Source organism: Ctenocephalides felis, unplaced genomic scaffold, assembly GCF_003426905.1.
Source record: "Ctenocephalides felis isolate EL2017-DRISC unplaced genomic scaffold, ASM342690v1 CF-g0.4_SCAFFOLD_02237, whole genome shotgun sequence".
Classification (NCBI taxonomy): domain Eukaryota; kingdom Metazoa; phylum Arthropoda; class Insecta; order Siphonaptera; family Pulicidae; genus Ctenocephalides; species Ctenocephalides felis.
In genome coordinates this window covers 1-65,351 of record NW_020538391.1, presented here as the reverse complement: position 1 = coordinate 65,351, position 65,351 = coordinate 1, and the positions used below count along the sequence as shown (strand labels likewise).

Below are 65,351 nucleotides of genomic sequence, written 5' to 3'. Positions count from 1 at the left end.
TTTCATATATTAAAAATAAACAAATCACAGAAATTGAAAAAATCTTATACAAATTCGAGATAAAAATTATTCAATTTCATGTTTCTAAATTTTCGATAGACAAATGGCTAAAAATAAACCAATATAGTCATTCCAAAAAATATCCAATACATTTTAGCACTCGGTCCAAAATTCAATTACGCACCTAGTAAATACAGAAATAATGACTTCATAAAAATTTTAAGTAACATAGAATACAATATCAGGAACATTGAGACTAACAAGCAAAATCGAATCAGGTCAAAACTATGTGAAAAACTAGTTAAACAATTAAAAAAAGTTGATAAGAGTTTCCAACATATTCATCTTAAAAGACTACACAAAGATATAGCGGAGACCAAATTATTCATTAAATCTAATAATATAATTGTTTGTCCAGCAGATAAAGGCAATATGACGGTAATTCTTGACAAAGAATTTTATACTAACACTACATTACGAATGCTAAAAGATGATACTACTTACAAAATCATTACAAATGATCCAACACAACAGTTTTCTAGACAATCAATTAAATTAATTAATGAATTAAAAAATAAAAAATTCATTTCTGACAAATTTGCCTATAATTTAAAAGTACAACATCCTATTTCCCCAAAAATGTATTGTCTCCCCAAAGTCCACAAACCTGAATGCTCCTTTAGACCCATTGTATCCTACGTTGGCTCCCCATTCTATAATATCGCTAAACACATTGCTAATATTTTAAAAAATGTCACAATTTCCTCTCCTCACTATGTAAAGAACTCTTACCAATTTGTGGATCTAATCAAAGACCGAAACATTACGGACGATCAAATTTTTCTAAGCCTTGATGTAATTAACCTTTTCACATGTGTTCCCCATGATTTAATACTTGATTCAATTGAAAAACGCTGGCCCACTATTTGTAACTACACCGACTTGCCCATAACCACTTTCAAACACATCATTAACACTGTCCTGAATTGCTCTTATTTTAATTGTTTCAATAATTTTTATCTACAAATCAAAGGTACTGCTATGGGTTGCCCATTATCCCCTGGCATCATAGACCTAGTTTTACAAACCCTTGAAATTTCCGTTTTTTCCACATTAAATTTCCAAATATATTTTTACGTTAGATATGTAGATGACACTTTTTTTATAATAGACAAAGAACAATCAGATATAATAATCGATACCTTTAACAATTACAATAAGAGCATTCAGTTCACACATGAAACACAAATCGACAACAAATTAAACTTTTTAGACGTGACTGTACACAAAATTGACAACATTATTTGCACAAATTGGTACAGAAAAACTACATGGTCCGGGAGATACCTTCATTACGCGTCATATTGTCCCAAAAATTATAAAGTCAATACAATCATTTCTTTGATAGACCACGCAATCATGTTGTCTCACTCTTCTTTTCATACCCAAAATACAACATTAGTAACTAAAACTTTATTAGAAAACGGATATCCCCTCACCCTCATCAATTCCATTACCAATAAAAGACTTTCCTATCATAAAAGTAACAATTATCAATCCATCTCCAAGTTATTCCAAGACAACAATATTAAACCAACTTTTCACAGCATGCCTTACATTGAAGGCTTATTTGATTATTTTGCCAAATTACTCAAAGAAGAAAATATTTTCATTTCAGGAACAGCTCTATATTCTTTTAAAGAAATGTTTTCAAAAATTAAATCCACCACCCCTCCTAAATTCAATACTAACATAGTTTATTCCATCCCTTGCAAAAATTGTCAAAAACAATACATTGGCCAAACATCACAGTACATTCATAAGAGAATGAGACAACATGAATTAAGCGTCACTCATCATAAAAGCCGAAATTTCCAAAGTACTCTTGTTCAGCATTCCATCGAAAACTCACATAATTTCACCTTTGAACCCAATATTTTATATAGAGAGGATTGTACTTTTAAAAGACTTTTTTCTGAAAGCAGTTTAATCTTTTTGAATTCGTCAAAAAGTGTTAATAAAAGATCAGATCACAATATCATTCATGACTCATATTTAAATTTTTTAAACCTGATTAAAAATAATTAATCCTAATAGTTTTTGAATATGTGTATATATATACATGTATATATGTTATAATATATGTACATCCATATATATGCTTATGTGTATGTTTTTGGGTATACACTATACACATACACTTGCATATGTGTTCATGTGTATAATTGTGGATACATTAATATATAGATATGTGCATATGTATGTATGAGTATGTAGGTGTGCATATACATGTTCATGTATGTATGTATATATATATATATATATATACATAATATTTCTCAACATTTACTAAAGCAATATTTTTCCTTTTTTCGTAAATTACCAAACAAGAGCCATAAAAAATCATTTTTGCCAAGAGTTCCGTGCTTTGTCCTTTACATCTGGCAGACAGAAATCCATATCAGTGTGTTTAAGTCTTGTGTAGTCGTAACATCTACAAATATCTTCCAAAAAAATCGAGTGTTTTTAACAAAAAATATTAGTGATATGGATATATAAATTATTACAGGTAAATAATTTTTGCTTCTCAATTTTATATAAAACCCTTTTTAGTTAAGTCTTATTACTATCTATCCGGTACATAATCCATTCCTTTATAACAAAATTTTTTTCTAATTAATCTGTATTGACCATTGTTAATTAATGTTAATCAGTATTTTAAAAAACATTGTATTTGACAGAATAAACCTGATGATGGAACGTACCTAGTTCCGAAACGTCGTATTAAACATCTTCAAAAAACAAATTGTTTTTTATTATTGGATTTACTGTTCCGAAAAGAAACAATCAATATATATATATTATATATATAATATATATATATATATATATATATATATGTATAATTGATAACTTCTAGAACAAAAATGCGAGAAAAACCAACAAATTTTTCTTAACATACAAATAAAAAATAATAAATCTCAAACCAAAACATATAGACCGATTCTGCCTTAACATGGCTACGCTCTGTTACCACACTTGCATGTTAGCATGACATGCCTCGCGTAAGTGTATGTTAAAGATTTGTTATTCTCGGCGCACCAATTTTATGAGAATGAATCGTGTTATGGCGTAACATGAGCGAACAAAGATTTTGGTTTTTTGATGTTGGCTCTCTGTGTTTGTACTCTCGAAATCGGCAATAATCTATCTCTACGGTGCTGACGCGAACGGTTTTTTCAATTTTGGATATACTTGTACTGGACTTCCAGTCAAAAAGCGTTCACGATTTTTTTAGATAAATATATTTTACATACAAAATGGCCAGTGATACGCAAATGAAAAGAGCCAAAAAAACTAATCCGGCGCAGTACAAAATATATGTTGATTTTTTAATCAGCAACCCACAATTCGTTGCTAATAAATTAAGCCCCTCGTTCGACAAGGATTATTTCAGTGCAAAGTGGGAGGAATTGACCAATTTGTTAAACTCATGTGGTCATGGGCCTAATAGGCCTACTGAATCCTGGATGAAGGTAAAAGTTTTTGTTGCTAGTATGTTTTATTTTTGAAAATGATAATTCATATGTTATTAAATTGATATAGATATTTGCGGGTTAGAAAAACCAGACAAAAGCCAAAGCAAGGAAACAAAAAGCTCATACTTTAGCAACAGGAGGTGGGCCTGCATTAACCAATTGCTTGACAGAGGTCGAACAAAAGGCCTTAGGTGTTTGGGGTCTAGGGTCAATTGATGGCCATCCAGATCTGGAAATGGATATTGGACTAAATGTAATTTCATTATATATATGTATATATACATATACACATATTAAATTCTTTAATAGTATCCTATCGAAAAATCTGTCAGCAACGAGGCTGAACTTGATTCTGTTAATGTTGATCCTGAGGTAGAAGATATAATGCCACCTCCAGAATTTTTAGATGATGCCCCTAGACCACCAATGCAGAGACGAAGAACTTCTGGCAATAGTAAGTATAATTTTTCTTCTATTTTAAATATTACTTATATTACTATGTGATACATTCTGCATTTTATTATTTTAAGATGAATTAAATCACCTCGTAAACTCAATGGAATACGTATTGAAAAGACAAACAGAGTCTCTTACTAACATGATGGAGAAACAGACAGAGGCGCTGCAATGCATAGCTGATCAATTGAAAATTCTCAATAATACATTAAAAAATAAATTTAACAGCCAATAAATTTTGTTTTTTATTCCTTTATATATATATATATATATATATATATATATATATATAGAATTTTATGATATGAGTGGAACGAATATTAATTGTTTAATATGAACAAAACAGCACTCAGATTTGTTTAACACAACTTTATTTTATGATTACAGACGTTTCGAGACCATGGTGTGTCTCATCTTCAGTGTAATTTCAAAAACAGTTACTTATATACTACACATTCTTTAATAATTTATTTAAATTTCATTTAATTTTTGGTATACAAAAAACACCAACTATTCCTTGCAATGCTTGACACCGTACTAAAGAAACATATAACACTTACAGAAATATTCTAAACAAATTTGAAGTACTTATATAGATGGAGACAGAGGGGTATCATTATAATGTAAACAGAAGTTCCTCCTGATTGTTCCTTTATGAGTCTTGACGTCATTAATTTATTTAATAATCTTCCGCATGATCTAATTATTACAGCCATAAAGAAAAGATGGATACAAATAGTTGAATTCACTTGTTTACCAATGGAAATTTTTATTTCAGGAATAGAATTACTTTTAAAAGCATCATATTTCACTTTTAATAAAAAATATTATACGATGAAGAGAGGTTGTCCAATGGGCAGCCCATTAAGTCCTGTTTTGGCGGATTTAGTATTACAAGATTTGGAAAATCATGTCTTAAATTCTTTACCTTCCAAACCTATGGTCTATTTCAGATATGTCGATGACACATTAATATTACTTAATAAAAAAGATATAGATAATGTTTTCAACAAATTCAATGAGTACAATTCTTTTTTACAATTCACTCAGGAACTTGAAAATGATTCGACGATACATTTTCTTGACGTAAAACTCATTAATAGAGGCGGTGTATGTTATACAGACTGGTACAGAAAAGATAGTTGGTCCGGGAGATACATTAATTTTAATTCGCATGTTCCTCTCAATATAAAAATTTCTACCATTCTAAATCTTGTAGATCACGCTATTTTATTATCTGATCCCCTGTTTTATGATACAAACATAAAATTAGTTAAAACGATCCTACTTGGCAATAATTTTCCATATAAGTTAATTTGTCCAATTATTAAAAATAGAGTCGCAAAATTACTTGAACCTTTTGATAAGAAACCGGAAGAGCCTGGCAAAACAAGTGTTCCTGAAAAAACTTTTTTCATTAATTTTCCATATCTTGACAATAATTTTAACCAATTATCAAAAAGACTTTTCAAAAAACACAATATTCGTATTACTTTTTCTCCATTAAAACAATTAAAATTTTTATATTCCAAAATTAAAGATGAAACTCCATTAACAAAAAAGAAAGATATAGTTTATAAAGTAAATTGTTTGGATTGCAATTGCTCTTATATTGGCCAGACCTGCCAGAACTTAGAAAAGAGACTCAGGCAACATGAATTACAATGTGAAAAAATAGATAACAAAAAATTTAAAAGTACACTTGTGGATCATGCTAATATCAACAACCATAAGTTTGATTTTGACAATCCCCAAATTTTATTCCATGAGAAAGACTTATTTAAACGGAGCATAGCAGAATCAATGTTAATAGTTCGGACTAACAATAGCATAAATCTAAGAACCGACACAAATATTTTACATGACACTTATATAAACATCATTAATAATTTATAAATTTTTTCATTTATCTTATTCTTTTCAATAAATTAATTTGTTTTTTCATTTTTATCGATTTTGTATGCGATAGCACTCCTTCTGTTTACATTATAATGATACCCTCTCTGTCTCCATCTATATAAGTACTTCAAATTTGTTTAGAATATTTCTGTAAGTGTTATATGTTTCTTTAGTACTGTGTCAAGCATTGCAAGGAATAGTTGGTGTTTTTTGTATATCAAAAATTAAATGAAATTTAAATAAATTATTAAAGAATGTGTAGTATATAAGTAACTGTTTTTGAAATTACACTGAAGATGAGACACACCATGGTCTCGAAACGTCTGTAATCATAAAATAAAGTTGTGTTAAACAAATCTGAGTGCTGTTTTGTTCATATTAAACAATTAATATATATATATATATATATATTTATTTATTTATTTAAAATAATTACATTTATGTAGCTATAAAAATACAATCTTTTTTTTTAAGTGAATGTTATGGTATTAAAAATATCTTCTGGCATAAGAATTTCTGATGTTATATGCCATATTATCTGCCTCATTGTATACTTCTGAAATATTTAAATCAATTAATTTTAACTACACATTTGAAATACAATTATTTGGTATCTAACCGTTTCCAAAATCATCACTATATTCCGTCAGTTCTTCATCCAGAGGAATATTATTTACTCTGCATATATTATGCAGAGTAAATACTGCATACACAATTTTTCCTGCCACATCAGGTGTATAATGCAGTGTCCTGTGACGATGCAAACATCGAAAACGACTTTTAACAACACCAAATGTTCTCTCTATTACATTGCGAGTCTTTTTGTGGAACTTATTGTATTTCTCCTGGGTAGAGCCTACTGGCGTCCTATATGGTGTGAGTAGGCAATGTTCCAAAGGGTAACCTGAATCTCCTGCAAATGTACAACTAATATATATTTTTTTCCTTATTTGATTTGCGATATTAAATATATTCTTGAATTGCCCAATAAATATGTCCCATCATCAGCATTATGATTTAGCAGGGCTCTGACTGTCGAAACCTTCCAAATGGCTGCATCATGAGTGGAGCCAGGATATCTGCTGCTCGCAAACAATATCCGTTCATCGGCATCACATATCTAATATTATTTATTATCATGTTAGTCTTCAAAATTCTTAAGCAAAATAAAATAATACTTACTACTTCAATATTAATTGAGTAATAGCCCTTCCTATTCATATAAATAGCAGCTGGTGCCACGGGGTGATCTTTTTTGGGAGCCACTATACTTATGTGTGTGCAGTCTATGCACCCAATAATGCCAGGCATGCCAAACTTCGTATAAAATCTGTTAAATAGCAACATATTACAGACCATGTTCAATGTACACGAAGTGGTGTAACATATACCTCTTTTTATTTTCATCTCTTTCTGATAAGGTTTTAGGAAAATTCACATACTTTGGTGTAGCATGCTTTATAATTAAATCAGTCACTGTTTTAATGCAGCGACTGACTGAAGGCTGGCTCATAGAATTTAAATGGCAATTGCCTACATCAGTCTGATATGAGCCATGACCAAAAAAATGAAGCGCTGCAAGTACCTATAATGAAATTTCAGTTATTAGTATTTCAAAAAAATTAATTCATTTTAATTTCCAATACCTGCAAATAAAAAGGGATACTCCATGATGCTGTATGAGTCTCCGCATGTGGTTCCAACAGTTCTATTAAATCTTTCATAACATTTTTCGTTAATCGAAATTTTTTTATAAAAATTTCATCACTCACTTCCCATATTTTATCTGCATCTCTGAGATACCTAAGGGCGTATCTTTGCCTGTATCTAAAATGTTGTGGCATTTAATAATTTTAATACTTTTGAGTAATACATTCATTACAATAACAGTATGAATTATATTAAAATTCAAACATACCTTCTTCTCCTACTATCTGCTGCCCAAATTATTCCAAAAAACGCCATATTAACAATTTGAAATTCACAATAAAATCTAAACCAAACCTAATAATATCACTTTGCTTACATTAACAATAACCTCAAAGAAGCATGTTAAACGCATAAATGTCAAAATAGCAAATGTCAAATCTGTTCATAGTACAACTTCTCGTCAATGTTATAGCGATAAGTGCGAGTTTCTGACTACGTTTATTTTCAGAGGGTCAGCGTAACATTAATGTCATTAATCATATGATAAAACACATACCGCCGAGAATAACTGTTACACTTATAATGACATTTTAAACGACATAAGTGTGAACTTGTCGTAAAATTGAAACCGAGAATCGGCCCAATAGTCTTCAATTTAAGGGTTGAGGTTTAATCAAAGGTCCATGACCTTTCTATACCCGAATTACCAACCCCAAAGTAACCCAACCCATATGACGTCATTAAAAATAGATTACTGCAACCCACCGTGAGTAAAGTGGGTCGATAAGGGATGCTAAATAATTTTATAAGGGAATAAAATATGTGTTTAAATCAAAACAAACATTAAAAACATATCAAGGGTTGATTTATTGCAATTTTAAAGTATACCGAGTTGCTGTAGAGCATTGGGGTAAAAGACAATATTTTAGATAATTTAATTTTGAACTAATTTCCCGAAGACATCATTCATATCAATCGAATGGTTTAGAAGTTACAAGCGACGAAACAAAACAATATCAATATTAAATATACAACTTTGCTTCCGCCGGATTTGATAAGGCGAGTCCTCCAAAATAATGGCGGAAGCAAAGTTGTACACTTTCAAATGCATTTTAGAGTATACCGAGTTGCTGTAGAGCATTGTGGTATAAGCAATATTGTAGACTGTTTAATTTTGCATAAATTTCCCGAAGACATCATTCATATCAGCCGAATGGTTTAGAAGTTATATGAGTTGAAACAAAAGTACACTCGGTATACTGCGTTCCAATGCAATATGTCATCGTGCGCAATATGTGTGAAGTCTTAGAAAATGTTGAATTTTGTATGGAAACTAGTGTAATTTTGTAATTGAGTATTTAAGTGCTATTTTAAAGTATACCGAGTTGCTGTAGAGCTTTGTGGTACAAAACAATATTGTAGATTATTTAATTTTGAACAAATTTGCCGAATTTTGCGTTCAGTTTGGGCAAACCGTTCAAAAGTTACAAGAGATTTAATAAATAAATGCACACAAACGAGTTGCTGTACTACAAATAGTACAGCGGGTCAAATGCGCGTTAAGAAGTTTTACTTCAAACATGGGCATGTTGGGTATCAAATGAAAGGTCTCGACGAGTACAATCTAAATATCATAGTAACATACTCGTTACAAGCCTGAAAGGTTCCGTACATGACATTCACTCAGGTTCTGATGTCTATTTTTGTTAGTTTAAAGTATATCAAGTTGCTGTAGAGTTTCACTGTACTAGACCATTTTATAGATATTAAAATTTAAAACAAATTTGCCGAATATCATATGCCAACGGTTCAAAAGTTACGAGTGATTTAATAAAAGGTAGACCAATGGGTTGCAGAATTGGGAGTTAAATATAAGTTAAAGAGTTTCACTTCAAATATAGGCATATGGGGTATCAAATGAAAAGTCTCGACAAGCTTTATCCAAATGTACTAATAACAAACCTTAAAAAAAACCTATAAGCTTCTATACACATAATTTAACTAATTCCAAATATCATTTTTTGCCGTTTAAAGCATTCTAAGTTACTGTTTAGTGTTACTATACTAGACAATGTTTTTCACAATAAAATCTAGCATTTACTTCGGTCAAACCATTTAAAAGTTACAAGAGATATAATAAAAAGTCAACCTATGGGTTGCAGAACCCGAAGACAAACTTAGGTCAGAAAGTTTTACTTCAAATATAGGCATGTGGGGTATCAAATGAAAGGTCTCGACGAGCACTTTACAAGTAACATATTTACAAACTCAATAAACTAACAGGGTTCTGTACACATAATTTATTTCATTTCTAATAACTAACTTTTGAAATTTTAATGTATCAAGTCATCGTAGAGTCATAGTATGCGAAACAATATTATAGATAATTTAATTTAGAACAAATTTGCTGAATATTTCATCCATTTTGGACAAACCGTTCAAAAGTTACAAGAGATATAATAAACAGTCAACCTATGGGTTGCAGAACCCGAAGACAAACTTAGGTCAGAAAGTTTTACTTCAAATATAGGCATGTGGGGTATCAAATGAAAGGTCTCGACGAGCACTTTACAAGTAACATATTTACAAACTCAATAAACTAACAGGGTTCTGTACACATAATTTATTTCATTTCTAATAACTAACTTTTGCAATTTTAATGTATCAAGTCATCGTAGAGTCATAGTATGCGAAACAATATTATAGATAATTTAATTTAGAACAAATTTGCTGAATATTTCATCCATTTTGGACAAACCGTTCAAAAGTTACAAGCGATACAATAAAGAGTCGACCAATGGGTTGCAGAACCCGAAGGCAGACATAAGTCAGAAAGTTTTACTTCAAATATAGGCATGTGGGGTATCAAATGAAAGGTCTCGACGAGCACTTTACAAGTAACATACATACAAACTCAATAAACTAACAGGGTTCTGTACACATAATTTATTTCATTTATAATAACTAACTTTTGCAATTTTAATGTATCAAGTCATCGTAGAGTCATAGTATGCAAGACAATATTATAGATAATTTAAGAACAAATTTGCAGAATACTTCATCTATTTTCGACCAACGGTTCAAAAGTTACAAGATATTTAATAAACAGTCGACCAATGGGTTGCAGAACCCAAAGATAGACACAAGTCAGAAAGTTTTCGTTCAAATATAGACATATGGGGTATCAAATGAAAGGTCTCGACGAGCACTATACAAATATCATTAAAATAAACTCAAATAACCAATAGAGTTCTGCACAAATTGTTTATTCAATTTCTAACGTCTTATTTTTGCAAATTTAAAGTACAAAAACTTGCTGCAGGGTGTTTTTATTAAACACATTAAAAAACGAGTAATTTAACACAAATTTGTCGAATGTTGCATTCAAATCGGACAAACCGTTCATAAGTTACAAGAGATGTAACAAAAGTAGACCATTGGGTTGCAGAACTCGCGGTCCAACATAAGTTTACACATTTTACTTCAAATATAGGCATGTGGGGTATCAAATGAAAGGTCTCGACGAGCTCTATACAAATAACCTACTACCCTTGCAAACAAAGCAACAGGGTTCCGTACACACACCCAACTCCATACAACACACTTCTACAAAACCACATAAACACACATATAGACGATATCAATCTTTTTTATTCTTTACCACTATATTTTATCGCACTAATGAATGATTTACTAAACTACCACCACTTTGCACTACTCTTTTTTATTTAGTTTAGCAAAATGATTTATTTTCCAAATAAATAATATGAAATGTGTGTCTACGTCTACTACGAGTCTGTCGGCTACTGAATCGGCTGCTACGGCAGCGCGTAGACGCCGGTCGATGAAAACGTAGAGGGGAAATATAAACAGGGTTGGGTAAAAGCAACCCTTAAATGAATTTTGAATGATGATAACAAATAAAATAATAATATTGATAATAATTATCAGAATATTTAATAATAATGATAAGAAAATAAAAAAGGACTCGACTGACGAGCAAACTGATAATTTTGCAATATGACTCTACTGACGAGAAAATTAAATCTATTAATATATTAAATAAAATGTTAGCGTAAAAGGGACTCTACTGACGAACAAATTAACTAAAAAAAATTCCATTATCTTACCCCTAAATTGGAAAAATGCTCCCGTAAAGTCACATTCTAAACGCGCTTGCGAATATATTTGTACCAGGTCGTCACTCAGACTGTGCTTAGGGTGATTTTTGCATTTTTGAACCCAAAATTACATTTCTACTAAATTTATATAAAATTGGAGAAGTGCTCCAGTAAAGTCACATTCTAAACACCCTTGCGGAAAGATTTGTACTAGGTTGTAACTTAGACTGTACCTAGATAGGCAAGTTTTTTTTGTTTTTTCTATAATTTTCACGAAATTGGAAAAGTGCTCCATAAAATCTCATTCTAAACGCCCTTACAAATATATTTGTACCAGATTGTCATTTGGACTGTGCCCAGAAGGCTTCTTTTTTCATATTTTGAAAAAAAAAATTCAACATATTGATAAAAATGAACTCTAATGACGAGCAAATTAAACTGGATTTTATAATTTTTGAAAAGAAAACAGGATTCTACTGACGAGCAAATTTAACTCTACGAACGAACAAATTGTATCCAAAAAATAATAGCAAAAAAGGAGTCTTCTAACAAACAAATCAAAATGTTGATAAAAAAGGGACTCTACTGACGAGAAAATATATTTTTAAGAAAAGGGATTCTACTGACGAGCGAATTAATAATATATTTAAAAGATAACGAAACTATTGACAAAATATTTAAAAAAATGTAGAAGACTTTTCCAATTTTGTAATAAAAAGGGACTGTACTGACGTGCAAACTAAAACAGAGTAAAAAAGAATCCTACTGACAATTGACGAGTAAATTATATAACAACGAAAATGAAAATAGAACTCTACTGACAAGCAAACTGATAATTTTGCAATATGACTTTACTGACGAAAAAATTAGATCTATTAGAATATTAAATAAAATGTAGCGTAAAAGGGACTCTACTGACGAGCAAATTAAATATAAGAAAAGAAAATTTCAATTTGAACCTATTTTGAATGATATTCACAAATAAAATAATAATATTGATAATAAATTATTATCAATATTATTATTTTATTTGTGAATATCATTCAAAATAGGTTCAAATTGAAATTTTCTTTTCTTATATTTAATTTGCTCGTCAGTAGAGTCCCTTTTACGCTACATTTTATTTAATATTCTAATTATTATTAATAATGTTAAGAATATAATAATTATAATAATAATAGTGTTTAGAAGATGAAAAAGGACTCTACTGACAAGCAAATTCAATAACAACGTAGAAAATGAAAATAGAACTCTACTGATAAGCAAACTGATAATTTAAGATACTGATTAGAACTTTACTGACGAGAAAATTAAATCTAATAGAATATTAAATAAAATGTTAATGTAAAAGAAGAGAGAAGTCAGTAGAGTCCTTTTTTAACTTCCCGAAGGAGAAGTTTATGTTTTCATCAAAAAATCCGATTCGCTAATTTTATGTTTTCTCGACGTTTCAAGCCATTCTGAATCGAATGAGACCAAATTTGGAAAAAGTATGTGTGTGTGTGTGTGTGTGTGTGTGTGTGTGTGTGTGTGTGTGTGTGTGTGTGTATGTGAACAGATTTTTTGCCGTAAATCGACGTTTTCTCGAAAACGGCTGGGTCGATTTCAAAAATTTAAAAGCCATTCGATGTATCTCGACGAGAACTATTGTTTGTCAGTTTTGTGCGACGATCGGCCAAGCCGTTTCTTTATAAATGGCAGAAAAGTGAAAAAATTTTCGTCTACGTTTTAGCCCGCAATTCTGAATCAATTTTGAAAATTCAAAAACCGTTCGAAAGATATTGGTTGGGAATCGTGCTGATTAGTTTTTGGTAGAGATCGGCCGGGCCGTTTTCTTGTAATAAAGTTTAAAAAAAAAAAAATTCGACGATTTTTATGATTATTTTTTTGACGATAGATACCATAGTCTTCTAGATCATACTAAAATATTACGGCCCTACGATGACTGGTTCAGCTTTAAAAATTCGTCAAAGTTTGCAAAAAGCAGTATGGTCTTTTGGCATTTGTCAAAATAAGACTTTTGATCGACGTTTTCTCAAAAACGCCTGAACCGATTTTAGAAATTTAAAAGCCATTTGATGTATTTCGATGAGGACTATCGTTTGTCAGTTTTGTGCAACGATCTGCCAAGCCGTTTCTTTGTAATTTGAAAAAAACTTTTCGTCGACATTTAAGCTCATCCTACCGAACGATTTTAAAAAATCAAAAACTGTTCGAAAGATATTAGTTGGGAATGGTACTGATTAATTTTAGGTGAAAATCTACCGAGCCGTTTTCTTGTAATTAACTGTTGAAAAAAAGTGTTAAATTTTCGTCGACAATTAAGCTCATCCTACCGAACCGATTTTAAAAAATCAAAAACTGTTCGAAAGATATTAGTTGGGAATGATACTGATTAATTTTAGGTGAAAATCTACCGAGCCGTTCTCTTGCAATTAACTGTTAAAAAAAAGTGTTAAATTTTCGTCGACATTTAAGCTCATCCTACCGAACCGATTTTAAACAATCAAAAACTGTTCGAAAGATATCATTTGGGAATGATGCTGATAAATTTTAGGTGAAAATCTACCGAGCCGTTTTCTTGTAATTAACTGTTGAAAAAAAGTGTTAAATTTTCGTCGACATTTAAGCTCATCCTACCGAACCGATTTTAAAAAATCAAAAACTGTTCGAAAGATATCATTTGGGAATGATGCTGATTGATTTTAGGTGAAAATCTACCGAGCCGTTTTCTTGTAATTTATTGTTGAAAAAAAATTTAAGCCGATTTTCATGGCACTTTTTTTGGCGATATACATCATGGTCTTATAGAACTTACTGTAATATTATGGCCTCACGACAAGTAGTTTAATTTTACAAATTCGTCAAAGTTTGCTAAAATTATTATCGTTTTTTTCAAAGCAGGATTGATAAAGAATATTATTTACACTTTTTTTTTATTAAGTCGATTATTTACACATATCGGGAAGTTCATGTAACTTGCCTCAAGGCTAAATACCAAACCAACTAGTATATTTATTAACTTCCCGAAGGAGAAGTTTATGTTTTCATCAAAAAATCCGAATCGCTAATTTTATGTTTTCTGGACGTTTCAAGCCATTCTGAATCGAATGAGACCAAATTTGGAAAAAGTATGTGTGTGTGTGTGTGTGAGTGTGTGTGTGTGTGTGTATGTGTGTGTGTGTGTGTGTGTGAACAGATTTTTTGCCGTAAATCGACGTTTTCTCCAAAACGGCTGGACCGATTTCAAAAATTTAAAAGCCATTTGATGTATCTCGATGAGGACTATCGTCTCTGAGTTTTGTGCGGCGATCGGCCGGGCCGTTTCTTTGTAAATTGCAGAAAAGTGAAAAATTTTTCGTCCACGTTTTAGCCCGCAATTCTGAATCGATTCTGAAAATTCAAAAACCGTTCGATAGATATTGGTTGGGAATCGTGCTGATTAGTTTTTGGTAAAGATCGGCCGGGCCGTTTTCTTGTAATAAAGTTTTTAAAAAAAAATTTCGACGATTTTTATGATTATTTTTTTGACGATAGATACCATAGTTTTCTAGGTCATACTAAAATATTACGGCCCTACGACAACTGGTTTAGCTTTAAAAATTCGTCAAAGTTTGCAAAAATCAGTATGGTCTTTTTGGCATTTGTCAAAATTAGACTTTTGGTCGACGTTTTCTCAAAAACGCCTGAACCGATTTTAGAAATTTAAAAACTATTTGATGTATTTCGGTGAGGACTATCGTTTGTCAGTTTTGTGCAACGATCTGCCAAGCCGATTCTTTGTAATTTGAAAAAAAGTGTTAAACTTTTCGTCGACATTCAAGCTCATCCTACCGAACGATTTTAAAAAATCAAAAACTGTTCGAAAGATATTAGTTGGGAATGATACTGATTAATTTTAGGTGAAAATCTACCGAGCCGTTTTCTTGTAATTAACTGTTGAAAAAAAGTGTTAAATTTTCGTCGACATTTAAGCTCATCCTACCGAACCGATTTTAAAAAATCAAAAACTGTTAGAAAGATATTACTTGGGAATGATACTGATTAATTTTAGGTGAAAATCTACCGAGCCGTTTTCTTGTAATTAACTGTTGAAAAAAAGTGTTAAATTTTCGTCCACATTCAAGCTCATCCTACCGAACCGATTTTAAAAAATCAAAAACTGTTCGAAAGATATCATTTGGGAATGATGCTGATTAATTTTAGGTGAAAATCTACCGAGCCGTTTTCTTGTAATTAACTGTTGAAAAAAAGTGTTAAATTTTCGTCCACATTTAAGCTCATCCTACCGAACCGATTTTGAAAAATCAAAAACTGTTCCAAAGATATCATTTGGGAATGATGCTGATTAATTTTAGGTGAAAATCTACCGAGCCGTTTTCTTGTAATTAAATGTTGAAAAAAAGTGTTAAATTTTCGTCCACATTCAAGCTCATCCTACCGAACCGATTTTAAAAAATCAAAAACTGTTCGAAAGATATCATTTGGGAATGATGCTGATTAATTTTAGGTGAAAATCTACCGAGCCGTTTTCTTGTAATTAACTGTTGAAAAAAAGTGTTAAATTTTCGTCCACATTTAAGCTCATCCTACCGAACCGATTTTGAAAAATCAAAAACTGTTCCAAAGATATCATTTGGGAATGATGCTGATTAATTTTAGGTGAAAATCTACCGAGCCGTTTTCTTGTAATTAAATGTTGAAAAAAAGTGTGAAATTTTCGTCCACATTTAAGCTCATCCTACCGAACCGATTTTGAAAAATCAAAAACTGTTCGAAAGATATCATTTGGGAATGATGCTGATTAATTTTAGGTGAAAATCTACCGAGCCGTTTTCTTGTAATTAAATGTTGAAAAAATGTGTGAAATTTTCGTCCACATTTAAGCTCATCCTACCGAACCGATTTTGAAAAATCAAAAACTGTTCGAAAGATATCATTTGGGAATGATGCTGATTAATTTTAGGTGAAAATCTACCGAGCCGTTTTCTTGTAATTAAATGTTGAAATAATGTGTTAAATTTTCGTCCACATTTAAGCTCATCCTACCGAACCGATTTTAAAAAATCAAAAACTGTTCGAAAGATATTAGTTAGGAATGGTACTGATTAATTTTAGGTGAAAATCTACCGAGCCGTTTTCTTGTAATTAACTGTTGAAAAAAAGTGTTAAATTTTCGTCCACATTTAAGCTCATCCTACCGAACCGATTTTGAAAAATCAAAAACTGTTCGAAAAATATTAGTTAGGAATGGTACTGATTAATTTTAGGTGAAAATCTACCGAGCCGTTTTCTTGTAATTAACTGTTGAAAAAAAGTGTTAAATTTTCGTCCACATTTAAGCTCATCCTACCGAACCGATTTTGAAAAATCAAAAACTGTTCGAAAGATATTAGTTAGGAATGGTACTGATTAATTTTAAGTGAAAATCTACCGACCCGTTTTCTTGTAATTAGCTGTTGAAAAAAAGTGTTAAATTTTCGTCCACATTTAAGCTCATCCTACCGAACCGATTTTGAAAAATCGAAAACTGTTCGAAAGATATTAGTTAGGAATGGTACTGATTAATTTTAGGTGAAAATCTACCGAGCCGTTTTCTTGTAATTAACTGTTGAAAAAAAGTGTTAAATTTTCGTCCACATTTAAGCTCATCCTACCGAACCGATTTTGAAAAATCAAAAACATATGAAGCCTCTGCCTAGAAAATATACTTCGTCTCCAAGGTCGTGAAATGACCAAGAAATTCTTTACTTTAATCAAGTTATAATAATTATCATCGTTTTCTACAATTTGGAAAAATAATCGTATGCGTCGATACAATTTTGTCACAATGAGAACCACTTATGTATTCAGATTATTATATTAAAAATAATAAAAAAGAATAAAAAATATTTTTTTTATAATCAATGATAGTGATAAATATAAATTTCTTAATAATTATAAAATAAAAAAATATTGTTAAAGGCAGATCAAGTTGCTTATTCTAAAATTGGATCGATTAAGTATATTATTTACACATTTCGGGAAGTTCATGCAACTTGCCTTCAGGCTAAATGCACCTTCAACTAGTTAATATTATAATTTTCTAAAATTAGTTTGTTCGTCAGTAGAGTCCTTTTTTAATATTATAATTTTCTAAAATTAATTTGCTCGTCAGTAGAGTCCCTTTTCAATATTACAATCTTCTAAAATCAATTTGCTCGTCAGTAGACTCCCTTTTTAATATTATAATTTTCTAAAATTAGTTTGTTCGTCAGTAGAGTCCTTTTTTAATATTATAATTTTCTAAAATTAATTTGCTCGTCAGTAGAGTCCCTTTTCAATATTACAATCTTCTAAAATCAATTTGCTCGTCAGTAGACTCCTTTTTTAATATTATAATTTTCTAAAATTAATTTACTCGTCAGTAGAGTCCCTTTTTATCTCAATAATCGATAATAAATTTGCTCGTTAGTAGAGTCCCTTTTCATATCATAATTTTCCAATTAACTCTAATCGGCAGTACAGTCCTTTTTCCATATTATATCCGTTTCCATATTAAAATGTTCTAAAATATTAAATAAAATGTCAATGTAAAAGGGATTCTACTGACGAGCAAATTATAAATAAGAAAAGAAAATTTCAATTTGAATGTATCTACCCCTAAATTGGAAAAGTGCTCCAGTAAAGTCACATTCTAAACGCCCTTGCTAATATATTTGTTTGAGGTTGTCAGTGAGACTGTGCTTAGTCAGGGTAATTTTTTGAATTTTTTAACCCAAAATTACATTTCTACTAATTTTATACCAAATTGGAAAAGTGCTCCAGTAAAGTCACAATCTAAACGTCGTTGTAAATATATTTGTACCATGTTGTCACTTAGACTGTGCTTAACTTGGGTATTTTTTCGAATTTTTTTTAACCCAAAATTACATTACATTTTTACTAAATTTTCACAAAATTAGAAAAAAAAAGTGAAGTCACATTCTAAACGCACTTACAAATATATTTGTACCAAGTTGTCACTTAGACTGTGCCTAGAAGGTTTCTTTTTCGATTTTTTTTAATAATTTTCACAAATTTCTAAAAATGAACTCTACTGACGAGCAAATTAAACTGGATTTTATGTTTTTGTTTGACGGGGAATTTCAACTTGAGCTTTAGAAAATGATTGAAAAGAAGAAGTGATTCTACTGACAGGTAAATAGAAATTTTAAGTTAATAAGGAAATCTACTAACAAGCAAAAATATTAAAAAAAGGACTCTACTGACGAACAAATCGGTATAAAAAGAACAATTATTCATATGTATATAGTTTAGTACTAGTATGTATAAAAAGGAACTCTACTGTCAAGTTGATAAAAAGGAACTCTACGGACGAACAAATATAAATATTAGTATTAAAAGTATTTGCTTCTGACGAGCAAATGAAAATGTCAAGAAAAAAGGCGACTCTACTGACGAGCAAATGCACGATTCACAGAATTATTTATCTTATTTCAAGCAAATAAATATTAATGATAAAAAGGACTCTACTGACGAGCTAAATTTGCACTTCAGTACCGTCCTTTTGTTTTAAATAATTTTTACAAAATTTTTATTCAAAATTAAAATTAATTGGGCTGTCAGTAGAGTCCCCTATAAACTATACTGTTGGGCAAACTAAATCTAGATTCCAAATAAAATAATACTATGACGTCACAATAGAGAAATGAACTCTACTGACGAGCAAACCGATTATAAATTTTAAGAAAAGAAACTATTAAAGGCATGTTATAACAAAAGGACTCTACTGACGAGCAAACTGATTTTACATATTCAAAAAATTAATTTGTTCCAAATGATAATTTATTTTGCTCGTCAGTAGAGTCCTTTTCTTGTAAAAATAACAGTTTTTATATTTTTTTCACTTTTATCAAACAATTCGATATTTAATAAGTAGAGTCCGTTTTTATATCATACTTTGATATTTAGTAGATTTTCATTTTATGTTTTACTTTTCTTTTTGATTTGCTTGCTAGTAGACTCCCTTTTTAATATTATAATTTTTGATTTGCTCTTCAGTAGAGTCCCTTTGTGTTTATTTGCTCGTCAGTAGAGTCCCTTTTTTTAAAAAAAAAATGTAAAAAATTGTTTGTCGGTAGTTTTAATTCCAAAAAATTTCCGAAATTGCTCGTCAGTAGAGTCCCTTTTATAAAATTATCCTTATAGCAAATTAAAATCTGTATTTACTTTGCTTGTCAGTAGAGTTCTTTTGTGAAGAATAACAACATGATAATAACTTCGTTATTATTTCAAAATCATAGTCATCATATCATCAGTAGAGTCCCTTTTTAGTATTAAAATTTTCTAAGTTGCTTGTCAGTAGAGTCCTTTTTTAATATTCTAGATTGACGAAAAATATGTTTGCTCGTCAGTAGAGTCCCATTTTAATATTATAATTTTCTAAAATGAATTTGCTCGTCGGTAGAGTCCCTTTTTACCTCTAATAGCAATTTAATTTGCTCGTCAGTAGAGTCTTTTTTTTTAAATAACTTCTCCATTTCTTGCACTTTTATTGGAACATTCTGCATTAAATTTGTTCGTCAGTAGAGTCCTTTTTCACTCCAATATCACATTTAAAGGTGAGAGAGTGAGCTGAGGGGTGTGGTGTGGCAGAATGTTTCCGTTAATTTTTTTCCGACGAGCAACAGAGCGGTGTCGGCGGAACGGGTAGATTCATCCCTCGTTCTACCGTAATAACCTACATATATTTATTTCTCTTGTATTGTATAAGGTCTATGAGCAAAGCCCATTATAATATAAATAAACAAGGCTAAAGTGTAACAAAGTTATTGCGTCACGCGCAGTGTTCGATGTTTTTAACAATAAAAGTGCATCAAAACAGTCTCTAAACGCATTACAAATGCCTCCAAACAATACAACAATCGATACAAGACCCGAAGTATACGATATAATCAATCTAAAGTCTGAAACAGTTACAAAAACTGTCGATGAAAGGAGTCAATCCGCGGACATTGATGTCCCCGACAATGGCGACGATGAAAATCTTGACATGAAAATCGAAGCGGACCGACTGAAAACATTCGAAAGATGGCCAGTGAGCTTCATAAGCCCCTCCGTGCTAGTCAAATTGGGTTTTTACTACATGAAAGTCGACGACAGGGTCAGATGCGAGTTCTGCAAAGTTGAAATTGACAGATGGGAACAAGGTGACGACCCCTCCATCGACCATCAACGTTGGGCTCCTAATTGTCCATTCCTACGCAACAGGCCTGTAGGAAACGTGCCAATAGACCCTCCGAGCACGTCCCCAAGACCCGGACCGAGCTACGACGTATGCGGGCCTTTAACCATACGTCCCAATGCCGTTCCAGAAAACCAAAACCTAGGCCTACCTGTCACCAAGGGTCCTGAATACCCTCAGTACGCCACTGAAGCAGCACGCTTAAGATCTTACTCCCAATGGCCGAGCAGTTTAAAGCAACGTCCAGGTGAACTAAGTGAAGCAGGCTTCTTCTACACAGGCCACGAAGACCGTACCCTCTGTTTCCACTGTGGTGGTGGTTTAAAAGACTGGGAACCCGAGGATGCTCCTTGGGAACAGCACGCACGATGGTTCCCAACATGTGTATACGTGCAACTCATCAAGGGCAAAGAGTTCATCAGCAAAGTTGCAGCCACAATGACTGCCATACTAACCGCAAACGAAGCCCAAGCCTTGGAAACAACCCCAAGCATTGTGAGTGTTGCCGAACCCAAAGCAGACAGTGTCACTCCTGAGCCTGTCGTGGAAAAGAACGATACCATGGCATCCACAACTCCAGTGTCGGAGGACAAATTGTGTAAGATTTGTTATATGGAAGAAAAGAATGCTGTTTTTGTTCCTTGTGGCCATGTCGTGTCCTGTATAAAGTGTTCGCTGTCAGTAAAAGCATGCCCAGTTTGCCAAAGGCCATACACAGGAGTTATGAGAGTATTTTTCTCTTAGACTATATAATAGAAATATATTTTTTAATTCAAACCAACCTTCGATCAGAGCCGATCTCAGGCTTTTGATGGTCGGGGATCGGCTTGAAGAAATATATTTTTATTATATAGTCCATTTTTCCAACAAATTCACCGTGTATATAAAAATAAAGTAACATTTATGTTTTCCAAGCTATATTACTATTATGAAGGTTTTACTAAAAAATATAATGCACTTGTAAAATGATGCACTAATAGTAGATACAGAGAGCATAATAATTAAAATATTAAATAGTAGTTTGTGTGATGCCCTGGATGCAATCTCAATCGAAATGATTCATTCGTTCTCAATTGTGAATGTGTGTTGTTTAAAACAACATGTGTTTCATATATATTTACGTTTATCTTTATAAACTTATTTTATTGCATCTGCATTATGTATTATTTATTTCACATTTTATTTATTGAGTTTTGTTTAGTCGCGTTGTGGGAGTCGAATTTCGATGCTCGAAGTAATTAATTTTGGAAAATTCCGAATTTTTATGGTTTTACATATTTCATATATTCAATCACTTAATTGAATATAAATTCAAATTTGGTTTTCAAATCATACATTTGTACAAATGAAATACCTTGTTTTCGATTATTTAAGATTATTTTCTGGATCTTTCTTGTAAAAAAAAAACTAGAGGTATTAAAATCACTTGACAATTATTTAATCCGGAAACTATTTATCACTTATCTATACGGTATATAGTAACTTCGATTTAAAAAATTTCAGTATATTCTTTTAGTCGTTATATTCCGAGCATTTACAACATTTAGTTGTACTAAAGCAATTTATAAATTTGTTATAGTTATTTATTTGTGCTATAACTATATTTACAACAAACAAACTACAAACGAGTTGTATGGTAACTTGGTGAAAAAAGGTATTTATCAATACAATATAGTAATTTCGATTTCAGAAATTGAAGCACTTTCAACAGTATTATTTTAGTCATCGTCGTATTCCGAGCATTTTTAACATCTAGTTGTTGTACTAGAGCAATTTATAAATTTTTGTTATAGCTATTTATTTATTCATTTATTTGTACTATAACTATATTTACAACAGAAACTACAAAAGGGATCAATGATAACTTTGTGAAAAGGGGTGTTTCTGCATCTACATCAAACAGTGGTGTTTATCATATTTCATTTCTAGTTCATTCAAATTAGATTTTGACCATTTATATTTACACACGATTATTTAATTCATCAATTTAATGCATATCATTGAAAACCAAGCCAATAGTAAAAATTGAAAATAGGGTATATTATTACTACTCCCTAGATTACAATTTGGGATTGTTTTTCTTAGATCATTTTTCTATCAGATAGAAGTGTCTGATATGAGGGATCGATCATACAAAATATGTATGCATACTAAACATAGTACGTATAAAATTGCATATTGGGATTTCAATTTCAAACAATTGCTGATCAAGATTACTTTCTGTTTTTTGGTATCATAGACTGATGAAATATACATCAATGGAAACATATGCCAATCGAGTTAACCACTCAGCATAATATATCTTTTTCTCCAAAAACTTAGTATGTTGAGTGGTTGAATTCTACATGAGGTAAAATTATGATTATAACATTTTAATTCAATTTCTTGATTTTTAATAAATTGTCATAAAGTGAACATTTAAAACAATTACTGATCATGAAGATTACTTTCTTTATTTTTGGTATCATAAACTGATGAAATATACATCAATGCCGATTAAGTTAACCACTCAACATAATATATTTTTCTCCAAAAAATTAATATGTTGAGTGGTTAATTTTACATGAGGTAAAATTATGATTATAACATTTTAATTCAATTTCTTAATTTTTGAGAAATTGTCATAAGGTGAACATTTTAAACAATTGCTGATCATGAAGATTGCTTTCTATATTTTACTGGTAATATATTGAAAGTATTTAAGTACCAGGAATTTTTCCTCAATTGAAAGGAAAATAACATGTTTCGTCTTATAAATTTTTTGCTTTCTTGTGTATGAATAGAAATTCACAATAACTTTTTAAACATTAATAGAACAATGAACTCATTTATTAATGTACAATAATGATTGATGCTATCCTAGTTATGATAAAATTATTAATAATCACGTTTAAAAAACAATTAAATCCACAGGACAGGATTATTTTTTGTGCATTAGCACTGTCCGAATCCTAAAATTTTAGGATCAAAATCTATTACAATTGTTTTTTTCGGTACTCTTTATAATCTTTTTTCTGCTTTTTTTCAGTAATTACTATATTCAAGAAACATAAATATTTAATTTATATTTAGAATGAGAAATTGTTTCAGATTGTTAGTAAAAAAAAAAAACTTGGCTTGTAAAATTTTTCATTGACGATGAAAATGATATAAAATTTTAATTATTGACTTCAATTAGTTTCGAATTAATTTACTTCAACTTACATTTTTTTCCAGTAATTACTATTCAAGAAACATGAATATTTAATTTATATACAGAGTGAGAATAATTGTTTCAGATTATTGTGTTAGTAAAAAAAAAAACTTGGCTTGTAAAATTTCTCATTGACGAGGAGAAACAATACGGATTTTCAATTAATAATTTAATTTAGTTTAAAATCATTAATTTACTTCATTTTTTTTTCAGTAAGTACTATATTCAAGAAACACGAATATTTGATTTATTTACAAAGAGTGAAAAATTTTGTTAAGATTATTGTATTAGTAGAAAAAACTTGACTTGTAAAAATTTCTCATTGACGAGCTGCAACGATACGAATTTCAAATTATAACCTTCAATTAGTTTCAAATTACTAATTTTCTTCAATTTACATTTTTTTCAGTAATTTATATTCAAGAAACATAAATATTTAATTTATATACAAAGTGAGAAATTGTTTTAGATTGTTAGTAAAAAAAAAATGAATTACGAATTTTCAATTAGTTTCAAATTAATTAATTATAAATTATAATTTAATTCATTTATTACCACAAATATTTAATTTATATACAAAGAGTGAGAAATGGTTTTGTTCTAATTCTGCATAATTTTATGGTAACGACTATTCTAACAGAAATTGTGTCTGATTCAAAATGTGAAATGAAAATTTTGAAATTTGATGATCTCTCCTGAATCTCTCGACCAATTATACAGATTAGAGAATATGGCTATTTAGCTCTCGTTGTGAGGTGAGTAAATCTACTAGTAAATCTCCAGTAATTTTGATACCATTGTTTATTTCTAGATACATTGGCGACCCCTGAATGAATAAATGTTTGTTCATTTGAATATCTTCATTAAATACCACAGTATAAATAAATATTACAATTTAAATAGTATTTACTTTATATATATACTTCTTGAAAATTGTACCATCTCACTGCAAACGTATGTCGCGTACAATAACACGAAAAGGGGTGATATTTGTATGTAGTCACTTTTGATCTACTTTTTGGCGTGTTTTGACTAACACACCGGTCGGGTGTGTTTTGACTAACACACCGGTCGAGTGTGTTTTGACTAACACACTGGTGGGTGTGTTATTATGAAACCACCCGGACGGGTGTGGTATTATGAGAAGACGACGTTGTAGGATGCAATAACCATTTGCTTATTTAAGAATGTTTAATATTAATAATTATAATACTCTACGCTTTGTAATACCACAAATAAATAGACATTATAAAATAATAAGGTTATATGTATTAATATATTCCAATTCAAAATCATAATTTTACAAAAATTACAATATTGTTACTATTTATGTTACAATAATTTTGATGAATTATTTTTGAAATTAAGTTAGTGATAATATTAATTATATGTAACTAATAATTGAACAAATTTAACATGAAATATAATTAATAACAAAAATCACAGAAAAGAATTATCTAAATGTATTTAAAATAGTTTATCTGCCTTTTTTGTATAGCGTGCACAAATTTCATCAATGTTAAAGTTTTATTATTTGTTACTGTTCCCAATATTTCAAATTCAATATAATGATAATTAATAGTAGTTTGGCCGAAAACAGGTCCATCGTATATGAGAGCACAACAAATCAATGATTTCCTTTTGCTCCTCTGTTTATTATTTTCATTACAGTTTTATTAACACTAATCATTTTTTATTCACTTTTATGAATTTTTCTTTCAAAATTTCTGCTTCTATGCTTTCAGGTCTTGTGCTTCTATTCAATATATTTTAATGCATTTGAAAAAGCATGGGGTTAAGATCTGTGCCATACAAAGTAGCATCCAAAATCTATTATCCGATTATCAATTTCCATCTTAACTTTGCCATCCGTTACAATGATAGCTCGAGATATAATTTCATGTGTAGTGTAAACCATCACCATCCAAAAAAAATGCATTACTCTTTTAATAATTAACTTTTTTATTGTCAAATTTGGAGTTGTTTTCTTCAATGAAATGAGATAAAAGTTATTTTCGCATTCTTACTTTCTGTAGAGAATACATTTGTGAGATTTTCAATCATGTCATATTGTATTTTTTATTTTTAAGTAATACTGATATATCTACACATTCTCACAACTATAATTATTGTCTTTTAATTATTTAAATTTTAGCATTGAACAATCATTACAATCAATGACATATACGACGTTTGACGTGCGGAAAGTAGGGATAGGAGTTTTTAAATTAGTGTATAAGTCTGAGAGAGTGTGTCCAGTCGAACACACTAGCTTATATATACATGTATTATTATTACATATATATATTCATTCTTTTACTAATAATTATACAGTGGGAATTTTCGTTTGAAATTTGAATAAATTAATTAAGATTTTTTTGTAAATTAAATTGCAGTATATTAAACCTATGACAAAAAACTTTATAAAACCGTTTATGATAACGTAAAAAATGATATTAGAAATAATTTTGTATTTCATTATTTATAGTGATTTCATTATTTATAGTGAGATATATTGAATATTCAACGTAAATATTTATTTTTCGATAATATTATATCACATTAAAAATTATTTAAATATTAATGAATAAAATGAATCAGCGATGGCATAGTTATATAACTGAACTAATTCTTCGAATAAATTAAGTGACATTTGATTAATCCATAAAATAAAATGAATAATATTTGTTTACATTCAAAGCAATTATTATGAATTTAAATGTATCACTATCTTATTTATTTTATTAAATGTAGATTAAAATCTGAAACTTGTTCAGCAGATAGAATAATATCTAATAATCCTACTAATTGTTTAACAGAATACAGCTCTGGACTGACTGTACGATTTTTGATGATATTAAATGAATATCGATATTCTATATAGATCTATTTATCTAATAGTCCAGATAAGGAATAAAATTATAAATCCACATGAATATTTCACAAACAATGAAAATTATATCGGTTAGCTTAATATAAGCTCTAATGTATTTTTACATGAAAATACTTCATTAGCAGAAGTTTACAAATTAATTAGAAGTCAACATTTTATATATTTTTTTTAATAATATCAAAAACTATCAAAATTTTTTGAGACGAGGAATTGACAAAGAATAATATCACTGCAAAATATAGTACAAAAAAGTATCCTGTTGATGATTTCAGAACTTGACCATCAATAAAAACATAATAACATTATTCAAATGCTTATAAAAAATTTGAATATTATATTAGTAACAGTTTTTTTTTGTCACGTCTTTTAAAAATTGATATTTTTGATCTTTTTATTCGATGGGATAATTGCATTTCAATTTAATTGAACGCATTTCGTAGCATTTGTCTAAGATTCTGAATTGATAACCAACCAGTTGATATACATGAGTATTAAAAATCTATTGCAAACTTGAAAGACAAAAATGAATTATACATACGTTTATAATACTTCAACAATTCTCAAACATCACCCAATCCTACATGATTATAAACATCCACAAAGATGTCATTGAATTGACCTGAAAATATAAAACCTAAATGATAAAACTTATATTACCTTAATATTAACCTGAAATATCATGTTGTATCAATTTGCATATTTAGTCATCTTTCACAATTCAAACTTGTGGAAGTTCAAACGATGTAGAAGAAACAATCCGGTTTTTAAATGACTATGATTGATTCCATATGAATAATGAATGTGATGCAAGTGATTATCTACAAAAGAAAAAAAAAATGATGCTGAATGATTAAGTGCTCTAAAAAAATGCAAAATGCAAAAATTACTTAGATATTTTATTTAAGATAATTGTTACATTTGAGATAACTTATAGAGATTAAATCTCTACAGCTTTAGAGAATAGTTAAGCAGTGCCCCAGATCTCTAAAAAAAAAAAATCAATATTTAGGAAATTATTTGAAAGTTTAATTAACTTTAATTTTTTATTATGCAAGTTTATCAGAAAAGTATGTCACCACTGACTAGTAAGACAGGGATAACTTAGAATCATCATATAATAAAATATAAAAAAAAAATCATTAAATATAAAATTAATTATTAAGCACTATTTAAATGCTACTAATTGAATAATTACTGAAATTGTTATATTAACATACTATAAGCGGGTAGTCATACTGATGTAAAATTTTTAATGAATAATCTTTTGTAAATTAAATCATTAAGTTTTAAAAAGCAGTTTAATTGGAAAGATATATATGCAACACTAATTCAACAGAAAAAATGTACAATACAGTTGAATTTGAAAGTGGCTACATTTATTCATTTTATTCAAATTTTAATATTTAAGCATTAATAATAATATACTTTGACTAGATTTCAGTAAATCTTATTTATTACAAATGTAAATTAAAATGTTCAAAATGATGATTAAAGATTGAGGAAAAGTAGAAAATGTTCAAAATCTATATAATGTTCCAAGGCTATCTTCGCGTTCACAATTATTTTCCAATTATCCTACCCCTAAATCTAATTTTCTCTTAAATTCGCCAATTTTACTTATGTTCTCTATCTTTAATTTAATTAATAATGAAATAGATATTCACAACACTTTACCTAATCAAATAATCTCCATCTGCACAAGTTGACCTTTTTATTTTCTTTTCAAATATCTCATTCTTTTCTTATTCTGCTTATAAATAATATTGTCACATTCTGCATTATATGTAATTTTATGTAAGCATTTTATGTTACTAACTATATATTGTAATTTTGCATATATTTTAATTGTTATTCATTATGTAAAATAATTGTATTTTTGAGTCCTCTTGGAGAAATCTGTGGGCAATATATTAAAATAAATAAATAAATAAATAATGCAATTTTCCAAAAAAAATACTAAAGTCTGCATTTCAAGTATCCATTTGTAAATACTAGTAATTTTTACTATTACTACTAACAGCCTGATTTTAAATTTAGTGATAGTAAAATCATTGTTTACCCACTTATAGTGTGTTAATGCATAATGCATAATGCATAGTATTAGGTTGAAAGTAAAACTTAGATTGAATGACAAAAAAAACTTACCTGGATATGACTTCAATCTTTTTGATGGGATTAATCAAATCACGGAGCACCCGAAAAATAAAAATGTATTATACAATTTGAAGAAAAAATTATATAACAATATAAATAAATATTGAAGTGATCAGAAAAGTAATTCTCCATGAGTTTGTAAGACAGGTATAACTAAAAATCATCATTGTAATAATAACAGGACTAAAATGCAATCCTTATTAAAAAGGAGAGTTTTTTTTAAAGGACAAGTACAAATGTATTTCATTTTTCATTGCTCACCTCATTTTGTTTTAGAAGACACAAATAAATGTACTGCGAGTGCAATAACAAATTCACTGTAGGTGCTTCCTACATCTGTAAAGAAAATTGTAATTTAGTTTTGTGTTTGATAAAGTAAATCTATATATTTACAACTAGTATTGATTTCAGTAAAACCGTAAAATCATTATCTTCATACTGGGGCGGTAGATTTATCATCATAATATATAATTAAAATTTTATTTTAATTAAAAAATAACACATGAGTTTAAATTTGATGAAAAATTACCTGGATATGACGACTTCAATCTTGCCAGTGATTGATCAAAAATTATGGAACACCTGCAAAAGAAAAATCTATGGTAAAATTTCAAGCAATATGCCTATCAATTTAATGATAGGATATTGTTGTCAGAATAGTAGTTCACCATGAATTTGTAAGACAGGGATAACTATAAATCATCATTGTAATAAAATAATGTGCTTAAAATTCTTGAATGGAATTTAATTTCTTATATAAATTAATTAAAATTGTAGTTTAATTTCTTTTAAATGTGGATACGATAAAGTATAATGATGTACATTGAAGTAATAAAAAAAATTAAGAAATAATTTCTTATGCAAAACACTTTTTGTAATTTTATTTTAAAGATTAATTTTAAGACTTCAATTAAATTACTAGAGTAATATGAAAAAAAGAATTATAAATATAATATTTAATATATGACTAGAAATATGAATCAAATCATAAAAAAATTAAAAAAAGATAAAATAGTTTTTTTTATAATCTATACTAAGTTTTGTTAAAAATATTAATTTCTCATATTGAATTGAAATTTACCAAAAATAAGTATTAACACAAGTAAATTCTGAGTGACCAAAAAAAAAAATTACCTAGATATCGTCTTCAATCTTATCATCAATCAATCACACAAATCGTGGAGGCGCCTGAAATTAAAAATTAATTAATTAGTTAATATTTGAAGAAAAATATATAACAAAACTAAATATCTGAAGTTATATCAGAGAAGTAGTTCACCATGAATTTGTAGGACAGGGATAACTATAAATCATCATAGTAATAAATAAAAATAAATAGTGCTTGAAGCTCTTAAGTAAAATTGAATTTTTTAAGTTAATCAAAATTTAAATAATTATTATTTTAAATAAATGATGTAAATTATGTGTACAAATAAATAATGCATGTGTATTTGTTTATAATTATAATGGTTTAATTAAATTTGAATTTATATTGTGTAGTGCTTTGAACAATAAATCGAAAAAAAGTAAGAACTGACAAAATTGTTTTTAAATTGTAAACTTTTGGTATACAAAATATATTAAAAATGAAATCTTAACACATTAGTAATAAAGTATTTACTAAAGTAATGTAACTATATATGAATATTTTTTATTGATATCACCCCAACTAAAATTGTGATTTGAATAATAAATAAAAAGTAAAAAATGATTTCAGTTTAAATAATATTTATTTTTTATTTCTAAAATTGAAATGAAATTTTTTTGAAAACATTTTTCATACAATCCTACAAAATATAAGAATATCTCACCTTTTTGTTTTGAAAGACGCACCAAATTCATTCGAAATGTCTGATACATCTGCAAAAAAAAGAAAAAATTTAGTACTGTGCAGAAATTAATAATAAATATTTGTGCACTTAGAAAGAAATTCAGTAAAACCGTAAAATCACGATCTTCATACTGGGGCGGTAGGTTTATCATCATTGAATTGAATTATAAAAATTAAGATTAAATTAATAAAAATATGTAACAGTAATAAAAATACTAAAACCATGTTGAAGACTGTATCATGTCCACTGATAAGTCATTTTTAAATTCGAAAAGTTAATTAATTAATTAATATTATAAGAGTCTTATACAAAAACATACATAATGACTATTCAAAAAAAAAAAAAAACAATTATGCAGATATGCAGTCTTAAACATGTTATTGAATATCAAAAAAGGGTTAAAAAAAATCAAGATTTAAAATTTAATAAAAAAAATGATTACTAATATCAAAAATTATTAATGAAGCAGCTACCATTTTAACTTTTCACCTGAAGTTTATTAAGACATTCCTGAAGAGAGATTGATTCCAGTTATTTTAATTGGATCTTCATATAATTTGTCATATATGAAATATTAATATGTGTTGTAACTAAATGTACCGTACCAACAACTTTCGGCACTCCATTGTAACAGTAAAAGTCACTATGAAGTTTCCTAGAGTGGTTTAATATTCCCAATAATAATTATAATTTGGCACTAAAAAGTTAATTATAAACATTTTAGCGGGGCAATTGGGACAAGAATAGTTACAGATCTATTAAGAAAAAATAGAATATTAAATACCTGTATATCGTTTTAATTTTATAAAAAACTTAAATTTAAATACAAATCTTGAATGAAATGATAGATGTGTACATGGTTATTTGGTGAAAAGGAATCTCAAATTTAAATATAAATGAACACACCAAGTTGTGTTAAGAAAGTCGAGTAATAAATAATGCAATACCTTTTTGTGAACGGTTTGGACCACTCAAATATGCACCAGAAGATTTTATTTAAATTTTGTACATCTGCAATAGAAAGAATTTGAATTTAATATATATATTTGTGCAAATAAAACAATTTTTAATTACAGTTTCATTCAAAATAATGTTACTAAATTATTGATTATTGTATAACAAATTATATAGTTCATAAAACAGAATGTAAAGAAAAGAATTATATAATAATAAATTGAATTTCAATCCATAAAACAAAACAAAGAAATTATTAAATATTCATATTGCTTATAAAACAATATATAATTCGTATCAAAAAAATTATATAATTTATAAAAGAAGAAAACAATTATATAATAACACAGATTCTGTAAAACAAAAATATGTTTAAATCATAAAACAAATTTTAAATAACAAAAAATTAATTTGTAAAATAAACTATAATCCATAAAACAGATTTTAATTAATTAATATTAAAATTCTTAATTATCTTTTACTGTTTCCATAACTTTTGGCACTCCAATAGGACATAAAACATCATTATGAAGTTTCCTAGCAGGAAATTATTATACCCAAAGATAAACTAATGTTGGCACTGTCGAGTTAATGGATAACAGGCAGCGTGGCAATTGGGATAAATATAAAAAAAAATATGGTTAATTACCTTTTTGCAAGCCCTAGAGAATTCTCAATACAATCCTTTGTATTCCTCTTGCTCATACAATGTTTGATCTGTAATTTAAAATAATTATAATTAGTTATGAACAAATATTGTAAATTAAACTGGGTTTGTTATCAAGTTCAGTTAAACCGTATAATCAAAGCTGTCATACTGGGGCGGTAATGGTATCATCATTGTAAAGGACGTAAATATAAATAGTATGACAAAACAAATTCATAAAATACTTTATTGAAACAGAAAAGAGAAAATAAATTAGTTAAATAGAAGTGCTCTTCTACACTATCATTAGTATTTTAATTCAAATCCAGGATATTTTTGAACCTCATGTTACAAGATGTAAAATGAACAAATGTATAAAAATAAAATTGTAAATAATTACCTTTATTAGTTTTTGATAGGCTGGACAGACCTCACGAGCTCAATTCCAGAAATCCACTTGCAATTCAGGTACAACGCTGCAATCAAATATATTGATTAGTTTAGAAATAATAAAATTGAGTATAATTTAGTATAATTAATATAATTGAGTATAATTTAATTGTTAAAAAGTATTGATTCAGGTAACCGTATAATCAAGGACCTCATACTGGGGCGGTTAAAAGCTCATCATGGTATTAAAGTTTAGTTGTTTGAAATATTTTTAGTATTATTACAAAACTAGGTATGCAATAAAAATGTTTCATTAAACGAAGAAAACAAAACTAAGGATTTAAAATAATTACCTTGGTAGAGTAGAAGCAACTGTAAGTCCATTTCCAGGAAACTGATGGAAAAGAAATTTAAGTATTTAGATTGTTTGCAATTATTCAAAATAAGCAACAAAATTGCATTTAAGATAAATGTATTTGAAATTCAGTGATGAAGATTAATAAAAGTGTTTTCAAAAATAATTTGTACTTTAAAGACCTGTATATTGCAGTTTTTATTAAGTGTTGTATTTAAAATTTCAATAATAATTTTTGTTACTTGTTTTTCTTTAGTTCGTAACTTAGACATGTAGATGTAGTAATTTATAATAATAGTAATTGATAACAATAGTAATGTATTGCCAAATAATGAAACTAAAAGATATGTATCAAATTCAATTAATTAATATTAAATTTTATTTGTTAAATATTAGGTATTTAATATTTTATATTCAATAAATTTTTTGTAAGTATACCACTATATATAATTGCAAATGTTCAATTTGGCTAAGATATTTTTTACACATTAATGCGTGTAATAATAACCAATATTTTTGTACAATTGATCTTAGAAGTATCAGCAAATGTTATGCTAAAAACAAAAATTGTGATTTAATTCTTTAAATGCTTATAAGCACATTTTAGTAAATAAAAATATAGAAGTGATAAATTTTTTTTTTAGTAAATTAAAATGCAAATAAAATAGTGAATATTTAATTTTTTATCCATAAAGTAATAAAGATTCTAAGTTCTTATAAAGATTTAAAAAAAAAAAACAGTAAATGAAAATGTAAAAAACGGTGATAAATAAATAAGTAAATTAAAATGCAAAAAATATTAAAATTTTAATTTTGTATCCAGAACTTTCGGCACTACAAAATGAATACAAAATCATTTAGAAGTTTCCTAGCAGGACTACTTTTTATATACCCGCTTTAAATAGAAATGGCACCCTACAAAACATGTGAATTTTGTGAGCGTGGCAAACGGGATAAAAAATATAGAATGAGTATCAAAACATTGTGAATTAATTGTAAAATTACCTGCAAAATATATAGCATTCACTATCACGGCACCGAACAATCCACGAAATCCTTTTTTCAAATTCTGAAAGTAAAAAAAAAACATTTTACTTCCATAATGTAAATATATATTGTTGAGAATTGTGTTCTTTATAATTATAAATATAGTCATAAGTAAATTCATTTGAACGATGTATAATCCCGAGTAACGGTAAATGTTGCGAATATCTTGTACATCTGCAAGACAACCGTTAATAAAAGTTTACATGATAGCTCATGTACCCTCGGCGAGCTATCATAAAACTAGAAATATTGGAAATATTTTAAAAATGTAAAAATATAGGTTAGTTAGTCCTGAACTCTTGAACAAGTAACAACTAAAATATTATAATAAAGCGCTAAATAAATTTTTGTATCTAAATAAATTCTTTGATTTCACACACTTCCAGAAGAGCTACAAATGTTCCAATTCTCGTCGTTAAGTATTCCAAATAAACTATAATCTACTCAAGAAGTTATTAAAAATTGGTTACATTTATTCATTAATTAGTAAATTCATTACTAACGTCTCTTCATATATATATATATATATATATATATATATATATATATATATATAAAATTAATAATACACATCTCACAAACATACCTTGTATACCATTCACTGGCATGCCTCAGCCAGCTTTTTGTAGCCTCTGAGATGGCAAACTTGGTTTCATTAGGTAAGTTCTTTAGAACAGTTTCTGAAATTATTCATATGTAAGTTTTATACATAATTTACAACATATCATAAACATAGGAACTATAAATTACCATTGATGATATCGCACAGCACAAGCTCGCAATACTTGTGCTTTCCTTTACCCCCTGCCCAGCTGAACTCTCCTAGCCAGGCCATCATCAAATATCAATTTAATCAATTGTACTGTGACAGATTTAGCACATTTTCCACCTGTCCTAGCCAAATACAAAATCTAAAAATAAAGACTAGTTTATAATAAAGCTAACTAATAAACATAAATTTGGGTGAACATGTGATTACCAGTTGTGTTTTCACATCCTTGTTGTTTCTTAGACTATCCTCCACTTCTCGAAGTTCGTCCATTGAGCACAGAGGAAACTTGTTTAAAATTTCCTTGATTTGGCCCATGTCACTACTCATGACAGCCTTAGGAGACTGGAAGGAATCCATTCTCAACATCATTTCCTTCACTTGCTCCTCAAGGCCCTCCATGGTTAATCGAACTTTAGTCATCTCCCTGATGAAAATTTCCTCGCCAATTGAATCTAGCAGGGTAGAAATGCCAGCATTATAAAATATATATTTGTACTAGTAACATAATATTTCAAATACCATGCAGTATACAAAAAGCTTTACGTACAATTATTATCTCTGTTCCGTCCAATTTGTCTGCAGCTTTTTTTCTGGAGAAGTAATCAATGTCTCCAAATCATTATTCATATTTTCAATTGGCTGTTCTGCACATATATTTATTCTTGTGCAACTTTCCTGTAGATTTGCAGAATCAGTAATAGCTGTTGCCTGGATATTAGCCTTTACATAGTAATTCACACGCCTTTGAAACTGCCTCTTTGAAATAAATTTAACACTTTTGAATACTTTTTTTTGGCGCCATATTATATTAGAAGTTTTAAAATACTATATATTTTAGTGTGAACTCAAATTATAACTCTTAGATAGAGAACTAAACTGATAAAAATGTAAATTTATTTTTTTCAAGTATGATATAAATTATTTATTACACACTCAAATATACATTAATTATATAAAACACATGCAATTTCCACTATTATTAATCAAGTTTAGAGCATTTGGATTTTCAATATTATTTATTAATAACACCACATATATATTTAAACAGAACAAATGAAATTTTCACTAATAATACTCAATTACGCAACAACTATAAAAGAATTCGACATATAGCGTCAGTAGCTTAATTGATGACGCCAAGCGACGCGACGGCGAAGAGAAAGGGACAAACATATACGTTTAGAGGTCTCAAGCCGTGCGCGTATGAGATCGACATGTCGTGAACGTTCGTTCGTTATACCTGCTCGAGTCCTTTGGTTTTGAGACGTCCCGTTGCATATTCATAGGATATTCATAGGATATCGCGATATTGGGAGATTGTGAGGACAAGTGGGACATTCCCTGGCATGTCTTGTGCTGTCTGGGAAGGAGCTGAAAATTTAAAAGATCGAAGACTCGAAGAGCGTTGTTGAGTTATGCGCTTACCAACACATTTTGCGATCCATTTTTATATATAATATTTTATAAAACCTAATTTCTAACCCTACTCATAATCCTAATAAAAACATAATTATAACTATAATATTTATTATAAATCTAATAAAAAATATATGTATTAGGAATATAAAAAATCAAATTAATTATAATCTTATCAAAGCATAAAGAAAAAATTATTAAAATAAATCTTATTCAATTATTTAAACTAAAATAATCAAAAGAATTAAAAAATAACATTCTTCTTAATCGAAAAGAATAGTATACAGTTAACCCAATTCTAAAATAAAATAAAAAAAAAATTAATAAATTAAAATTAATTGTATCAAATGAATAATCATTCCTGAACATATAAATAATAAAGCCTTAAATAAAGTATGTATTAAAAGATGAAATAAAGCGAATTTACGTATATTAAAAGATAATCTTCTTATTATTGCTCGTTGCCTTGGCCGATGAGGCTTTCGTCGACTTACCCTAAATGGTCTTGTTCATAGATAAACACGTATATGGTCTTGTTCTTACCGACTGTCGTCTTAGGTTTCGCCGACGACTTTTTTAATGTGCCCGCTGCGGATGCAGACTTCTTTTTAAGGGACGAAGCAGGTTTGGCGGCGCCCTTCGACTTTGCTGTCTTCGATTTTATTTTTATCGCTGGCTTCTTAGCGGTCCTAGCTTTTCCAGCCGAAACACCGCTTTCGCCGCCCCTCTGTCTAGCGGCAAGTTTATACGAACCCGAAGCACCGTTGCCTCTCGTATGAATGAGTGTTCCCATTTCAACTGCCGACATTAAATACTTTCTGATGTATGTTGATTTTTTCTCGGCGTCGATTTTATAATTGGCCGACATATATTTCTTGATCGCCTGCAGCGACGATCCTCCGCGTTTTTTCAGGCTTGCTATGGCGTCGTTGACCATTACGTATATGGGAGGATAGGGCGCCCTCACTCGCTTTTTCTTCGATGGGACGGCTTCACTCGACGATGCTGTAGCTGGCGCAGCGGTTCCCACCGGCGACGCGGATAAAGCGTTATCTGACATTATAGTAAAACTAGCTGTAAGTGGAATTCTGTCTTAAGGCAATTAGGGCATCGTGCCTTAAGGCAAATTGCTGGAACTTCCCGTACCAAAAATTATTATTTTTTTAAAAACGATTGACATTTTTTTTTTGAGAAACTGTAAATTTGATAAAAAATTACTTTCTTTTGAAAAAAAAAAATTTTTTTTTTGAGAAAAAAATTTTTTTTTGGAAACAAAAAAATTCTTTGAAAAAGTTTTCTTCATTTTGACATATTTTGGAAATTCTGAACTTTTATTCAAAGCAATCGCACTGCTTGAACTGCATAGAGACAAAATGTCAAAGCTCGCAAGTGCCGCGCCGCCGTCTAACGCATAAGCATTGGTACGGAACCCATAGAAATGTAAAAAAAATATACTTATTGTTGAAATCTCTATAAAAAATATCTGATAATTTGAGGTGCATATGTCAAATGATCATTTTTAACCGCCGAATGGCATTTTTTTTTTTTGCTTTTTTCATTAGATCTCCGAAACCGCTAGACCTGCCTTCATGAAAATTTGATCAATTCTACATCTTGTCAATACAAGTCAAATGTTTTTTGAATTATTAAATTCGGACGCTCCGTTCTCTTAAAAACTGAATTACCGTTTTCGGCACTTTTTGCCTTGTATCTTTGGAACGGCTGGAGCTGCCTTTGCCAAAACTAATCAGCACGTCTTCTTATCAATACGAATCGAATGCTTTTTGAATTATTCAAATCGGTTGATCCGTGTTCCCGAAATCGTCGACGAAAATTTGTATCCGCACATACATACATCCATTTTTTCTAAGGTATGCCAAAATGTTCAGAAACCTCTGAAACGTAAAGATATATAAAAAATTTCATTTTCGATTTTTTTGCGATTACTATAACTTGCCCTACGGGAAGTTAAAAATGGTTACGTTTGGCTACTTTTGATGTATTAAAACTATATTTGAAAAGTGTAGGACCGAGGAGAAAACAATAATATTTGAAAATTTTACAAAAATGAAAATTATTTGTAAAAAATTAAATCCAGCGCTTTTGTTTTAAATAATTCGCTGGATTCGCTTACAATGGATTCACATGATAGCTAAATTCATCCCCAACATATCATCAAAAGCATGATTTATTTCAATCGTTAGTTTTTCTAAAATATCGCTCATTATATTCAAGTAACATATCAACTCTCATACATACAAATCCAAAATCCAAATATGAAATTTCTTATTGACTCAGGCTCCACAAAATCTTTCATTTGTCCAGAAATCGCTAACAAATATTTCAAAAATTTTATTTACTCTGACCCTTGTACAATAAAAACTGCTTCAGCAACACACAAAGGAAATTTTGCATGTAATATTCCGAGTTTTAAAGAGTTCAAAGGTAATGAAAACCTGCCATTCCATCTTTTTAAATTTCATGAAACCTTCAATGGGTTATTAGGTATTGATAATCTTAAAAAATTGAAGGCAATAATAGATTTAAATAATGGGTTGATAGTGTTACCCAATACTAATTTAAACTTACATTATTTAAAAAGTCCGGCAAAAATACTTTTTAGTCAACAGATACCAGAAAGATGCATTCAAAAATGTAAAGTCCCAGTTAACATTAAAGAAGGTGAAATTCTAATTACAAGGCAAAATTTTCCAAATTGTTTCATTCCAGATACCGTAACATTAGCAAAAAACAATGAAGCCATAGTTGAAATTCCTAACCTAACAGAAAACGAAATTAACTTAACATTAACCAAACCTTTACAAGTAGAACTCACAAATGAAATAGAATTTTATAATTTTTGTATCTGACTCAAATATAGATTTTTCCGATATTGAAAACCTAATACGGACTGACCACATGAATCTCGAAGAGAAAAATGCTATTTTAAGAATTTGCAAAAAATATAAAGACACTTTTCATAAACCAGATAGTTTAGAAGAAATTATTTATAGTTTAGTTATATTGATGACAATTATTTTAAGTGACATAAAAATATAAATAGATTTAGCTAAAATGAATTTAATTCATAATTCAATAATAAAATTAGATAATCTGAATTTTATGATTAATACTATAAAGCATTTATACAGTACAGATTCACTACCATTTTCCATAGGCGATAGTAATCTTCACAAACATTACAATTTATTAAAAATTCAATATTATTATACGGATGATAATAATAATCTACTCCAAACTTATAAACATTATAAATTGTTTCCAATTCCAAATACCGAAAATAGAGTCATTATTCCACCTAAACCTTTCCTTAAAATTGGCAATAATAACTATCAATTTGATGATGCAGATTGCAGAGCAGTTTCAAAAATATATTTCTGCAATATTAAACATATCCTATCAAATAATGACGAATGCATAATAAAATTATTACAAGTAGACAACACTCACATCGAAACATGTAATGAGGTTCAGGTTAACATTTCACACAATATCATAGAGCAAAAAATGATGCACACTATATTTTTAACTTCCCGAAGGAGAAGTTTATGTTTTCATCAAAAAATCCGATTCGCTAATTTTATGTTTTCTCGACGTTTCAAGCCATTCTGAATCGAATGAGACCAAATTTGGAAAAAGTATGTGTGTGTGTGTGTGTGTGTGTGTGTGTGTGTGTGCGTGTGTGTGTGCGTGTGCACCAACAGATTTTTTGCCGTAAATCGCCGTTTTCTCAAAAACGGCTGGACCGATTTCAAAAATTTAAAAGCCATTCGATGTATCTCGATGAGGACTATTGTTTGTCAGTTTTGTGCGACGATCGGCCAAACCGTTTCTTCGTAAATAGCAGAGAAGTGAAAACTCTTTCGTCCACGTTTTAGCCCGCAGTTATGAATCGATTTTGAAAATTCAAAAACCGTTCGAAAGATATTGGTTGGGAATCGTGCTGATTAGTTTTTGGTAGAGATTTGAAAAATCAAAAACTGTTCGAAAGATATCATTTGGGAATGATGCTGAAAGGCTGAAAATTTAAGCCTTTTTTCATGGAACTTTTTTTGGCGATATACATCATGGTCTTATAGAATTTACTGTAATATTACGGCCTTACAACAAGTAGTTTAATTTTAAAAATTCGTCAAACTTTGCTAAAATTATAATCGTTTTTTTAAAGTAGGATTGATGAAGTATATTATTTACACATTTTTTTTTGATTAAGTCGATTATTTACACATATCGGGAAGTTCATGTATCAAGAATTGATATGTCTTGCAATCATCAAGAAGAAACAAAATTTATTAAAGGAAATTTTATTTTGAAACTAACCCATCAATGCAAATTCAGTATCGACAATAAAAATTACTATAATATGGAATCTTCAATAGAAGGAAAAGCTATAATTTTACCAAGATTTAATTTAAACTACAATATTTCAAAATCATCCGAACCAATTGCAATCAAGTCAATTCAAGTAAATGAGCTATCTAAAATTAAAGAAGATCAAGAACAAATTCATAAACTCTATGCAAGGAAGACTGGAATTAACAACAACAGCATCGTGTCAATCATCATGTATATAATATTTATAACTATTGTTATTATTTATATTCTGTGTAATAAATCCAGTCGGAATACTTTTAATCACTCATAATTTAATTTAGTTTGTATTGATTAGGTCAATTAATTACACATATCGGGAAGTTCATGTAACTTGCCTTAAGGCTAAATACCAAACCAATTAGTTTAGAAAAAAAGTTTAAAAAAAACTTAAAATAAATTTCAAACTTTAAAATATTTGATATGATTACTAAATTTCTTTTATTATTTATATTTTAATAATTTCTATAATTTTAATAATTTCTGGAAAATATTCATCTCAATTATTTTAAAATTTTAATAAAATAAATTGTAATGATCTTATAATTTCATTAAAATTTCTAAATGAATAATTAGAAACAATAAAATTATAAAATAAATAAAATGTAAAATTACAAAAAATGAATAAAATTTTAAAAAATCATAGAAATCATTATAGTGAAAACAAACGAATAAATAAAAATACAATCGAAATATATTTACGTTTGGTATGACTCTGTTGACGCTCCATATCTATATGCAACAACTATTGCCGATATCCAGTGGTTATCAAACTTTGGACTCCGGTTTTCAAAATTCCTAAATAAATCAAAAAGTATTAATAATAATGCTACGATAATATATAATAATTATATCGTACATAAAATCAAATAATTCGAATGATAAACAAACGATCGTCTCCATTTTGAATTCGAACATAGTCGATCGTTACTGTACGGCGGCAGCCATCTTAAAAATTTATTAATTTGTTGAAAATTTCGAAAAAATACGAAAGAAAATGTAAAAAGAATGTGTATATTTAATGCAAATCATTAAGACTTTGTTTATTTGTTACTGTCGAAGCGTGATCGTTGTTATTATTCGGATATAGGATGGTTTGGTGGTCGGCGTCGGTGCCGGCCATAATTTGCGCAAGCATTTTGCGCAAAACTCCGTAAAATAATACAGAATTGTATCATAAATGCAACAAAAGAGCTTTGTATATTGTTGTAAGTATATTTACCTTTTTATTGGTAATCACAAGCACTTATAACACCACACTACTGAGCGAACTATGCAAATTCTTTGACAATCTTTGTGCGAATGACAAGGGCGGAAGTCGTTCCCAATTGTCAGCGCACGAACGCATATACTCTATGGGTTCGTTCCATCCGAGCCAATCTGACAGTCCGAAACTGTCCGCGCATGCGCAGAACACTTTTTTCTGTTCCATCCAAAATTTCGGATTTCAAACTGTTGCGGACTGTCAGTAATGCGTTCCATCAAGCAGTCCGATGAGTTTGAAACTATCATTTTGTGTTTGTACTCGGCACAAACAAAAACTCCGCAATTTAATACGATTAAAATATACTGTTATTTAATCTCAAATAGAACATTAAAAATTTAATGAATTTACAGGAGTTCAAACATTGTAGAATATTAGATTAAAGCGACATAACGATATATAACTAGGAAATATTAAAAAGCAAATTCATTGATATAATTAAGTTATATCTTATTAGAATATGTTATATATATATATATATATATATATATATATATTAAACTTATATTTATGTATTAAAATAATAATTATTAATACAATCGAGTGATCCGAGTTCGATCGCGTTGCATGTATCAAAACCAAACCATTGCCAACTGCCATGAAAAAATCAGAATGAGTTTGGTCTAGTTTGAAACAGTTTCGGACTGTCAGATTTGCTCGGATGGAACGAACCCTTTGTTAACATTTTCAAGCTTGCCACTCATAGTGAATAACTGTAATAATAAATGAAGAACTTTATATTTAATACAAACAAACTTGTAAATACTGATAATTCACTCTCTTGTGGAAAGATATCTTTATCAGAATTCTGGCACAAATGTCTAAATTATTATAGTAACTTACATAAACTCCGGGACGTCTGCACAAAAAACTAATTTATTATAGTAGGGAAACTCGTGGATACGCGCAGTGGCGTACCTAGGGGGGGGGGGGCGGTCCGACCCGGGCGGCACTTATTTTGGGGCGGCATTTTTTAATTTACTTTATAGTTGTAAAAAGCAACTTATTCATTTCAAGTTATAGTAATTGACCGAAAACCGAAAATGAAAATTTTTGCATTTCTTCACGTTTTGAAGGTTTCGCATACCTCAAAAATGCATGTGTGTGTTTTCTAACTAATCTCAGCACAAGAAAGCAAGCAAATTATTAAACTAACTTTTGAATAAGTTTCAATTTAAATTTGCATTTAAATAATTAAATCATCAGTAACTATTCATTAATTATGTGATGAAAATATGCAGCAATGGAACGCTGATATTTTTATGGTATCGAACCAATGTTTTATGACAAAATATTGCAAAATCAATAATATTATTATATTATTATGGATTATAATATTATGTCCAATTATAATTCTCCTATTACTAATAGTAATATGTTACAAGTACTAAAAATCAGGTTAGTTGTATATTAGTAAAATAAAAATTCAAAATAAAAAAACATGAGGGAAAAAATACATTTGGGCATAATATTATAATCCATAATAATATGATTATATTATTATCCAAACCATACACTTGTTCAAAACGTAATATAGTTTAAAAAAAAAAAATATTTTTTAAATAATAATTTTACCTGAAAAAAAATGGAGATTTTCAGATTGAAAAACAAAGATTATTTTAAAACTTTTATTATATTGAATATTTGGACATTTAACATCAGCGTATTTTACATTTTTCATTACACATTTATATATTAATTAAATATAATTAATAAAATAATTAAATTGATAATTATTATACTTATAGCTAAGATGCAACTATTTACCACACCACCCAGGAGGTATAGTTGCCAGGCGCGTTTTTTTTATGTGGTGTCGCCGTACAAATTGAGTACAGCCCTAGTCCACTTACAAAATAACTTAAATTAATTAAGTAAGCTAATTTATTAAGTCTAACTTAAATGATAGGAATATAACATGAAAAATACCCCACGAGATGATTAAATGTATATGAAGATCTTCTTTAGAAAAAAACCGTAGACGATGCAAGAACCTGTTAGAAATTAAATGTAAAATTGTAATGTACTATGGTAATTTTGCAATTACGAGAAAAAAAAGAAAAAAAGAAAAAAAAAGTATTTACATGATGTACCCCCCTAAGATCCACCATGTAAATACTTTAACTTCATAGGTTCCCAGCACTATGAAGCTTATAGTGAAGTGCATTTATAAAATTCATAAATTTGTATTTTGAGTATTGTTATATGAATTAATATTAAATAATTGTGAAAAAACGCGAAATCTATGCGAACTGGAAGGTCCTTGCCGTCTTCCCCGCCCATTTTTAAAATAAAAAATAGTAAACTACCAGCCTAATGTATTCTAGCCTAATTTAACTTAATAAATATATCCATGTGTACGTTCTCCAATTCTGTAGGCGATTTTCTGGTTGGTTCTAATCTTGTATGTATCTTCATCTCGTATGGATCTTGATCTTGATACTTTATACCTGATGATAAATCTAGAACAAAGTTATCATTTTTAATATTCATAATATGGTTATATTCATGAACAGTAAAAATTTTGAAGTTTTTGTTATTATTACCAATTGATGCTAAATGAGAGTCGATGATTATATCATCTAACCACTCATTTTTATACAAACTGAAGAAATTAATCAATTTAATTGCATATTTACCCAAAAATCCTATAAGATATGATTGACAGCTATCCCTATCATATAAGTAGGGTTTTAGGTAGATATTGAAATCTTTAGCTACACAGTTATCATACAAATCTATTACTAATTCTGCACCAAAGTCGGCAGAGTTATTAGTGTTCAAGCATTTATTTAAAGAAAAAGTGTTTTTCTTGCATAAATAAAAATTTACTGAACTTTTAGATTTTTTGTTCCATGTTTCCATGGCATCTCTCACATCTACTGTTGTTATGTCATGGTCCTCATTTACATTTAATGACTTTGTATTGCTTTTTTTCAAATGTTTAATATTGTTCTTTCTACTTACCTTCTCCTCCTGACCTCTATTTCTTCTCTTTTTTCTAATATAACTTTCGTTACTTTTTTCAGAATTAGGTTTCTGTAATAAAGGAGATCTATTTATTAAATCATTATTGCAATACTCGATATAGTCTTCAATTATGTTTATACAACGACCCATCTTCATATTTTTAACACCATGGCAGACATTGTTCTTTAATGTGTTAAAATAAGATTCGACAACAGCATTTGAATACAAATGTTTTCTGTCGTTGTCCAACATTAGACCTGACCACAAAGGTATAATAGGAATGTATCTGTTAGTAATGTAATTTAAAAATGCCGGGTTAAAGAAAGGATTTTTATATCCTTCCTTCGGCATATGTTTGACAATTTCACATTTAATATTAAAAAAGTCTTTATAAAATAGACTATTTTTTAATATATCTTCACATGATGTAGGGTCTTCTGTTATTTCCAATTCATCATTATTCGTTGAGATTGTCTTGTTGAGGCTTATTAATGATTCTTCATTTTCTAACTGATTAATTTCCTGGATTGCTAAATCTATTTCTTTACTATGATACTCACTGCCTAAAATCCACACAATGTGAGCAAACATTTTTTGAGCATACTTCAAATCTCTACATTTTTCTCCTAAAAGATAAATAATTGATCTAACAGACAACGATTCTAATTGCTTATTACCGTTTGCAAATTTTTTTGCATGATATGACAGTCTCTTGGTGAAATGACTGCAACATAAATGCAATGTTATGTTCTCTGTAAAATTGTTGAAAAATTTATTATTTAAAAACATATAACATTTATTAATATAATCAATTAAATTAGAATTATTGAAAGTGTGAAATAAAGCATGAATGCTTGCATAGCTGTGGTCGCAAACGACTCGATTAAAATTCATACGACCACCAAATTCATCTACACAATCTCTAAGACTGTTTTCGATCGTTCTAACATTATGTTCATGTGATATAAAATTAATTAATGGATATGTATAACGACCTGTACTTGTGGTGACTGGCAATACACCTGAATATAAATAAATTCTGTTACATTTTTCAAAAGGTTCTCTTATTAAACTACCCGTTGCATCAAAATGAAGTACTGCTTCTTCATTATTTTGAAAATACTTATTTAATATACCATATGGATTATGACTTGTTATTATGGGAACAAAGTTTAAACAGCCACGTAAAAATTGCTTATGTTGAGGTTTTTTAATTTGTTCTAACTGATATAGCATTACATCTAATATGTCATTGGAATCTAAGTCCTTTTTCTTATTTTCTTCACACTTTGCTTGACGCAAGCAAACTTGTGAAGGAAGATTGTATACTTTACCGAACGCATCATATGCTTCAGGAAATTCTGCTTTCATATCGTGGAACTGCTGTATATGGCATGCTAGTGGTTTCTGATGTTTCAGCTTTTTTTTTTAAATCATCTCTATCTTTTCCTCTTAGTTGCCTACACCTAATTAGTTACTGTTCCATGATTAACTTTACCTTCAGAATTCAAACTTTTTCAATAATTTTTTGATCAGGATCAAATTTTATGTTAACATTAAATATCATGCAATTTCCAACTTTCTTCACTTCCTTTTGATTGCGATTCTTGGGGCAATAAGTTTTTATATGAGCACTAGTTTTTTGCACACGTGCATAACGAAAGTTCAAATCACAAGGATATACTGCAGCTTTCCTAAAACACTTCAAAAATGCTTCTTTATAAGATTTATTCATTTTAACTGTACCATCGACTATGTGAAATAAATCCTCGAACTGAAAATCTAGAGAAAATTGTCTATACTCCCTCGAGGATTCGGCTGAAATACTCATAGATGCATTTTGGATATTACTATATTCTAAAGAACAATTATTAATTCCAGAATTATTACCAGTCAATGTGCTCGAAAAAATATCCATTTTTGTAAAAAGTTGATATGGTACAAAGTAATTATTATATGATAAGTTATTAAATAAAATATTGATCGCGTATCTTATATGTATAACTGATATGCCTCACCTCTAATATTGCTTTTCCAATACAATTATTTCACAATAAATAACCTAAAACTGTGAATTATTACCAAGTAAATATAAATACTAGCTGTAAGTGAAATTCTGTCTTAAGGCAATTAAGGCATCGTGCCTTAAGGCAAATTGCTGGAACTTCCCGTACCAAAAATTATTATTTTTTTAAAAACAATTAACATTTTTGAAAAAATTTTACTTCGAAAAAATAAGATTTTTGAGAACCTATAAATTGGACAAAAATTTAATATTTTTTTTTTAATATTTTTTTTAAAATTTTTTTTTTTTATTTTGACATATTTTGGAAGATCTTAAAACTTTTTTCAAAGCAATCGTACTGCTTTAACTGCATAAAGACAAAATATCAATGAGCGTAAGCGCCGCGTCGCAGTCCAACGCGTAAACATTGGTACGGAACCCATTGGAATGTAACCAAATTTATACTTATTGTTAAAATCTCTATAAAATATCTGATAATTTGATGTGCATATGTTTAATGATCATTTTTGACCGCCAAATGGCATTTTTTTTTACTTTTTTCATTAGATCTCCGAAACCGCTAGACCTGCCTATGAAAATTTGATCGGTTCTTCACCTTGTCAATACAAGTAAAATGTTTTTTGAATTATTAAAATCGGACGCTCCGTTCTCTTAAAAACTGAGTTACCGTTTTTGGCACTTTTAGCCCCGTATCTTCGGAACGGCTAGACCTGCCTTCGCCAAAAACTAATCAGCACGTCTCCTTATCAATACGAATCGAATGTTCTTTGAATTATTCAAATCGGTTGATCGGTGTTCCCGAAATCGTCGACGAAAATTTGTATCCGCACATACATACACACACATACATACATACATACACACACACACACACACACATACATCCATTTTTTCTAAGGTATGCCAAAATATTCAGAAACCTTTGAAACGTCGAGAAATGCAAAAATTTTCATTTTCGATTTTTTTGCGATTACTATAACTTGCCCTACGGGAAGTTAAAAAATAAGATATGCCTCACCTCTAATATTGCTTTTCAATAAATAACCTAAAACTATAAATTATTACCAAGTAAATATTCTAAAAATATAATACCAAAAATCAATAAGGGATAATGATGATAAGTTAAATTATAAAACACTAAACACCATAAAAGTATGATTCCATCAATGATTTTCAATCGCTTATATTAATTAGGCCTGTTTAGTCGATCGATTTCAAAAATTTAAAAGCAATTCGATGTTAAAATTACAATTATTTCTAACGTATATCTAATATTAATTTAATTTTTTATTATTTACAATGAAAAAAAAAACTACTTACCTGTCTTCCAGTCCTTTTTAATTCCTAGTGAACGAACTCTGTCTCAATACTCCTTATAATTTTATCTCGATTATATGCTGATTGAACGCACTGAATTTACAACACACTAATTACCACAAATTTACAATATGATGAATTATGAACTATTATTGGAAAATATCAACTGCGTACCGATTGACACTTATCTACGGCTTTTCAAATTATTAACTGAACCACTGTCGCAACTTGCATGCAATTAAATAACTTACGTGGACACACACACACGCACGCAAAGAGAATAATTTCTTATGTTGTATACGAATGATTGTTAAACGGTTTTAAAATTCGCGCGTGAATAATATTATCTTCCGTAGTTTTTTTTTCGTATTTTTGTTTATAGAATAAAATATACGATTTTTGGGTACAATTTTTCGACCGGATTTTGGAGATTCCTCCAAACCTACAATATCATTAAAAGAAATTTACATATATAGACAAAATGGAGAACTGATTAAATTTGTGGGAGGCAGGTCAAGCGATTTCGGTAATCCAACAAAAAAATTTGATTAAATAATAAAAAATTAAATTAATTGGATTTAATATAAGTATATACATATAACCATAAATACTTTTGGTTATAATAAAAATTTCCGTCCACGTTTTAAAATATTATATATTAGATATTTGTTGGAAATGATACTGATTAGTTTTATATTACGGTCTTACAACAAGTAGATTAATTTTAAAAATTCATCAAATTTTGAGAAAATGAGCGGTTTAAACATTAATTAATTTAAACATTATTATTATTTTTCGCCCGCGTTTTGGAGATTCGGGACAAGAAGTGCTCAACCTCACAGTTGTCTTTGTTTACACTCGCGGTAATTAATTTTTTTTTCAATATGGAAGACAATTGAGACATGTTTGCTTTTAACGCGTCATAATTTGCACATTCGGAATATTCGGCTATGTATGTGTTTGATTGTTGATTGATTTGAACCAAAAGTATTAAAAATTTAAACATTATTATTATTACAGTAAAGTTTCGGAATCGTATTTAAAACAAAATCTTTCCATCGAAACATTTATTTTGGAAAATCATCGAAAATGTCCCGCAGTTTGATTGTATTGACAAAATATAGACAAACTAATGGGGTTTATTGTTTTTATAATACCTAATTGTATACAGCATTCAAACAACGCATCCTTATTCACTAAAAGTATTAAATTTTTTGATTCTCTAGAAATTGTTTAGAATATACCTTACTTAGCAAAACAACGTTTGCCGGGTCAGCTAGTAATAAATAAATAAATTTCGTATATATATTGATAATGAACAATAATATCTATACTTACACATTGCAGCAAAATCAATAGTATCAGCAATATTTTTTTCTGGCTTATCGACAGCTATAGCCTTTTCAAAGGCTAATTTTTTTACAATCTTATTACATTCATTGTACTTCAATTTAGCATCTTTGTCATTAGGTCTAGCTTTTACTACCTAAAGAAAAAAAACATTAATGATGAATACAAACTCTGGTGTATATAAATTAGATATTTATATTAGCGTACATATTCAAAATCCTTAAGAGCAGCCTTGAATTTGCCCAAAGACATATGGGCAGCTGCTCTTCTATAATAACCTTTGATATAAGTCTTATCACAGTCAATCGCTTTCGATGCATCACTAAGAGCATAACTAAAATAATAGAATAAAAGTCATCAATAATATATCGTGAATCTATATGTAAAAGTTTTAATAAAATTTAGGTGCACAATCCACTTAAGACTATTCCATGGTAGCATACAATGTTTTACTTCTTAGTCTTTGAATGTAAAAGACAATCACTTAATATATAAATGTAATGCTTAATTTTATATATTTATTCTAATATGTGACATATCATTAAGGTTATGAGGTCTTTTTATTTGATACATACCCAAAACTTTCTGTTCTAAGAAGCAAAATGCTTCTATTTGAGTAATAAATAGCACTATTTGGATTTGCTTCAATTGCTTTATTGTATAAATCTATAGCCCGCTCGTAATCTTGTTCTGCAAAATAAACAATTACAATATGTTTGAGGTTATGTACAAATAAATAAATAAAGATACAAATTTGATAAAAGGCAAAAGAATTGTATATAAAGTGATATACATATATATATTGTTTGATATATAAATATTGTATAGTTACTTTTAAAATATTCATTAGCTTCTTCTTTGAATTTTTCGGCAGCCGCTATATTTTCGGGCGTGACTTCAACACAATTACTCGACATGATTTAAAATAATTTAACTAACTATGTACACAACTTTTACATCAAAAATATATCACACATATACAATAATGAACTTTAAAAAGTTTTTTTAGCAGTTCTTGTAAATTGAAGAACCGACTGAGAATGATTGTGTGGGTCTGCGTGCGCACAATGACGTAATCTTTGACTTTTGAATCGGACAAAGAACCGAGTTTATTTATATTATGTTATGGAAAAGAATTCAATTAACATGGCGCAAGAGTTAATTGCAATTAATAATTATTTAAATTATTTAGTTATGGACATGAGTCAACAGAATGGTGAATGGAATTGATGGAAATGTTTGATGGGTGGCAGCACTGCTTTTGCTAGATGTCAAATGTCAAAACTAGGTTTGCGCAATGGCGGTTTTTGAAAATGTACGGTTGATAATAATACTTTTATGAAAGTTATATTTTAAACAAAATAAGAGGAAATGAGTTATAATAGAGGCAGATTTAATTACCGGAAACGTGGTTTTTCACGTGGAGGAAGTAGTTCATCAGGACAGAGCACCCCGTCAAACGAATTATCTGTAAGTTTTCTCTCATCACAGATTTACAGTTTTTGATTCTCATTATTTATTTAGGTGCAATCTTTTACCAATTCTGCTAATTTACCGGAAGTTGTCAGAAGATCTAGAGAGCGACCTTTAATATCAGTTGCTTTGGGCGTTATTCCTGGACCTTACCCAGGATGGAAATTATATTTTCCTCTGGAAGGTATGTGTGTGTATTTGAAACCTTGACGCTTCATTTATCATCCATGTATTATTTTTAGTTTACACTGCTGGATCTCAGACAGTAAAAAATATCAAAGCTACTGAATCCCATATCACAAGAAGAGCCGTTTTATATAACCTACAAAGATGTAGGAAATTATTGTGGTATCCTATACATATGAGGGCACTTTTAGGAGATCCAGTATTCATGGAAGAATGGCCTATGTTTCAAGAGGATCTTAGAGATAAACCGGAATATACTTTGAATTGCTTAAGACTAGCCATGCATCAGGTGAGGTAAATATAATTTGGTTTGGCATGGTGATAATAAGATTTTAAAATTATTTAGGTACTTTTGATGCAAAATGAATCCACTGATTCATCAAACCTGGATATGGTAATGGCTAGAGTGATGGGGCACGGACCTGTAATACCTTTGAAAAATATTCGTGTACACAGTTATAGTATGTGCATTAAGTTTTTTGATAATATCAATTGTATATTAATACATGTATATATTTGGTGTATAGGTAAGCTTGTTACTATAAAAGGTACAGTAATTCGTGCTGGAAACCCAAAGCTTCTTTGTACTTGGATGACATTTGGTTGTCGATCTTGTTTTGCACAGCAAATGGTAAAACAGGTAATAAATAATATATATATATATATATATATATATATATATATATTATATTTTATTTAAAGTTCTTTTTTTCAGCCTGCCGGTGTAATGGCCCAACCAGAAAAATGTGTAGGAGAAAACTGTCTAATTCGTACAAATTTTATTCCAATTCTTGATACACCGTGCACAAGAACAACTGCTTGGCAAACTTTAAAAGTGCAGGAGTTGAAAACTGCAGATCAGGTAAAAAAAATAATGATTTAAATATTTTATCACATTTTTTTCAATGTACTTTTATATACATAGCTAAAATAAATATTTTGAATAGTTTGAATCAGGCAGAGTACCCAGGAATGTAAATATTGAAGTAACAGCAGACTTGGTTAATTTATGTTGTCCAGGAGATGATGTGACTATCACTGGAATTGTGCAGGTAAAATTCATAACATCATCTTTTAGTTATAAGCAATTTATAAGTAATTATTAACTTTCCGTAGGGCAAATTATAGTAATCACAAAAAAATGAAAATTTTTATATATCTTTACGTTTCAGAAGTTTCTGAATATTTTGTCATACCTTAGAAAAATGGATGTATGTGTGTGTGTGTGTGTGAATGTGTGTGTGTGTGTTTGGATACAAATTTTCGTCGACAATTTCGGAAGCAGGAATGTATAGTATAGTTTGATTTGAGGCAGTTGAAACAAGAATGTTAAAATATGATTTTTACAATTTTAGGTGAGAGCTTTAGATGATCATTCAAGACGAGACCAAGCATCAATGTACAAAATGTATCTTGAAGGCATATCTATACAAAATCAAAGGGAAAATGTAGTTGAAGATGAATACACAGAACGAGTATGTATTTATATATTATTTACTAAACACCTGTTTTGATCACCATTTTTTCCTTAGGATTATGCAGCAATACAAGCAATCAAATCAGAACCCGATGTCTTTCGATTGTTGGTTAATTCTTTGTGCCCTCTTATTTGCGTCCGAGAATGTCCTAAAGCTGGTCTCATTCTAGCTTTAATGGGAGCTACAAAAACATCAGAGTCAGATTTTATAAATAGAAACGAGTGTCATGTTTTGATAGTTGGAGATCCGGGATTGGGGAAAAGTCAGATGTTGAAGGCTTGTGCTGATGTTGCCCCTAGAGGTAATAATAATATAGAAGTTCAAATATCTGATGAATATGTAATATTAATAACCAAACCATCAGATTATATCTTAACTCCTTTCAATCATTTTATGCCTTGATATTTCTAACAAAATATATTTTGTTTTTATTTTACAGGATTAGTGTAGTACTTTTACACTCATTGTATTATTTTTACACACATTGAAATATTTTTGAACTCATTGTAGCCACTAATTCTCCCATTTTTAGTATTTATTATTCATTTATTTATTTATCATTAATGGTAATAAATATTATTTCTTTTATTTATGTTATTTCTTTCATTTAAGGTGTTTTTGTATGTGGAAATACGAGTACTTCTTCTGGTCTCACAGCCAGTGTAACTTCTGGCGGCCAAACTTCATCAGAATCAGGTATTTCTTCAGGAAACAGCACAAGTGGTGTGGAAGCTGGTGCTCTGGTACTTGCCGATGGTGGTGTATGCTGTATTGATGAATTTGATAAAATGACCAAACAGCACTCGGTATGAATAAACAATTTTAACTATCAGTATAAAGAGATAAATAATACATATATATATATATATATATATATATATATATATATATATTTATTTATTTATTTATTTCTTCTCTAGGCTTTGCTCGAAGCAATGGAGCAACAATGTGTCTCTCTAGCCAAAGCAGGTGTAGTCTGTTCTCTTCCAGCCAGATGTGCAGTCGTGGCTGCTGCAAATCCTGATAAAGGCGTTTACAACAGATCCAAAACCTTAAAGGAAAATGTTAATTTAAGCTGTGCCCTTCTGTCTAGATTTGATTTGGTATTTGTGCTGTTGGATATTCCTGATGAGGTGAGAATTAAAATTAGAGGTAAATGTAAACTTTGAGGGGTTTTTTGAAGTTTTTTACTTCTAATTAGTCTTGCTAGAGGTTGAGTTAAACTCAAGCCATTTAAATAGAGACTGAGTGTGTTATGTTTATTGAAGTGAAACTTCTAAGCTGAAAACTTTCATAAGAATCTGAAAATATATTAGATAGAACATGTCCAGACTATCTAAAACATTTTTATGCCATCTACAAAATGGCAATGAAAATGTCCTTGGACAGTCTTAAAATGTCCTAGATAGTCTCAAGATGGTCTAGATTTTTATCTAGAATATTTTAAGACTAACGAAAAGTTTTTCAGTCTATATTTAGAACATGTACAGACAATATGAAATCCTAGACAATATGAAAATATTATAAATATTCTAAAGATGTTGAAAATGTCCTTGGACAGTCTTAAAATGTCCTAGATAGTCTCAAGATGGTCTAGATTTTTATCTAGAATATTTTAAGACTAACGAAAAGTTTTTCAGTCTATATTGGACAGTCTTAAAATGTCCTAGATAGTCTCAAGATGGTCTAGATTTTTATCTAGAATATTTTAAGACTAACGAAAAGTTTTTCAGTTTATATTTAGACTATCTAGGACATTTTAAGATTTTCTGGAATATTTTCAGATTGTCTAGGACATTTTCAACATTTTTAGACTTTTAGACTTTCAACATCTTTAAACTTTTATTATCTAAGATCATGTTAAGACTATCTAGAATATCTTCAGACTACCTAGGACATTTGTCGGGCTATCTAGGGTATTTTAAGACTATCTAAGGACGTTTTATAACTATATAGAATCTAGATAGTCTAACAAATGTTCTAGATAGTTGAAAGATGTTGTACATAGTCTTAACATGAACTTAGAAAGTCTTAAAATGTCCTAGATATAGTCTGAAATGTTTCTACATGGCCTGTGTAGCCTTTGTGGCCTTTATCGAGATAGACTAAAAATGTTTTAGATTGTCTGAAAGTGTTCTAGGTAGTTTAAAAATGTTCTAGATGTTGTGAACATGTTTTAGATAGTCCGAAGATGTTCTACATAGTATTAAAATGGTTTTAGATTTAATCAAAATGTTCTAGATAGTTTGTACATGATAGATATAGTCTGAAAATTTTCTAGATAGCTTAAATATGTTGTAGATAGTATGAAAACGTTTTATATAGTCCAAATATGTTGTAGATAGTCTTAAAATAATCTTAGATTTTCAAAAATATCCTTGATAGTCTGTATATCGCCTAGTATATACTGAAAATTTTCTAGATAGATTATAAATGTCCTAGATAGTTCGAAAATGTATTAGGTAGTTTCAAAATGTTCTGGATAATTGAAAAACATTCCAGATAGTCTGAAAATGCTGCAAATTGTGTGCATGTGTTGTAAATCGTCTTAAAATGTAGTTAATTGACAGTTAATCGCATCATGTCAAGCCGCCATTAAAAACATAACTTCTTTCGCGCGGAGGAATACCACCACGCACTACTTTTTTATCTTTAATGTTGGTAATAACGCTCACATCGTTTCATAGATTTTCACGCGGAATGTACAGGAAGATGGTGGATTGTATCTGGTGATGACATTTAACGAAATATTTATATTCGGATTTTTGATGTTTTAGATGTAAATTATTAAATACTTAACCGTTAAACTGATAATCAGTGCATGTTAACTATAACCGCAACAAATAATCCTGTTTATAAACTTTACAATCTGTGTTAGGATCATAATGTCCATTAGAAAAATAATGGCGGTTACACACGATACGATTTGTCAAATGTGTTTGCGAAAATACCTTCAAACATACGTAATAAAATAAATCGATAGTTTGTGCAAATTCCTGAAAATCGTAAACGTTTGCACAAACTATTGCGATCAAATTTTGTTCTTTACGCATGTTTTAAGGTACATATTTGCGCAAATACAAATTTGTTAAATAATCTTATCATGTGCAGTCGCCATGAAACATAACTTTCTGTGTTTGTGTAAATATTTAATACTTACGAAGTGATTCAAGGAGTTTAAAACAGAGATTTAAGGTATTGGAAATCTATTTAATACATACTGATTTAAAGCATTTGCTGCAAGCGTTAACAATTACATTATGTTTTTGTACAAAATTTATTGAAGTTGTGTGATAATGAATAACTATAAATTTTATTTGTTTCTATGCTTTTAAAATATGATTACATGGATTTCTATAAAAATCGATATGTTTTTACAAATAGTTTGATCATATTTATTTATTTTTTCATATATAATAATATGTTATTTCAGGTTCTTGTCAGAATATTAAAAATAATATTATAGGATTAAAACACGTTAATTGCCTTGTCAGTCATATGTGTCTGATGTTATGTTTTACAGGAGCTATGAAAAGACATTGAAGTCTTCTCGATACATTTTTGAATAAATTATCCACTAAAGTTATCATGGTACATTATTGACATTATTGTGGTTGGTGAGGATCACTTTGATTAATTTGATATTGAGTGGACTGTAAATTATAAATATTTCATCACCATAAGAAAATGTGAATAAAACCACTATTTAATTTATGACATATATTGAACTACACTCTACAACCTTCTTCTCTTATTACATTTGCTAGACTCACTTATTATTATATGTTACAGGTATTTATACTCATATAATTGTATCCCCTACCCCGAAGGGTCCCAGGTTAAATAAAAGCCCTGGTCAAATCTTGACATTACTGCCGGCCCTGCATTATAATTAATGCTGAACAATTGATTAAATATTACAAAAATATGAATTCTTATTATCTAATATCTTTTACCCTGTAACTCATTATCTATCATTTTATTATATATTTCTTAATTAGTAATTAGTAGAACATATATCAAAAGTAAAATTAACATTAAAATTGAACTATAAAAATTACAAATAATACATTTTAGTCAAATCATCTAAACATACATGTGTAAGTGTATCAAAGAATACGATTAAAATGAACTCTGAATTATAAAAATATAATCATTTAGTTGAGATTATCCAAACATATATGCATAGGTATATCAGTAAATACATCAGTTTTATAACCATTACATGATACATTAGTTAACAATATTAATATCACCTGTAAAATCTATCAAGACATATTTTTGATTCCGTAGATGGCGACATTGTAACTGTCGGCTCTTAATTATAATTAAATGCAGACGTAAATCAAAATTGAAAATGTATTATTATTCTTAGTGACATCACTGTTAACAAGTCAGTTAATTATTACGCAATACATCAGTTAACGCGTCTTATAATAAACTAGTTGGTTTGGTATTTAGCCTTGAGGCAAATTACATGAACTTCCCGATATGTGTAAATAATCGACTTGATCAAAAAAATGTGTAAATAATATACTTCATCAATCCTACTTTAAAAAAAAACGATAATAATTTTAGCAAAGTTTGACGAATTTTTAAAATTAAACTACTTGTTGTAATAATATAAGGCCGTAATATTACAGTAAGTTCTATAAGACCATGATGTATATCGCCAAAAAAAGTTCCATGAAAATCGGTTTACATTTTTTTTTTAACAGTTCATTACAAGAAAACGGCTCGGTAGATTTTCACCTAAAATTAATCAGCATCATTCCCAAGTGATATCTTTCGAACAGTTTTTGATTTTTCAAAATCGGTTCGGTAGGATGAGCTTAAATGTGGACGAAAATTTAACACTTTTTATTCAACAGTTAATTACAAGAAAACGGCTCGGTAGATTTTCACCTAAAATTAATCAGCATCATTCCCAAATGATATCTTTCGAACAGTTTTTGATTTTTTAAAATCGGTTCAGTAGGATGAGCTTAAATGTGGACGAAAATTTAACACTTTTTTTCAACATTTAATTACAAGAAAACGGCTCGGTAGATTTTCACCTAAAATTAATCAGCATCATTCCCAAATGATATCTTTCGAACAGTTTTTGATTTTTCAAAATCGGTTCGGTAGGATGAGCTTAAATGTGGACGAAAAGTTCAACACTTTTTTTCAAATTACAAAGAAACGGCTTGGCAGATCGTTTCACAAAACTGACAAACGATAGTCCTCACCGAAATACATCAAATGGCTTTTAAATTTCTAAAATCGGTTCAGGCGTTTTTGAGAAAACGTCGATCAAAAGTCTAATTTTGACAAATGCCAAAAAGACCATACTGATTTTTGCAAACTTTGACGAATTTTTAAAGCTGAACCAGTTGTCGTAGGGCCGTAATATTTTAGTATGACCTAGAAAACTATGGTATCTATCGTCAAAAAAATAATCATAAAAATCGTCAAAATTTTTTTTTTAAAAACTTTATTACAAGAAAACGGTCCGGCCGATCTTTACCAAAAACTAATCAGCACGATTCCCAACCAATATCTATCGAACGGTTTTTGAATTTTCAGAATCGATTCAGAATTGCGGGCTAAAACGTGGACGAAAAATTTTTCACTTTTCTGCAATTTACAAAGAAACGGCCCGGCCGATCGCCGCACAAAACTCAGAGACGATAGTCCTCATCGAATGGCTTTTAAATTTTTGAAATCGGTCCAACCGTTTTGGAGAAAACGTCGATTTACGGCAAAAAATCTGTTCACACACACACACACACACACATACACACACACACACACACACACACACACACACACACATACTTTTTCCAAATTTGGTCTCATTCGATTCAGAATGGCTCGAAACGTCGAGAAAACATAAAATTAGCTATTCGGATTTTTTGATGAAAACATAAACTTCTCCTTCGGGAAGTTAAAAATAGACCACGTGATAGATTGAAGCGACTTGTAACATCTTCATAAACGCGAGTGATCGGTTTGTTGTAAAAAAGCTAGTAAAACCGAATTTAATATTCCGACTTCTATCCGTTTGTCTCATGTCGCGAACAATGTTGCAATCATTAATAAATATTACGTACAATGTAATTACTCTACTGACTGAGACTACTACTTACTTCTTTAAAACTAAATTGGCATAGCCCAATTGCGCAATGCATCTGCCGCCAAACGAAAGTTAAGATCCTTGTCAAAAGTTAAATGTTTATACGTGTATGTGCAAGAAATGGTGCACAAACAGTTCCATAATTACAGGATTCAAAATATTTTAATTTTTTATCGGGGCTTCTGCACCGCCAATTCTTGTTTCGCGAAAGTTTTTTTGAAAAGAATGGTTCACACGTTTCTTTGTGTGTCGATAATTTATGTAACTTTTCAACGCGTGTAACTTTACCATGTTTAGTGAGAGATTCTGTGACGGATATATGATTATTATTTGCCTTGCTATTGATTATATTTGACTCATATCTACCCGTTAGTGTCCAACCGAATACCGTGTTTTGTAAAATAGGCTTAGCGGGACCTAGAATAATTCTTTCGTTACCGAGAATTTCGAAAAACGTATCAACACCTATCAGCATATCTATTTCGCGAGGTATATCGAAGTTTGGATCCGAAAGAATTAATCCAATTGGCAGATTTAGTTTAGAAATTTGAATTTGCTGCGCAGGTAGTGGACTCGATATTTTCTCGAGCACAAATGCATTTATTTTTTTTACAAATGTGTTATCTTCATTCAATATTTCTAAGTTTATAAAATTATTTGATTGCGTTGAAATCCCATCAACACCGTGCAGTTTAAGGCTCGTTGATTGAGATTTTACGCCCAATTTTTTAAATAGCGATTTTGATATTATATTAATTTCCGAACCTGAATCCAATATTGCTCGAATTTTAACACGGCTTCCTTTATTACTTTTCGCAAACAAATTTACTGTAGGTAAAAGTGCACACCCCGTCGCGAGATTTGTATTCATAACCATATTAGACGTTTTGCTAGCATTGTCGGGTTCGTCTATACCTGGCCGATTAATATTTATTTGCTTATCTTTATGGAGCAAACTATGATGTTTCTGAGAACATATCCCACATCTATACCTTTTAAAGCATTTATGTCGTAAATGTCCTCTTTGCAAACAATTAGAACATAATCCGTTGCCGCTAATAAAATTCTCCCGATCAAATAATGTCATAGAAAGAAATTTGGAGCAATTTACTAAATAATTGTTTAGTTGCATTTATTTAAGGTATTTAAATTTATTCCTTGTGATATTTCTAACGCGGTTATTTGTTGGTCCAAAAATTAAAAAATTTCCAACACCGTCGGTAACTGTTTTTGGCATCTGCAACTATTAAATTTAACCCTAGTACTTATGTCAAATTTATTCAATAATAAAAAGGCTAACAACTGATCCCAATTATCAACATTAGTGTTAATAGCCTTAAGCGAATTAATAATTTGCTGAGCGTTGTTAGAAAAAGATTTTATGTTTGATGAATTTAATTTAGACAGTGAAGGTAAATCTGTTAATGCTTGTAAATAGGAATAAGTAATTAGGCAAACATTCTCAAATTTCGCGCACAATAAATCTAACGCTATCTGGTAATTACTGTCACTCAACTGCAAATTATTAATTGCTTCTGCGGCTTCTCCGATCAAATGTCCTTTTAAATAATAAAATTTCTGTACGTTAGACAAACTATTATTATTGTGAATAGTTGCATAAAATAATTCTTTGAACCCTACCCAATTTTTGTACGATCCGTCAAATTTTGGTATCGAAATGTCGGGCAACTTTATTTCCGGTTCGCTATCTACATTTTTCTTATTAACGGGCTCTGAAATTGTGCTTAACAAACGTTCTAATTTAAAGATTACCTCTATATATAAATCATCGATCACTTGCGCTTCTGAAGTGTGCTCATCAGATAATTCATTAATTAAATCTTGTATATTTTCAAAATTAAAATAATCTTTTTCATGCCGCGTTTTTAAAACGTTTAATAAATTTGTAGGCTCTCCTTGAAGATCCCTACTCAAGGTTTTTTCAAATTTAATTTTATTATTTTGGCGTTTAGATAATAACTTTTTTAATTCTGCCATTTTGATTAAAGATCACGAAAACTCGAAAAATATTAAATAATAATTATAATTTAATACTTATGAAAATAATTTTACCGAAATGTTATGGGACGCGTTAACTGTTACAATTGATTTTACTAAATTATGTATTATATATGGCAATTAAATGACATCTAATATTCAGACTAGTATCTCAAAATTTTCAATTCCAACATTTTCAACAATTATTCCAACAAAGCACCTGACAATCAAGGTAAAGAATAATAAAAATATTCACTAATACTATTGAATTATTAACAATATCCCTATGATAAGACTATTTCGGTCAAGACATTAATGTTGTATGCTCGACAAATGAAGCAAAATCCATAAAATATTATTCTGGTAAAACAGAAACAATAAGAAACAATAGAAATCTAGCAAATAAATCGACTTAGCTGATATTTCTCTGGAGGAGTGTCTATTTGCAGCATCCGACAACTAGTGGCCAAGATAAATCTGCTTCCAATGGTTGAATAAAACTTCCCGCAGGAACCAGCTATGTGTACGCAGTATTGTTAATAGTTCTAAACAATACGCAGCAGTCGTCCTTTGAGATCTTGAAGAGTTGTATTGAAATGCTATATTGGCTAGCAATTTGCTCCAGTCGGGTTCTCGAACGGACCGATTGTCTCAAATCCGTGATGACTTACAACAAACCACTACACGACTCAATGTAGCACCAGATCAAAATCACAAATCACAGTATATTATTTCACTTCGTAGTTTTTATATTCGGATCAGATCGACAATTTATGATCTAAAATTTGGCTTAATGTAACCAATTTTGATCTAAAATTCGGCTCGAAATGGACCAATTATGGTGAGGATCACTTTGATTAATTTGATATTGAGTGGACTGTAAATTATAAATATTTCATCACCATAAGAAAATGTGAATAAAACCACTATTTAATTTATGACATATATTGAACTACACTCTACAACCTTCTTCTCTTATTACATTTGCTAGACTCACTTATTATTATATGTTACAGGTATTTATACTCATATAATTGTATCCCCTACCCCGAAGGGTCCCAGGTTAAATAAAAGCCCTGGTCAAATCTTGACCAGTGGTGATTAACTTGTTAAATATATTAGTTCACGTAAGACTACTCCATGTCTCATTGACATTTCTAGTTTCCTATTTTGCTTATCATTATATTATATTTCATTTATTGACTATTTTATCTCTTTAGCAATTGGATACACTTCTGACGGAGCACGTATTTTCAATGCATCTGACTAAAGAGGAACGAAAATCTAGAAATAGCAGAATTTTTGAGACTCCAATGAGTCAAAATGAACGTCCACAGCCACGATGTCTTGAGGAAAGATTAAGATTGAGACACGGAGAAAGATTTGATCCTTTGCCGACAGTTCTTATGAGGAAGTATATAAGTAAGGAAGGATAATTAATATAAATAACTAGTTGTAACTCTTGTTTAGAGATTATATATAAGTATAATAATTGTTTTGTTTGTTTAGGCTATGCTAGAAAGAATGTGCAGCCTAAATTGACAAAAGAGGCTGCTGAGGAAATAAAAAGATTCTATTGGGTCTGAGACAAGTTCCTCAGGGTGCTGATAGTATGCCAGTTACACCCAGGTGAATAATTAAATTGATATAATCATTAATAACATTAATTAAAAACTAACTAATATATATTATATGTATTATATATCATATAAATGTATTTATATATCATATATTTTTTAAAATTCATATATAATAAATAAATAAAGTAATTATAGATGACAATTTGAATTTAAAACAAACACTGTTCTTATTTTATTTATTATTTACTAAAAATCAAGTTATCAGTGAAGTCCTTGAGTTGTTAGTAAATATCAATAATAATATTATTATTTCCTTAATTTTTTATTATACTTTGTCTTTAGGCAACTTGAAGCTCTCATTCGGCTAACACAAGCAAGAGCAAGAGTGGATCTATCGCCTGAAGCAAAGGTAGAACATGCAAGAGATGTTATCGAGTTAACAAAAATTTGTCATTCTGATTTATTCTGCGATGGTATTGGAACTTTTGATGTCAACAGAGGGAGAATACCTTTGAGCAACATGAGCCAAAATTCAAAGGTAAAAGGAAATGACCAGTATAACAAAACTATTATATATATATATAAATATATATATATATATATATATATATATATATATATTAACAAAGTCTAATAATCGGGCATAACATCAATAAAAAACATGAATTTCTTTCAAAAATTTATTTTAAATCCATACGTTTCGGCTATAATCCTAGCCTTCATTCAGTGGAAACTAAAATTAAAATTAAAAACTAAAACAATTGAATTGGAGTGAAAAGAAAAATAAAATAGTAATTAGTACTTACAATTAGTTGATCTTAGTGTTAATTTGGAAAACTTTAATAATCCATGGTATTAGGATATGGTAATGCACTACACTATGTATTATAAACATTAACTTGAAATTACACAATATTTTCACAAAATACTGATTTGAAAAAATCACAAATGGATAGTGTGTTATTCGTAGACTGGTTGAAGATGTAATGGAGAAAGACATTTTTTTAAAAAATATTTTTACCAAGATTCTGCACATGTGTGGAACGAATTGTAAAACCTTTGCGCGAACGCTTTTATTGTTTTGTAAGAAATTTGGAAATGTTATCTAAATAGAAGAGATTTGTGTCGCACAGCGTGTTGAGTTCATTCCGTTTATTTATTGTCTTATTGTTATAAATAGTTAAAAAAGATCCCTCTATAATTCTTCGTTTAAATAAATTTTGTTCAAATTGTAGTACAGTCGGATTAGAAAAGTCCATATTGTGTTTTAAAGTGTATATATGGTCTGCAAGAACTGTTTTAAATTGTTTGGGTTTTTTGAATTGTTTTTATGTTGTTGTAACCGTTTATTGAGATTCTGGCTAGTTTCTCCTATGTAAATTAAATTACAGTCTAAACAATTTATTTGATAGACGAGATTTCTGAGTCGTTCAATATTAAATGGGGTTTTTGTCTTGGTAAAAATAGTGCTAGTAGTTGTACTAAAATTGGTAACAAGTCGAAGTCCAGATTTATAAAAAGTTTTTTCCAAGGAACATACAATTCTTTAATGTATGGCAAACATATTACACCGGAATAAGTTTCTGAGTCAGGTAAATCGTTATGTACTGTGCAATTGTCCATTTTATTCAAAAGGTACGTTCGTCTGTTACTAGTTACGGAATTTATAAGTTTTAGGGGATAAGAGTTATCTGTTAAAATTTTTGTAATTAATTTGATGTTGTTGTCCCAAAATTGTTTGTCCGATGTAATTAAGGTAGCGTCCGGAGTTAGTAGGTTTTTGGAACCAATTTGTTATTAGTTTGTTATCTGTAGTACGAATAAGTTTTATGTCTAAGAAACTTATCGAGTTCATTGTCTCCAATTCCACTGTAATTTTAATTTTTTATTGACGTTATTAAATTGATCAATTATCATAGTGACATCATCACTAGGGATACAAGTGATAATGTCATCTACATAACGGTAATAAAAAATATGTTTATTGTAATTTTTGAAAATTGTATTTTCAAGGAGTTGTAAGGATATTTCTGCTAGAGATGGACTTGCTGGGGACCCCATTGGCGCCCCAAAAATTTGATAATAGAAAGAGCCATTGAATTCAAAATAAGTATTAGAGACAATGAACTTGACGGTTTTCCCTGAACCAGTGTAAAGATAAAGAAGTCAACGGGGAAATTTCATTCCATCGGATTGTTATTGCGTCTAAAATAAGGTCTAGGGGTACATTAGTAAAAAGTGAGACTACGTCTAAGCTAATTAGTTTGTAGTTGTCTGGTATATAATTTATCTTGTGTTTTAAGTCAGTAACGAGTTCATAAGAATTTTTTATGTAGTGTGGTGATTGTTTTGTTATTGTAGTTAAAATGTTACTTATGTATTTTGAGAGTTTATATAGGGGAGTATTAATGTCGGAAACTATTGGTCTAAGAGGTAAATTATTTTTGTGGACTTTGGGAAGGCCATAAAGTCTGGGAAAATATGGGTGTAAATTTTTCAGGTCAGAAGTTATCTCTTTTGTTAGTTGTTTGTTTGTTGTAAGTTTGTCTAAAAATTTATGGCACGTGCGGTTTATGTAGTCAGTTGGATCGTTATTGGTAATTTTGTAAGTATTAGTGTCAAGTAATAATTCAGATATTTTATTTATATAGTCTTG

At 29.4% G+C, this 65,351-nt stretch overlaps 4 protein-coding genes and 1 pseudogene across 4 annotated transcripts; 3 read left to right on the top strand and 2 right to left on the bottom strand.

Moving 5' to 3' along the window:
- Nucleotides 1-3,320: 3,320 nt before the first annotated feature.
- Nucleotides 3,321-4,779, top strand: LOC113380594. The gene is made up of 5 exons (XM_026619775.1): nt 3,321-3,536; nt 3,622-3,792; nt 3,849-3,993; nt 4,070-4,158; nt 4,774-4,779. The coding sequence occupies exons 1-5, from the start codon at nt 3,321-3,323 to the stop codon at nt 4,777-4,779; spliced, it is 627 nt and encodes a 208-aa protein (XP_026475560.1).
- Nucleotides 4,780-20,549: 15,770 nt separating this feature from the next.
- LOC113380593 (death-associated inhibitor of apoptosis 1-like) lies at nt 20,550-21,635 on the top strand. Its single transcript, XM_026619774.1, has one exon. It carries the CDS (start codon nt 20,550-20,552, stop codon nt 21,633-21,635), a length of 1,086 nt encoding a protein of 361 aa, XP_026475559.1.
- Nucleotides 21,636-34,940: 13,305 nt separating this feature from the next.
- On the bottom strand, nt 34,941-35,702 carry LOC113380595. The gene is made up of 4 exons (XM_026619776.1): nt 35,675-35,702; nt 35,335-35,579; nt 35,106-35,266; nt 34,941-35,035 (listed from the first exon to the last, which is right to left on the bottom strand). The coding sequence occupies exons 2-3, from the start codon at nt 35,545-35,547 to the stop codon at nt 35,153-35,155; spliced, it is 327 nt and encodes a 108-aa protein (XP_026475561.1). The 5' UTR covers nt 35,548-35,579; nt 35,675-35,702; the 3' UTR covers nt 34,941-35,035; nt 35,106-35,152.
- A 1,128-nt stretch (nt 35,703-36,830) lies between these two features.
- Nucleotides 36,831-37,603, bottom strand: LOC113380592 (histone H1-like). Its single transcript, XM_026619773.1, has 2 exons — nt 37,087-37,603; nt 36,831-36,841 (listed from the first exon to the last, which is right to left on the bottom strand). Exons 1-2 carry the CDS (start codon nt 37,601-37,603, stop codon nt 36,831-36,833), a joined length of 528 nt encoding a protein of 175 aa, XP_026475558.1.
- Nucleotides 37,604-51,233: 13,630 nt separating this feature from the next.
- Nucleotides 51,234-63,233, top strand: LOC113380591 (annotated as a pseudogene).
- The last annotated feature ends 2,118 nt before the right edge of the window (nt 63,234-65,351 follow it).

Excerpts from the sequence above, each read along its gene's own strand:
- LOC113380594 (XM_026619775.1), top strand. The coding sequence starts at position 3,321 with ATGGCCAGTGATACGCAAATGAAAAGAGCCAAAAAAACTAATCCGGCG. Across the intron at positions 3,537-3,621 it reads CTACTGAATCCTGGATGAAG|AAAAACCAGACAAAAGCCAA; the intron begins GTAAAAGTTTTT and ends TTTGCGGGTTAG. Across the intron at positions 3,793-3,848 it reads AAATGGATATTGGACTAAAT|TATCCTATCGAAAAATCTGT; the intron begins GTAATTTCATTA and ends ATTCTTTAATAG.
- LOC113380593 (XM_026619774.1), top strand. The coding sequence starts at position 20,550 with ATGCCTCCAAACAATACAACAATCGATACAAGACCCGAAGTATACGAT.
- LOC113380595 (XM_026619776.1), bottom strand. The coding sequence starts at position 35,547 with ATGACTAAAGTTCGATTAACCATGGAGGGCCTTGAGGAGCAAGTGAAG. Across the intron at positions 35,267-35,334 it reads AGGATGTGAAAACACAACTG|ATTTTGTATTTGGCTAGGAC; the intron begins GTAATCACATGT and ends CTTTATTTTTAG.
- LOC113380592 (XM_026619773.1), bottom strand. The coding sequence starts at position 37,603 with ATGTCAGATAACGCTTTATCCGCGTCGCCGGTGGGAACCGCTGCGCCA.